At 29.3% G+C, this 61905-nt stretch overlaps 1 protein-coding gene across 1 annotated transcript; it reads left to right on the plus strand.

The window, feature by feature from the left end:
• Positions 1 to 17643: 17643 nt before the first annotated feature.
• On the plus strand, positions 17644 to 54437 carry LOC139425525 (uncharacterized). The gene is made up of 2 exons (XM_071180537.1): positions 17644 to 17736; positions 54090 to 54437. The coding sequence occupies exons 1-2, from the start codon at positions 17644 to 17646 to the stop codon at positions 54435 to 54437; spliced, it is 441 nt and encodes a 146-aa protein (XP_071036638.1).
• Positions 54438 to 61905: the final 7468 nt, after the last annotated feature.

Genomic DNA, 61905 nt, shown 5'->3' on the forward strand with positions numbered 1-61905 from the left:
TTTTTACTGGTGAAAAATGCAATGCAGAATGGAGTAGAAAATAAAAATAAATAAAATAAAAATGAAGAAAAATATTTTTTATAATTTTTATTTATTCTTACTTAATGTAATCAGACTTTAATTAGTATTCCTCTGTAACATACTGCGTCTTAATTTTCATGTCTCTGGTATTTTGAGTCTAATAAAAAAAACGAAGTTTAAGAAAAATACCCTTACATTTTCATTAACTGCTTACATATCAATGTTCTAAAAATAGAACACGGACTTTGAATTGGAACTTAATTAACAATTAAGTCAGAATAATGTTATTTTTCATACCTCTTTAATGTACATTATAAAGATTTTTTTGTCATTTATGTCGGTTCCTTTTCCATAATATTTAATTTTTTATAAATATTGAAAATTTTACGAAATTTGTAAAGTTTTATCCTGCTTGTGATATAATTTTTTTTAAAAAATCGTATTTTTTTAATACGATTATAATATTTACAAGATTTAAAAGGGATAATATAACCTTCTGTTAGGAATCAGATTGTAAATTGTATTTTAAAATTTTAAAGTCAAATTATTATCTTAAGACCTAATGTTCCCTTTTTAGAACATTGGTTAATGTTCCATTTTTAGAGCATTGGTGTCTTAAGAGTTCTATTTTGAGAATTGAATAATACATTGGGGTATGTTTTGTACATTTCATTCAATTGGTGTCAAGACACTTATTCAAGATAAATAATTATGATTGAATGGAAAAAGTGCCTGATGGTGCAACATCTTTTGACCTGAATTTGCAGGTGGATGATAAGAGAATGACACAGACAGAATACTTAGAAGTTACCAAGATATGTACTCTTTCATACTCAGTGTTTTATCTTTTGTTGAAATTCTAATAATTGATAAAAAGTTCCTTTTAATAAGATGGCTTTCTGGGGACTGTAGTACTTTTTTGTGTTATTTGAAAATGAGAAAGTTAAAATTGAATGATTTTTCAGTGTGTTGCTAAATATGGTATGTTATAGATTCTTGGTATTCTTAGTTTTTCCTTTCTGATTCTTGTGAGAAATATTATGTTGTTGAGGAATGAGCTAACGAAAAGTGTGTCGTTTGTTATATTTGTTTCATTTACAAATTTCGTTTTCTTTTAGCCCCATGTCTAAGCGATGCTTAATGATACAACAAACAAATGTCTTATTAAATAGATTATCTAACTCAGATTTAAAAGATTTAGATATTTGTCCGCAAGAGCCTTTTAATTTATACGGCAAACATAGATGAAAACAACTTGTTATGCCCCTCTATGCCAGTAGAACAATGTGTTTAAAAGTAATATTGAAAAAGATAAAGATGCCTTTGACTTTAGGATTTGTCTGGGAAATCAGTTCCAAAAGTCAAGCAATAATAAAAAACTACAAAGTTTAAGCCCTGTTTTAAAATCGAATTAGAAAGTTAAATTTGTGTTAACAGAATTGAAAATTCCTGGAGAATATCTAGAATATTTTACCAATACATAATGAAAAAAGTTTGAACTGTAAACATATTTCTCAAAAAGATATTTTACATTTTCATGGTCGTCTAAAGAAATACCTTTTTGTTCCGACCGAAGATATGTATAAGAAAGCAGCCAAAGTAATCGTAACCACCGTCAGTAAAAAAAACATCTCCAGCTAAACACCACTGTTCCAAAGATCATCAGTGTTCATCGTTAAAAATTCACTCCAAAAATTTTCAAGTCACTTCTATTTTATTGTCTTTTGAAGGTCTTTAGTAGTGAATTTATCAAATTTCTATCCATATTTGGTTTACCCTTTCTTAATTTGGCGTTGAAAAGGTAAAAATATTAATCAGTAATGAAACGTAATATTTGAAATATTTTCATAGGTTACAATACATTTCAAAGTGATCCTGTAATTTTTCGAATTCTCAGAACTGGCGAAACTCCTTAGTATACGAACTTATTTGTAATTATGATTAGTTATGAGGAATTGATTACACGAACTGAGAACAAACTCATATTAATGGCGAAGGGTAACTGAATAATTTTGCATACTTTACCAGCAGCTACTGCCATTTTGCAATACTACAGGTTTTATTGTGGTCTTCAATACACGTAAATTTTTTTTTATAACTATCGTTGAATAGCCGGCCCAATTTTTGGGTTTACGACTACTAAAGTTCAACTCCATAACTTTGTAATTTTGAACCCAATCCAGAAGACAAGGAAACTCCTGGATCAAGTATTGGGAGAAGTTTGATTTGACTTTTCGATGGAACTAACCCGCATTTGCGTCACAAGGAGAGGGAGACCACGAGAACCTCCCACGGTTAGCCTGAGAGCAAAGAAATTCTAATCCATGATCCGTCTTCCCCTGAGGATATTTCACGTCAGCATTGTGATCTGTGCAAACCGGATGCGGATTTGTATCGATCAGGTTTCGGTGGGATTCGAGCCCGGTTCACCTCATTGGAAGGCGAACGCTCTATCCCCTGAGCCATCGCGGCTCAATACACGTTAATTATCACATTCAGTCGAACCAGCCTTCATAGACTTGTTTCTATCAGCCCACATGCTTTTATGCTATTTAGAAATTATACCATTCATTGCCTAAAGAAATTTATTTATTTTATTCAGTTCTAACTTTAGCCTAGATTATGAAGGCATATTGTAAACAGCCTTATTCAAACGAAGAATAATATTCCCTTATTGACTAAAAGCCAATAGGTGGATTGTAATAAGTCGGAAAATATAAAGAAGGTAAGAAAATACTGATGTATTTTCCAATTAGCCTGGCACATCGACAAAATATCGGTGAAATTTGCAAACAGCTAGAGTTTTTAAATAGCATGTGGCAGCGATATTAAAAGAAACAAAAAGAACAAATTTTATTCCGAATAAACAATTCGATACGCGAAGTAGTGGATCGAAAAGAAGTTTTAAACTTCGGCTCAAAGTTTATTAAAATGAATTTTAATCAATTTATTCTCAATAGATTGTTTCATATCTTGAAGATTTTATGCAATAAAATGGATGGAATATTTGATATCTCTATTGAGTCAAGCTTTTCATTTCAAAAAGTCTTTTGACTTCAAGACAAAAAAAAAATATCTGACTCTGAATAATTCATTTCTCTTTTATTTGGCTAGAGCTCTCTTTTTACACCTGCAGTTCTAGAGATTTTAGGTTGAAAAACCGTAGTTTTTCTCTACGATTCGCGATTTTCATTCTTTCATATTTCTTTCACAGAAGAGAAGAAACTGTGTTAAAATTGTGATTTATGGAGGCTAAAGATTTCTAAAGTTTTATCAACATTTCCTAGTGGGGTTGGACTACAAATTTTCAAAAAGTCTCGGAGTTATATTATTTTGAGCTAAATCTAAGATAAATATTAATTTTGGGTATTATATTGTCAGAGTTAGATTGTTTTTTATTAAAAAAATGAAGAAATTTTTTTCTTATATATTTTCTTTAAGAATTTGTTAATAATTAAAGAAGAAGAAACGAAAAAACTAGTTCTAACAGTGAAGTAATTAACTTAACTGTTCCTATCAGTAACAAAGGAGTTACTCGATACATTAATACATTCAGAGCAAAACAATTTAAATTTCATAAATTTGTAATTTTTTTTTAAAAAATTTAAACATTTTTTCCCCCAAACTTCATTCTATGCTTAAATGTAGTTTCTATAAAATTCAATTCAGCATAAATGTTACTTTTGAAAGATTTTTTTTTACTGTATTACACGCATCTACCATTTTTCTCGTATTACACGTTATTTTATACAAGAGAGTGGAGTGAGGCATGAGTGATTCAAAATAAATTCTATTTTCTAGGTGGCAAACTCATTACAGTTATCAAGAAATACGATCTACCATATTGGTGTGTTGTTGCGTATAGATAATTTTTGTTTCACTATGCCAACTGTCAGATATTCTTTTGGTATACATTTTGGTATCGGTATACATTTGCCCAGTATGTCCAACACCAATGTTTTTCAAGGTTCAGTGCCATGGCCCGGTATACATTTGCCCGGTATGCCCTACATCCCTGTTTTTTTTTAAGATCAAGTGCCACTGCCCAGTATGCATTTAATCGGCCCACCTAAGACTGATATTTTCTCCTCAACATTCCTCAGCAGATATTAAAATATCGCATAAATAAATTCATCAAAGCGACGATATGATTGGTGACATTCACCGGTGAAAATCGACATTTTCTTGATTTCACGGTAACAGTTATATTTCATAAATTATTTTAAGTCCAACTTATTATGCGTTTAACAAAGAGAATTTATTCCAATAACAGCACTGTTCTGCTACGTTTCGATAACGTCTAGGAGTATGACCCGTTACTATCCGGTTTCGTTCAACCCCCTTGATGTGGGTCCATGTTAGGCTCATCAAAGCTGCTGTGCAGCGGTGGAAGAAAATAACTACATTTAAGGCTAAACAAAGGATGTATGGTTGCCAGAGAAAAGAAAAAATATTGCGGCCCCTTTTTCAAATCAAAAAAGTCATCTTTTTATATTTTGCAGACCGTTTATACGAAATTGCAATTTTTATAAAGATGTAAAGAAATTACTCAAAATTTTGCGTTTAAAAAATAAATTAATAAATTCGTTAAATTTCGCGGGAAAAAGTATTAAGGAATATTCAGGAGTAACACTAAACTCATTAACATGAGTTAAACTCATTAATATGAACTTAAACTCATGTTAATGAGTTTAAGTTCAGAGTTATTCAAAAAATATTTTCGTGAGTTATTTCCCTACTTTATTATTTTTAAAGGAAATTTTAAAATAGAGGAGTGAATTTGAAATCAGAGATAATGTTTGTAAATTATCTCGATTTTATTTCAGATTCTACAATCTATAAATTTACACGGTAAACGCTAGAATTATTGTTTGAATATTTAACCGAAAAATTTTTTTACGATTAATTATTTTTAATTTTTTTTCGCTCTCTACTGGGGGTTAATTGAAGGAGAAAAAAACTAAATTTATTAATAAAAATATGGAATTTAACATTTTTATTACCTTTTTCAGTATGTTCGAAATGTTAAGTTGCTATCAATACCTTCATTGGTGCATTGACAAAAAGTCCTTTTCGTTCATTAAAATGCACATGACCCAGAAAGCACGTTCTTCAGATATTGTAACATTTTGTGTTGCAAAATCTCTTTGATGACTAGCTTATTAGCCTCCTTAGAGAAAAAAATTCTTGAATTTGGGATACTTAAAAGAGGTATCATTGTCACTCACTTATTGATTTGAGAAGTCATTATCTCTCTTTAACAGCAGAAAAAAAAAACTGTAACAAATATATCAACTTTCTGTAAAATGTAGAGTAGTGAAACGCTTATCAAATGATTGAAATACGTATAAAGACGTGTATTAACAAACTCTGACTAATATAAATGGGGAACTAAACATAAATGGACCGCCATTTATGTTAACAAAAAAACGTTGGCGTATTCCTACAATCATTTATAATTAAATTCATAATTAGCAATATTTATTTACTATTATTTAATTACAATTATTTATTTAATAATATTTATTTTATAATATTACTATTATTTTATATATAGTTATTTCACACGTATTGATTAATTATTATTTTATAATTGTTATTATTTATTTTATAATTATTATAATATTTTGTGATGGTCCATGATTGAACCCCATTTATGTTAACAAAAAAACCGTTGCTTTTAATCGACAATTATTTGTATTTAAATTCATTAAATAACAATATGTAATTACTATTATTTAAATACAATTGCTTATTTATTATCATTATTTACTTTATTATAAATGGTCAATCGCCCACCATTTATGCTAACGAAAACACGTTGCTGTATTTCTATAATCATTTATAATTAAATCCATTAATTTACGATATTTAATTACTATTATTTATTGATTATTATTTATTAGATTAAATTACTTGACAAATCTTTTGAAAACTCACATATTACTATCCATTCAATTCGACATAAAAAATAATGCTGACAACAAATAATAGAATTTAAGACTCCAAAATATTTATATGCCCTTTTGATATGTTTTGAAATTAACCTCCCCCTGCACTTCTGCACATGGGTGTAAAAGTTCAAGAGACAATCTTTTTAATCCTCTTTAACAAAGCTCTCACACTTCTGCTGTTCTTAAAGTATCCGAAATCCTTAAGCTTTTAGCAAAGTTTTCAAATTCTGAAAACAAAGAGCTTTGAAGAAATTTGTCCGAAAAGTTGAGTGGTTAATTCATATCATTAACTTCCTAATCCAAAATGCATATTTGCTGAAGGTTTAGGAATGTTGAAGTCATTACAAAAATCCCAATGTCAGAATAAAGCAATAGTCTAAGAGAACACTTCAAAAGCTGTAAGATCATTAACAGTAGGATTTTTGTTTTGGACATAGTGGAAACTTTCTCATAATTTCAGATCAATATATGAAATAGTTTTATGAAGATTTTCATATTCATCCCAATTTGTCTAATGGTCAATCTTTCGAATTTAATCATCTCCTCTTTGCTATCTCTGTCATTTATCCTACTAATGAAGGTATACCTATACTGTGAAAGCAGTGTTATAACAACTTTATGAATTCGGTATCTGAATTCTTTATTCGGTAACTCGGTATTCGGTTGTGCACGAATATTTTATTTAAGGTTAATACCGAATCGATCATTCCTACGCCCTTTAAAACGCCACCACGGTAAAGTTAAATATAAAACACCAATTATTGAAAAACACCAAGCTCAGATGCATTTACTCTTTTTATTTATTATTTTCACCAATTTTGGCATACGTTTGGAAAGCGTCAGGCGGCAACTGTATACTGTCTACAAACCGAATTTTGTCTGGTACGATGTTGAACAGTTCGCAAAAATAAGCATTTTGTTCCAAAATAAAGATAATTATGTTATAAAAAGAAGAATTATATAAATTTCGTCAAGTGCATTAAATAATTTTATAATATTTAATACCTATCATTTCCTCTGATTTGTTAAATCTAGTCCAAATTCATAATAATATTCTCTCTGTCACGTTTACAATAACTTTATTTTAAAAAATAACACACACGCGCACACACACAGAGAGAGAGAGAACAATGAAAACAGGAAAAAAAAATTCCGGAAAATAAAAGATCTAATCTTTTCATTAGCTCATACGATTATATCTTCAAAAAGGAGTGCTTTCTAATATTGTATCAATTTAGTCAAAAAAAATATATCAATACAATGGTGTGAGGAGCACTCAAAAAAATTTTACATGAAATTTGCAAAAACTTTTTTTTTTTTAATTATAATTTTCTTTTTCCATTTTTTAATTGTTCTGTAATTTTTCCATGTTTTCTCTACAATTTGAACTTATTTTATGAGTTTTTTTACTTGCAGCTTACTCGCAGTAAATAAAACTTGTTGTTTTTCTTAAATTTTCTTCGGGGTTTTTTTCTTTTTGCCCTATATATATATATATATATATATATATAAATATAGGATAAATATGAAGTTGTTATATGCTCGGATAAGTTTTAATCATTAGCTTGAAACTGATATTGTTTGCGATTTAATTTCAAAAATAAATAGTATCAATATTAATGTGAATAATAGTTTTAGTAAAGTTAAAAAAGCTGCTAATTAAACTTGATAATTTAATAATTGTTTTATTCACTGTTTTAACGTAAAAAAGGGAATAAATGTCTGTGTTTTCTGTAATTAACAATGTAGCAGCCGTGGCGGATAAAATGCTCAGGGGATACAGCGNGTTTCAATTTTATCGCTACTTTCATTACTTTATACTTTATAACTCGTTTTTGGCATTTAGTTAAAAACGTTTAAATTGTACACCTTAGATCCCTGTAAAAACAGTAATGTGATATCGCTCCAAATTCAATGTTAAAAAATCTAAAAAAGTAAGTAAAGGGACACTTTATTTTAAACTTAAACAGAATCAAGTCTTTATATGTAATTTTAAGAGTGGTGTTAAATCTAAACACCAATATTATAAGATTCTTATACCGGGGTTACGAGAATTCACATCATTCCTGAATTATTTTAGCTTTCATAAGTGACAATTTTGACTAACTTCAGATATCGTAAGCAGATTATTTACAATAGAGTACTAAATAACATCCATATGCTTTTAGTTATGTAATAAGTATAAATGGATTTTAATTTTAAATATTTGTCAAGTGTTTCAAAATATTTTAAGATAATAAAATTCAACCTACTTTTGTTCTGTTAAGAGAGTTCGAACTTGTTTTAATATTTTCTTTGCTATCTTCGACTTGCAAATTTTATTTTGTGAAATAGTGTCCATACGCATTAGAAGCGAATTTTTCTAGCATTTAATTGTACGGCAAAAATAACTTTATAAGCTTTTATGTGTATTATATCCCATTGTTATTAGTTTTTAGTGTCAGTGGCTGTGGCTTTCTACATATTTGGTTTAAATCAGTTACCACCGAAATTCAGAAATTTTGAAAAACCGAAACTAACTCATGTGTTGCCACCGGAAGTTTAAAAATCTGGAAACCAAAACTAATTCCCTGTTGCCAATTCATAAAATATTTTCAAGAGTTATCAGATGAAGCCTGAAAAAAATAGTCAGTAATAACACATTTTATACAAATATTATGCAATATTTTTGAAAAAAAAATCAAGATTATATCTTATATTTCTATTAAAAACTGAAATAATCCAAGCAAACATATTTTTTAAAAAAAAATATATGTACTACTATTGTTTGACGTAGAGAATGAGAATGAAAAATATATATTTATGCTTTTCTATCATCAAATCTTTCCTCAAATATTTGACCTTCTTTCAATATACATATTTTTTTTTCAATTTATTCAGAATCACACTTCAGAAACAAATTCAAACTTTTCTCCCAAAGGTTTTGTTGATGAAAACTTCTTGAAACCCAATGGAAATATTGGAAACCCGACTGTTTTGAGAATAGAATGCCATTTCAAATTTTCATTTTCACGTTTTGAAATTTTATTCAGCAAAAAGTCTAAAGCAAATACTAATGCATTTTGTCACAATCACAGTTTGTGAGAAATTATTCTCAAATTTTCCATTTATATTTTTTTGATATTATAAGAGTCCCGCCATCTGCTTTCGTTATTTTAAATTTCTATCGAAGGAATTTAATTACATTTGAAATAAAAAAATAATAGTATGGAAAAATAATAGTATGGAAAAATAATAGTATAAAAAAATAATAGTGTGGATAGTATGGAACTACAGTCCGGTGATGAGCCAATTTCAATTGAAAAAAAAGTATGAAAAAATATATTTCACGTGTATTAATGAGTTTTTGGTGAAGCTCATGCGTTTTAGTAATTTAAGAAAATAGTGCGTAAATATATCAAATTCGTGTGTTTTCAAATAAACTAAAAACTAGAAAATATATTTAAAAAATATGGGGTGAATTGTAAATAATGTGGCTGGTATTAACTTGTTTTTTTAGGAAAAAAAAAACACTTGAAAAAGTAGTTTTTAAGCTAATTACATTAAAATTTAGTTTAAATTAAATGCATTATTTTTTTGTTTCTTATGCTATCCGCCAATTTATAAAAACCATTATTAAGTTTTTGATAAAATTTTAATGCAAAATTGGTGTACTAAACGGTTTTTGATTGAAGTGAACAAATATTTAATTTTTTAATTAAACTTTCACTTGGAAAAAAGTCTTTGAACAAAAACCATTAAATTTTATAACAATTTTCGCTTATTTTCCGCGACTTTTCTCTGCTTTATCATTAAAAATACTGTTTACTTTTAGATGACTATAAAAATTTAATATTAATGGAAAAGTGATGCACATTAAATTTTTCATTTAAAGTAGCTTTTTAAGCTAGTTTTTTTCATAGAAAGCTTACTAGAGGTATTTTTTAAGATATAAAAATTAAATTTTACGACAATTTTCGTCTATCACTCTATTACACCACTTAATTTTAAAAAAAAATACTTTTAAATTTTAAATAGTGTGGAAAATCTAATTCAAAAGTGATGCACCTTACGTTATTAGATTTAAGATGCGACAGGCTTTAAAATTATTTTTTTCTTAGAAAGTTCACTTTGAAACAAAAGTTTCTAAACTAAAAACGTTAAATTTCTAGGCAATTTTCGTTTTCATCGTCACCACCACAATATCCGAAATGCTGATCAAAAGTTTCTTTTTGTCGAAAAATTTATTTATCTGTAATATACTTACTCTTGCTAATTTGTTTGATTTCTTAAAAATTACCGAGGAGAAATTTTGAAACTTTTTTGTCATGTAAGAAGTTTTCGATAGAAATACATTAAAAGAAATTTCACTTGTGAGGCTGCATACTTGTTTAATTTCGCAGAATTCCAGGTATTAGCAAAAGTTCTGAAAATAAATTGCAGCGATATTTATGTTTAATTTTCTTTGTTTTGCGTGAACGAGATATATATAACAGTAAAAAAAATATATATATTTATTTTCGACAATAACAATGATTCTTCCCAAAATTGAAGTTATGGACCTTAACCATACAACTTATACAAATTTTGTCCCTCAATGACAGTTCTAAAATACACAAGTTTAAAAATTCCTTATCAAAAAGGATTTAAATACATCAACTTTCTGTAAGGAATTATCTGGGCCTTAGAACGAAAAAATAACTTTAATATTTTGAAAATTATTAAAAATCGCCAATTTAGCGATATTTTTTGTCATCCAGATAAAAATAACAAAACTCAATGAATAATTCTCATGTTTTGAAACTATTTTTGAGCCGAGATAATGTAGCGTTGGAGTAACTTTTTTGAATATTAAAGCATTAGATAAAAAAACGATTTTATTTTCTCAAAATTCAGGGGTCTTTCTTCATCTATTGCTTTTTTCAGAATTAGCATAAATGCCCCTGTCTAAAGATAAACTAAATTTGATCAAAAAGTCATGAATAATGGTAGAGAACTGAGAGCAGCTAGAAAAATAGCATATTATTTGCAAAAAAATGGATACTTCATGGAATGACAGAACCTTCAAGGAACGGTCTTAGAGAGGAAAAACAAAAATACTACTGAAATCCCTAAATTTAAAACCTCTTTGATTTGAGTTGTTGGAAAGTTTTGATGAAGAATCAAAAAACGGGCCTGTTTTCACTGTGATACGCTAGATTTCTACATCATGTTTGCTTCTTCGCTTAAATATTAATTTGAGATTCCTAATTAACGTGTGTCTTTTTGACGAAAAGTCCAAAAATGTATTTTATGGCAGCACTTTTGCTAGATCTTGCTCTAATTTATACACATATTAAATAAGAATTTCTAACAAATCAAAATCACAAAATGTTTAAAATAGCTGTGAAGCTATGGTGTCCCAGGGAATAGAGTGTTCGTCTTTTAACAAAGTAACCCAAGTTCGAATGACAGCGATGGTCAATATGAATTCTGCTCCCGGTTAGCACCAAACACAGTGATGACATAAAATATACCCAGAAGTGGATGGATCATTGCTTAGATTCCCTCGAATGTTGGTTTTGATGGTCTTCAATGATACCTAGTTTGTTCAAATTTTATTCTATGAGTTTCTTTGTATTTTGGGGTTGGGTTCAAAATTACAAGACCCGCGGAGTTGAACATTGATAGTCATATACCTAAAAATGGATCGATTGTAGAGCACTGGTTATGAAATAAAATAAAACATCTACAAATCTTTTCGGTCATAGCTCTTATATCCAATATCAACAAACTATTTCGAGAAGACTGTTCTCAGCTGTTCTGCCATCGCTTCTCCATAACATATCTTAGATTGTATTGGTGCCTCTGTGTGGCAGCTGTTGAATGAGGGGGGGTGTAGTTTTTGATTTAATTGTGTGACAGTCTCTCCAGGTTTAGTTTGTCTAAGCCAAGAGGGATAAGCAACAACACAACCAACTTATTTTTACCATTATAGTCGTATGCCTGCTCTTAGTCATGAAACCATCACAGTAAACACAGTAAGAGTTAAGTTTATTTAAAATGATAACCTTTCAAAATATCTATTATTCAAAATAATTTGTTTTAAATTCTGCTTAAGTGTAATATCTTTCTTTCTTTATTCAAAAAGAATTATTTTTCCCCTATTCCAGCGTATGTTCATGACACAAATATTTACCCTAACTAGTCGAGTGGCTATTTATGCAATTCATACGACCACAAATGCTTAAAATAAATCAACTTTCGATCATTAAATTTGTTAAAAGTAAAGAAAAACGTATTTTAATAAAGAAAAAAAAAATCTTGACTATATGGTAATTTAAAAAAAAAGAGCAAATAAATGTTGTGTAATAAAAAATTTATACAATTCATACGACCACAAATGCTTAAAATAAATCAACTTTCTATCATTAAATTTGTTAAAAGAAAAAAAACGTATTTTAATAAAGAAAAAAAGTTGAAATCTTGACTATATAGCAATTTCAAGAAAAGAAAAAAAAAAGAGCAAATAAATAATTGAATAAAACACTCTTTCAGAGTAAAAAGAATGAAAGTAATTCTTCTTAGAGAACTTCTTCTTCGCAAGTGCATAAAAATAGAGAAAATGCCTTCAGCTGCTGATGGAGTGCAAGAAACTTTCTCGAGAGTTATTGGGAGCTGCTTGTTAACGACTGCTAATTTCATTGCTTACGGAAGTCTGATGTTGACATTTTCAGCGAGAACTTTTATGTTTTTATTACACGCTATTAATGCTAAATTCGATTACCAAGATACAAATGTAGAGGAATTTATTACTCTTCGTTTCTTTTTTTTTCCTTGGAGGTTGGGTATTCCATTAGTATGCTAACTTTTCAAATTACAAACCATTCTTTCTAAACCTTCGAAGACTGGAATAACGCCTTTTACTGGAATAATGTGCTATTTTTGCAACTGTTGTGAATTTGTCACAGTTATTGTCATGACTGTTTGGTTAAGTTTTATCCATCTCAGGCTAGCATTCCTTATGCTAATTTCATAAATTATTAAGAAGTAAATAATTCATGATTTATTAAGTATTGCTTTTATAGACTTAAGGCTAGTCTTTTAAAGCTCTCTAGTCATCTGATATAAAGCTTTTTAGCAAAAATAAAGCCTTTTTTTGCTAATCTTTTGCACATTGTTTTTTTATTATTGTTTTTTTATTGTTATTTTGTTTTTTATTTTTGTTTTTTATTATTGTTACCAATAATAACGGTTATTTATGGCTGCGAGGTTATATCATTTTAACAAGTGCTTTGCATAATAATTTTGAAAAAAGCACGAAATGCCTGTTGCTAATTCAATGACAGTTTTGTAAAGCAAAAAATTTTTAAAAAAATTTGGGTAATTTTTGAAATTACCAACCATATTTTAAAGAATTTTTCTTTTACTTTCAATTTTTTTCAATGCTTTTCTTTGATTAATCTCTTGTCACTTAATTTAAAACTCTTTTAAGTAAACATATTGTTTAGTAAACATTTTTTTAGTTACACATAAAGACAACATGATTACTTTTTCAGCAATCATATTATCTTTAACTTCTTTCATGGTAATATGTCACATATCCTACAGCTATATACAACAAAGCGTGTAACGGTTAATACAAAATTACAAGCGCATGCAATTATTTCGTCGAAAGGAAGTCATAAACGTAAAACAAAGATCCTTGTTTGGCCTTTTATGATTTTTTAGCCAATACATAAGCGATAACGCAGCGTAAAAACATTCATTTCGAAAAAATAACTGCCTTCTTTTCTTTTGGACTTTTTTTAAGTCCTAAAATATGCTGAATGGAACAACTACTCCTCAAATGGGAACTTGTACCCACTTTGCAAAGTACATGTAAAATACTCAGCATAAAAGAAACACGACATGTACTTTGAACTTCTTAGAACAAAATGGCTTAAAAACGTGTTGAAATCGCTAAGAAAATGGGTCCCCAAGCACTTCGAAGGAAAGAGAATGTTTGAATGCCCCTTCAAGGAATGTCTTCAAAACGATTATTCAAAGTTTATTTTTTATGTAACCCTCAAGCGTTCCGGAAAAAAATATTTCTCTTTCAAAAATTTGATTCTTTTGTTTTGATACCTTTACAAAGACCGAGAAGCTATTGATTTAAATGCCTAAAAGCAATTGATAAGTGGATAAGATTCGGGCATTTTTTAAAAAAACGTTATTTTTTTTAAGGTTTAAATAGGTTTTTTTAATACTTTAAAAGGCAGAATGTAGTTATCTATATCAATAAAAGGAGTGAGTTCAGAACATTAGTTTAAAAAAAGTGAAATTAAGGAAAAAACTATTCGTTTAAGAGAAAAAAAACTTAATGAAAGATGGCTGTTTAACTGAAAGTTTATCTTTTATTCTATAAATAATAAATTCGTATCTTATAACCTAAAATTTGAAAGGAATTTTTTACGAGCCGAATTTTTTTTAAATTATTGCTATATGTTTTTATCTATTTAAAGTAAAGGGAATAGATATTTATCTGTTTCTTAATCAATAATTATTTTGTTTTCAATAATTATATACATATATTATAATAATAATAATTCAATTGTCATTTTTTTAAGAAAGTTAATATTTGCAGTTTTTTTTAAGAAAATAATAATTGCTGCTTATTTTATAATTCGAAATTGATATTTAAAATTTTATTGTGAAAGATTCTTGCATAGTATACTTTTGAATAGCTTTCTTTAAGTCATAAACTTGTTATTGATGCATTTATTTAGGAGTTTCAAAAAAATATTATATTTTTAAGTAGCATTTTCTGTTAAAAATTGCTTTGGAACGTATTTGAAAAAATATTTCTAACGTAATTTAAGGGCAATGGGGGATAGCATTAACGAAATACATAATTGATTGCTTCATTTTATTTTCTCATTATCCAGTTGGTCGAGTCATGAAAATTTTCTGGAATATAACTTAAACAAAATTACGCATGGGAATCACCACTGCACAAAGAATGTTCTTTTACACTACTTGGTGTAAAGAAGCTGTCATTATTTTTTTTTTGTATTTAATAGCCTAAGAACTAATATTTATAATAAGAAATGCATAAGAGGCACAGTAAAGTTTTTTTTTAAGATACAATATAAAGTAAGAAGCATCAATTTTTAGGATTCATATATACGCACGAATTCTTAAAATAAAATGAGTTTGTGAATCAAACATACGCTACAGAGAGAATAAAACGACGAAGACAAATTGGAACCAATAGAACGAAAGCTTACAGTATAGGTGCTCAGATAATAAATTCAATTCCTGTTTAATTCTAGGAGAAAATTTAAACTATGTATTAAAACATCGTCCTTCCTCTCCCCGTATCTTACAGATCAGTGATTTGTCAGATTTCAGGAGCAATTTTTTTCATAAACTTAAATATTAATTTGCAATTAATTGTAAAAATATATATCAAGAGCTGTCTTTACAGAACATCTTGCGTGCATTTAATGTTACCATTTAAACTAAGTTTACAATTTCCGGAGAATTTCTTTCTTCATACTTTCAAAGCAGCACGTATTATACATAATAAAAACTGGATGTAACAAGTGAGGCATATTGCCGGAAATACACTATTACATCGAGTTTCAAATCTTCGAATACAAAAATTGTGTATTTATAATGAATTAAAATTTGCAAAACTGCCGCTGTTTCAAATTGTTTTTCAAAAGAAATAAGTTTTTAAGTAAGCAATATTTGAACAAAATATCTATATGCCATTTCTTTATATTTTGTATCAATACAGAAAAGTTAAAAAGCAACATTTCCCTTTATTTCCTTCTAACATCTTCTTCCCATTATACTTCTTACTTCCCTTTTATGTTTATCAAGCAAACATGTGTGGGTGATCACCGGCTAAGTTATCTTCCTCCTTACAAACGAAAGAAATATTCTGCTGTTTAAAAAGAAAATCCTGCTTCAAACTTCAAAAAACGTGCCTATTGTTGACTATATATCTATCCAGCACCTTTATTTCCTTCCCTGGCAATTTACTCTTAATTAAATCAACTCTTAGTGATACCAGTGACGCCAAACGCTATTGCATTCGAGAATTCTTTATTGATTTATTAGCATCAAATATGTGTAACGACTGAATCACAAAAAAAAGACAATCCCACCCACTATTGCGAATTGTCATTATAACGAGCTTTTACTGTATTTTATAATCCAAACACATAAGCACATCATGTGAAAGTAAGTTTTTTTTTTTAAATTAATCTAAAAACATGCCATCCAAAGTTATAGTTTTCTTTAATCAATTATAAGAATATAAAATTGTATAAATAAATTTAATTTTAAAACGTTTAAACGTGACTGCCGTATCTCAGGCTGTTTGGTATGAAAAAGACGAGAGGCTTATTTATTAAAAGGAATGATTCTATATTAGATTGTATCACCACACGTAATTTGAATTCTACTCTTGTGCGAAGTTAACTCTTAGTTTAAGTACATTTTCCCTTCGAGAAAATGGAAAAATATAGCACAGTATATCTAATTTATGTGCACCACTTCACCCCTTTTTTTTTCTTCTCCATGGCATCAAGTAATTCTCAGTTCTTGATTTCTTCCAACTACTCTTTGTAACTCCGTCTTTGTGAACTGTACATTGAAAAGGGGAGTTCTGGAGCGGGGGGATCCCCAAAGTTGGTGAAACGCACCATCAGTGTACAGCATTCTCCCATTTTCATTTCATCGGATGATAATAAAATATTGAAAGGGGAGCAGCTGAACATTGCATCAGTCAGGCAAGCGGAGCATGTTCTTTTTTTTAACGTTCGTAAAACGAGGGAAAATTAGAGTGCAGAAAGGAGTTCTTGAAATAGTGATAGTTTTTGAAGTTTATTTCGAGTGTGCTTGATTTATTCCGGTCAAATGGGGGTTGCTTATTTTATTATTTGTGAGGAGGAAAAGTTTTGTTTAATATTAATTCTTGCCAAACACCAGGCATCTGATGGGGTTTACTTGGAAAATTTGAAACGAAAACTAGGTTATGTAAAGCATTACATCTTACTTTAGCTTAGTATTTGCTATTTTAGTTGTTTTAAACATTTAAATGCAGTTTAATCCCTGCGCGTCATTTCATTTAATCATTCATTAATCATTTCATTTATCTTTTTACTCCAAACAATAGTGTTTTATAACTGACTGAACTATATTTGTCTCGTTATATTAAAACACGGGGTGCTGCGTAAAGTTAAAAATAGAAAGAAAGCAAGGAAAAAAGTGTAAATTTTTGAAAAGAAGAAAAATTATCAAAAAATAATGTGTTTTTAAACATATTTAAGAACTAAAGGTAGTCTCTGCGCACATGTTTCTAAGACTTTTTTTTCTTCTTCCCTCCAAGCCCTGAGCATGTACCTAGGTTATGAAAACCCTTAACCATATAGCCCAGGACTTGGCCGTTGGTCCAGCTCCACTCCAGCCTAAATAACATATGATTTAAAAAAAAATTTAAAAAAAAGAACAGATTTTACTGAAAGTGTGGAATTTAAGAAGAAATAAGACAACAAAAAAAATATTATACATGTGAAATGGGAAGTTATTAAAATTTTAATAGACAGTCATTATCCGCTAAGAAGTTCATTACTGTTATTAATCTTTTGTTTAAAGTATTGTTTGTAATAAAAGTTTTCTGCCAAATTTCTAAATTTGTTGGGCTAGGTTGACGACTATGCCAGGAGACAGTGTAGGAACAACTAGTGAGATAATGTTCAGGCGAACCTTGTTGGCCGCAGGTGCAAAGATCAGTATCTGTTATATGCAGGTAATTAAAGAAGGTTGGAAATGGTCCATGACCCGTCAAGAACCAGATGACTTGTTTTGGAGGAATTGTTTTGAAAAAAGTAACATTGTTAATAATTTTGAATAGACGTCTGCCTATGTCTGAATTATTCCATTGAAATTGCCATTTTGTTAGAAGAGAATCTTTAATACGTCGTTTAAGATATGAAACTGGAAGTGGGTATACATAATTTTTCGGTTGTCTCGTAGATTGTTTAGCTAAATCATCTACTTTTTCATTACCTACTCTATTGCTGTGTGCTTTAATCCAGGAAATTTGAATTGATGTGTGTTGTAGTTCTTGTTGAATATCAAAAGAAATTCTATTATTTGTGCCAAAATCAAGTATTGATGATTTTGAGTCTGACCAGATTACATAAATATCGCTATTATTGAAGTTTTCAGTGCTCTTAATGTATTTAATGCATTCAAAGATTGCCAACTGTTCGGCTTGAAAGACTGAATTTTCCTTGTCTAATGTGTAGCTTTGTGAATGTGTATTATTGAGGAAAGCGAAAGCTGTGCCTGTATTTGTCTTCGAGCCATCTGTAAAATATTTCTAAGACTGCACAAGCCTCTTTTACACAGCAAGTAAAGCTTCTTCCATGGTCCGCTCTTTACACAAATAAGTCGCCCATTGAGTATTTACACAAATAAGTCGCCCATTGAGAACCATTGAGTATTCATTCAACTACTCGCACGTACAGCTGGTGGGACACGCAATAAGACAACTATCGCATCAAAGAGTCTCGATTGGCTCAGGGGATAGGGCGTTCGCCTTCCAATGAGGCGAACTGGGTTCGAATCCCAGTCGATACGAATTCTGCATCCGGCTTGCACCGACGACAGTGCTGACGTGAAATATCTTCAGTGGTAGACGCATCATGGGTTAGAGTCCCTTTGCCGTCAGGCTAACCGTAGGAGGTTCTCGTGATCTTCATCTCCATATATATGAAGGTTAGTTCTCCCGAAAAAACCTCCACGAAGGTGAATTTCTCCCAATACTTGATTCAGGAGTTCCCTTGTCTTCTGGAGTAGATTCAAAATGACAAGGCTACGGAGTTGAACGTTAGTAGTTGTAAACCTATAAAACTGGGTCAGCTGTTCAACGATGGTTATTAAAAAAAACTATGGCATCAAGTGGAAGCCATGTGAAATCCTCTTCCCCAAGGTTAAATTCAGAGCCTGTTTGATTCACTGCCACGACATGTACAGGCTGATACTTTCAGGCACACAAGATACTGATTTTTGATGTCATTTTTTTTTCTTTCTGTTTTGTTTAATTTGATCCTTTACTTGTACTACTAACAGTAATATGTGGAATGAATTTGTTTTATTTCTGACAGTTCCTTCATCGTGTTATATTTTTCATTAACATTAGTCTATAACAGGGGTCGCCAAACTTTTTTGATCATCGACCCCCTATATAATTTTTCGAAATCTTCATCGACCCCCATAAAAGTAATTTTCTGTTAATTAAAATAAAAGTCCATTAGATACCGTGTTTGTACATTTGTTTTGCGATGTTAAACATATATTAAAGTAATAGTACATTGTGTAACAATAGTTTTATGAAAAATATATTAATGTTGAAATTTAAATACCTTAATATTTATTAAATAATATGTAATTATGAATAAGTAGAAATAATAAGTAAAGTAACTACAGATTTCTTGCTTCTTAATCAATGAGATGGGTGTGCCTGGTTTTTTTTAGCAAGGTTCGCTATATTGGGTACAAAATTGATCAATTTTAATTTTCGTCAAAATTGGTCAATTTTGCAATTTTTGTAAAAAAATACAAAGTGTGCTATAGTTTTGCTGCGGGCTGTACTAATCCATATTATTAATGGTTACCTTCTTTTTTTTACATGCATTGATAATTAAAATTGATATCTATACTAAAGGAATGGTTTTATCAAAACAATAACTGATTATCCAAAACTATGAAAGTTTTATAAATGGCACTGCAAATATTCAACGCTGTTCACAATTTGCAAAGATAGCTGAAACTGAGTATGATATTTGCGTTTGTAACGTCAAAGCTCGTCACACGTGACATTTGGACAAGCGTACATATGCGTTTGAGTTATATACTATGCTTAGTTCGTGCCACTGCGCGCTGGTACGTAAATACTTGTTTCACCCGAATAAATATACGTTTATTAATTTATGTTTTATAAAGAAACTGATATTAAGTCAATTATAAAAAAAATTCACAAATTTTACATACTCAATCAGGTATGTGTGATTTGCATATTAAGAACTGTTTCTTCTTCGGCCCTTCCAATTCGGATCGACCCCCATTCGACCCCCTGGCTCAGATCGACCCCCGCTTTTGTTAAATAGACCCCTGGGGGTCTATATAGACGACTTTGGCGACCTCTGGTCTATAATATGAACTTTGAAATTTTTTTAAAGAAGTTATTAAAATATTTATTGTTTAGTTAACACCTGGAAACTTCTGGAAGGGTTTAGAGCAGGGATGGGCAAACTACGGCCCGCGGGCCAACTGTGGCCCGCCGAAAGGTTTTATCCGGCCCGCAGATCGAATTTTAACTTGCCGATCCGTGTCAAATATAAACAATACACATCCATTTTCTTGTCGACTTTGTTTAAAGCTATTTCTGTTCTTTCTTTTTTAAGAAAGTACTGATGACCTTTTTACTTTCTCTATTTTTGTTCTAAAAAACATAAATTGATAGAAATAGTTAGCACAAACAGCTTCAATTGGTAAATAGTTGAAAGCAGAAGTTCTTTATAGCATAGCCATAGATTGGCTCCAACTAGCGTGAATTGTACTTCACATGTGGCAGACTGCACATTTTAAGCTCCAAGAAGCGGACAATCTAACAATCATCTGAAGCAGTGGTTTCTAAATATGCCAAAGTTTGAGTTTTATAAATCATTAGCAAACGTTAGTTTCCAAAATCTAATATTTCGTGCCCAGAAAATCAGTGTTATGTTTGCTTAATCTTATGTATGTGAACAAGTGTTTTCAACTATGAACCTTAGAAAAAATAATTTCAGAAGTTGACTAACAGACAAGCATTTAGCCTCGTTCCTTAACATATGCACATCTCACTTCGAACCTCAATTTAAGGAACTTTTAAAAATGAAATCGCAATTTCATTCATCTCACTAAATATTTAAATTAAAACTTGTATATCTACTTTTTTTACTATATAGTACTACTACTATATAGTTTTTACTTGGCCCACCAAACATTTTCTCTCTCGATTTTTTGCCCTCGATCAAAAAAGTTTGCCCATCCCTGGTTTAGAGCCTTACGATCGGAAAATATCCAAATGAGACAAATAATTATGGCTTGCATAAAGTGACAAATAATGAATTAATTTAACGGTTCGAATTAATTAGCGAAAGTAAAAGTGCTATAAAGAGCAGTAGGTTATTAATAAAGCAATTAGAGAGAGTAAATATGTGATGAACAATATGACAGAAACAAAGAAATATGTTTTAAAGTTTTTTTTAAATCATTCACGGATAAATCGCTCTTAAAAACATCAAACTGCCGAAGGAAACTGAGAGAAGTTTATAGAAAACCTTCAGGTTTCACAGTAGTCAAAGTAGTAACTAAACTGGCTTTGAATTTTTTTAACCTCTCATTCTACAATGCCTATTTAATTTTGCTATTTTTTTCATGATTTTAAAATTATCTTCAGAGATTTTATGGGCTTAGTTTATTTCATATTTTACAAAAATACTTAAAAATCTATATTGATGGCAACGATTTATAAATTCCAGAAGTATATGCATAAAGTACACTCTGTATGTCGGGGTTTAAAAATTCAAGTTTTGATCAAATTATATGGCCTTGTAAAACTGCAATATTTTACTTTCGTTTTTTATAGTATTTAGCTTATTGGTAAAAATTCAACATTTTATATGCATAAAATATGTAATTTCAAAAAATTTCTGTTTAACCAAATATATTCATATTTTTTCAATATGTATTACATATTTCAATTTACTGTTATTTTCTTAAAAATTGAAAATATTTCATAGAAATTTCATATTTTTTATGCGAAATATAATCATATCTTTAAGTCAAAGTTAAAATCACGCACTCACAGGGTTGGCATTTTTTAAATCACTTCACTTAAATCATGATTAAAATCCGATTTAAATCACTTGATATTTTTAAACCACTAGTTTTAACCAATTAATTATTTTTAAGCAACTCGAAAATACTTTTTAAATATATTCTTTGGAGTATGATTCTTTATAAAGTTAAATTTCTAATCTGATCTGAAGTCTGATATTGAATGTTTTATCCGAAGAAATGATTAAAGGATAAATTATTACAGTTTAAAATAGACTAATAAGTAAATTAAATTAAAGACAAGAAAAGAAGAGAATAGCTTTAAACTGTGTAATTAATTATAATTTTGCATTTGCTGTATTTCAAATAGTTTGCTTTTAGTAAACATATTCAATCATCTCAAATTAGTGAATGCTTTCTTTGTTTTAAAACATGGAGTTTGTGTTTACCAATACTGAAGAGAGAAAAACTTCAGTAAACAAAGTTCTGCTCAGAGAAACTTAACAATATATTGTTTTCTTTATTGCATTCTGATTTAAACTAATTTACTCTTCGTTGGATATCTGACAAATTGCCTTCTTGCCTTTACAATGTTGGAATGTTCAGTTTGATCAAAGATAACCCCGTGAATTTATCTGCTCAATTATCAATTTATCCGCTGAAACTCTGCTCACAAGCACTTAATTTGTTCTAAATAGTTAGAGTAAATAATTTTATGTTGAGTGCTACAAAGTTTTACTTTTTCTGAATGATTTATAATATTTACAAGACTCCGTAGTTTGCATGCTCTGGAAAAGATCGAGCTCTCTATAAACAGAAATAAGTTCTAGTTCTATAAATACAAACAGTATGTGCCATCTGTAAATACAAATATTAATTAATTCAATTATAAGTGCTTCAATTAATAATACAACTTTACAATTTTTTTTAAAACATAATCAAAGAAAATGCGTCTATAAATGCTTTTAATGTTAAAATTCTTTTAACTTTAGATTTTAATGTATTATGGCACTAAGGAAAGGTTTCATGAAACATTTAATAAAAAATTCTGTTAGAGATTACAAATTAATGCATTTTTTCAAGCATAAAATTAAAGTTAGAGTGAAAACATTAATATGAATCTCTTCAAATTCTTATTAAAAAGGCAATAAGATGCTTAAAAAAATATGGTTTCGAATTTAATAACGAAAGCATACCATGAAAAAAATGTTATTAAAACACTCAGTAAATCTTATTGTTTTTTTTTCATAATTGTTTTCTCTTTAATAAAAACAGCTTGGAAAAAAGTTAATATGCAATTGAAACACTGTTTTCGAAATCTTAGTAGGTACGCAAACGTATCGCTTTCATTTATATCATTACTGACCGAAAAGAATTTATAACTTTCTATAGTGCAATAAAGTCAAATAAAAATCACTTTTTTTAAAACAAAATTACACAATGCGTAAATTTTTAAAGTTAAAGAATTTTTAAAGTTAAGAGAAATTTTGTAAAATTTAAAAAAAAAAGCTTTATAATGAATGCTTTATCAGCCACAATGTATTGTTAAGGTTGAAAAAATTAAACTAATTTTTTTCATATTTTAAGAGTTTGCACTTTATTGTGTACATATTATAGTCTAATTAATTGGAATTTTCGATATTTTGCAAACAAGCAATATCATTTGTTAGGCTTATTGCAATAAGCCGTGTAGGGAGGAACATTACAAAGGATATCAGTAATTTTCAAAAAATGAATTTACCCCGAAAAACAGATATTTCAATTAATTTGTAAAAGAATATTATTAGACTTTGAAGAAGAATCAAGTAAAAAAGTATCATCATTATTAGTTCTTTTAATTGTATACTTAAAACGTTCTTAGTTCTCGATTATTTATTGATTTTTTTTTTAGTATCTTTTAGCATTAAGTTTAATTTTAGCAAATGCAAGACACTAGGCTTATAACTAATTTTAATTTTTTTTTTTGCAATCAATTTCAATACATTTGTCAGATTGTAACAACTGGATATAATTTTATCGGAAAAGTAAAGTAATTTTAGCTGTTTACGGTTAATGAAAATATTTATTTTAATCTGTAAATTATTACGTTTTTATGTTTTTAATTTTGTGAATAAATAATTACCAGCTAAAATCGGGATTTTTGATTTTTTTTTTTCAAGATTAAATGTTCTATCTTAATATGAATGATGTATAATTATTATTATGCTACGTTATCAAAACTCAATTCAGTGCTAAAATACTCGCCTATCTCTATTTTTACGATTGGCACTTAAAATGAAGCGTTGTTATGAATAAAAATAATTCCATATCTGCAACTAACGTGTAAGTAAGAAAAAAACGTGTGCCATTAAAAAAGACATAAAAAAATATATTATAATTGCCCCCAGAATTGAAACGAATTCGATAGGTAATGACAAAACCGCGTGTTAACTTAACCGTTCGCAATGTAATATTCATATACATTAAAACTGAAAGAACGTTCTCTCAGACGTAAAATAACTTTATGCACGAAATAGTTCGTTCGCGTGTAGAGAATGTGTAATTCAATAACCCAACTACAAAACTAGTATTCATAGAAAAGAAAATTTTCATTGTCTTAATTACACTCGAAAAGCTTGAGATATTGCTATGACAATTAATTATTATTATTCGCGAATGTTTACTTTATACGTCTTGTAAACTATTAATCTTGCTATAAACTGTGACAAAGACGTAACTTTTCTTCAAATAGTATAAAAGAAATAATTATTGTTCAAATGTGTACCTGGTTAACGTTACTTCACCTGTGAAAGACAGAAATTGGTAATTGTTGACTTTCACTGATGATTGTTAACAATCACATAATTGATCTGATAAATGTCTAAAATACATGCTAAACTAGATTTGATATTCATCGATATTTAAATATTTATTCGATATTTGTCCTTAAGATAAACTTTTCTATAACCGTCGTTGAACAGCCGACCCAATTTTTGAGTTTACGACTACTAATGTTCAACTCCGTAGCCTTGTAATTTTGAACCCAATCCAGATGACAAGGGAACTCCTGGATCGACTATTGGGGGAAATTTTGCCTTCGTGGAGGACTTTTTGATGGAACTAACCCGCATTTGCGTTACATGGGGAGTAGAGACCACGAGAACCTACCACGGTTAGCCTGACGGCAAGGGGACTCTAACCCATGATCCGTCTACCACTGAGGATATTTCACGTTAGCACTGTGGTCGGTGCAAGCCGGATGCGGAATTCGTATCAACCAGCCATCGCTGTTACTCGAACCCGGTTCACCTCATTGGAAGGCGAAAGCTCTATCCCCTGAGCCATCGCAGCTTAACTTGTAACTCTTAGGATAAACCTCATGTTTTTAGGATAAAAAATCATTGGCCACCATACACTTGCCCAGTATCCCCAACACTTAGGTGAGTTTTTTCCCAATACACTCTTATCGGTTATTAAAATCAGTATGAAAATATCAATGAATAAGTTAATATTAAATCTGAAGTATTAAATATTTAGACACTCACCATAGAGACTATGTAATTGTTGACATTTATTGGTGAAAGTCCACGATCACCAATTGTGATCAGTCACAGTAACCGTAACATTAAACAATTAACTTCTGAACAATAATTATTTTTATTATACTACACATTTTTCGGATTTCAGTGTTTCTCGATATACTACAGCATTTTTAAAAGTTTTTAATAATACACTGAATGAAATTTGATTTATTGATTCATTTAAACATTTTTTTAAAAAAAATTTACGAGGTCTCCCAAAATTTTTGGGTCTTCCATGATATTGAAAAATCTAGCCCATTGTGCAGCTCTAGTGCGACGTAAATTAACAACAAGAACAACAACATTGAAAAACCAACTAAATAAAGCAGGAAAATGATACAAGCGTACTATATTCTGCTTGAGAAACTGTTTATTTTTCTCGATTTTTTAAAAAAATGTTTACAACAGATGGAGCTGCTGGCAGGTATAACTTTAAAGTAATAATTACTCCTAGTTGCATGTCAAAGCATTCCAGCTGAAATATTTGATTGCTAGTTTGCTAGTTTTGTTATAAAACTGCATCTGGTAATTGCTACAAATTGTAGGTATTTTGAAAACATTGTTTATAATTATTTTTTAAATCGTGGCATAATCTGTTGACGAATTCTGTAACTGATTTTGAGACAAGGAGATAATAAAATTTAGTTTCCTAAACAAAAAGCAAGCCATGCAGTTTTATCTACTTCCGTTTTTCTTTAATTCATGTTTCAATTCGCTAATAATGTTTGGTAATCGTATACCTTAAACTAGAAGAAAATTCTCTAAAGTGAAGTTATGAGCTCTAGAAAATAGTGCCTTAGTTAACTAGAACGTGACTACAATGGTGAGACTTGGTCAGAAAGTATGAAGAAGAAACCTACTTAGGATTAAATTTGTTTAAAATGAGGTATAACAATTGAGGTGACTACTGCTGGGCGACATTTTCTACCATTCATTTAAGGATAAAAATTGATCCAACTTCTATATTGGACTTTTCAGTAAGCTAATTTATATAGAATCGAATCGAATTTTTGAAAATAAATTTGAACGACCTGCGCATAGTTAGATCATCTTTTAATGATTTCGGCCGAAGCGAACTTTCTCCTTCAAAATATGCAGCTGGAATTGTTAGTTTAAAACTGCTATCGAACTCGATATTTCGTTCTAGATATTTTTACTTAAAGTCGATAGAACGTCGGGAAACTATCTTAAAATATGACATTTAATCAAATATAAAATCGTCGAAAATTATCATAATCGTTATACCACTATTTAATTTTTTATACGATAGTGTGATCACTAGGTTTACGAAATTTAATGAATATTACAAAATAGTTTATAAAATGATAGTAATATGATGTGTGAAATATTGAAAATAAATAAAAAAGTGTAAAAAACTTAGCTAGTAGTGTTTTAAATAGTAGCTTTAAAAATGGCTTTAAAAAGGGCAGATGCGGAAATAGTACGAGTGAATAGAGAGCTTTTGCGTTACGTTTACGTTACTTAAACGTTAACTCTAACTTTAATTTCAGCACCTTAGCGATACTGCGCATGCTCAGAAATAACGTATTGCATCTCACAAATAGTGTAGGTGCATTAATTTTAATGTAAGTATTTTAAAAATGGAGACCGAAAAATTTTAAAATAGATTTAGAACCGACAAAATATTTCTTCTCAGAGAAACTTTAGTTTCGGATACTTTTGAAGATCCGGAGCGCTTAAAAGATGTACATGAAAATTAAGTCAATGCTAATAAAAAGAAAAAAAAAATCATTGCGACACATAAAAGTTTGCAGTCTATCAACTGACTTCCTGCCTGAGTCAGCAATTCTTTCTTTACTAACTATTAGTCTGTTTAACACTATTTGTCATAACCTTGGTGATAATCAGTTAAAATTTATGCAAGGTGTCAACTGGCTTTATTTTTTCTCTATTAGTCCTCGCTAAACCGAGTGCAGAAACAGTCATTTTTAATATGAAATTCATATATTAACATTGTTGCCCTCTTCCTTTAAAATTATTTCACTGTGCGATGGATCAAATGGATTGCAAGAGTAGAACAAAGATTAACATATATAATTAGAATTAATTTATTTTGTTATTTATATACAAATTTTCAATGAAATTAAATTCTAACAAATTGAACACTTTTTCAGATTGATTCTGTCCTCTCTTCTAAAATACTGTGGATGTAGATTAACAATAAGATGGCGATTTTTTGAGTTTGCGTTGCAATATGAAAATTACCAAATGTCTCAAAATAATATTCTGTACCTATATTAGTTCCTTTGATACCTATTACATACCCTCCAGTACTTGAATTTTATGCGAAATATATTGGTCAACTGTAGCAATTTAAAGCCGAAAATTTAAAAACAAATAGAATTCTTATCAGACTTTAATAAGAACTTAGAAACATTTCCCTATCTGAACTTTAAAATATTGTTTAAATTATTTGTGAATAGTGGTGGAAAGAAAGTATTTTAATTCTAATTCATTAAAACATTCTATCTTCACTATTATCGGGATTTCTTTACTTCTGAAACTAGGGTAAACTAACCAGTGAAGGAACACTTAAGCTTCTCTTGCCTTTTAAAAAATCATATTAATTTAAAAATTCGTAGTTTTAGTTAAACGACAGTGTCAACATATTTGTTACTAATTGCAAATTATGTAAAAAAATTGTAGAGAACTTACATAATTTTGTTTTAAAGTTTTGGAGGTTCAAATAACAAGTAGTAAGTAGATCCAGTGAAGGAACAGTTCTTACCAGTGAATGAACACCCAGTAAAGGAACACTTAATTTTGTTTATTTTTTAATTCTCTTTATGAATTTATAAGCCATACAAGTATTTAAAAACAAGCCTATTCTTGAAATTATAACATATAAATACTTGGAAAATGTTAACTTGTGTTTGTAATCATGAATTGAAATTTAAAGTGTCAACATATGAACACATACTGTTCATTCACTGGGAAATCTATGCCCAGTAAAGGAACATGCCTGTTCCATCACTGGTTAGAAGTTGTTTTTCGTATTTTTAACATACTTTGATGCGGAACATCACTAAAGGTACAAGGAAGTTAAAGATATCTTTTATTTTCATTAACTTAGGAAAAAAAAACAGTAAAGGAACACTTGTTCCTTCACTGGTTTTTCATCGTTTGGTGATCCAGTGAATAAACACCCCCTTATCTCAGTACTTTATTACGCTATGATGCTTAAAAAAATAAACACCCCCTTATCTCAGTAATTTATTATGCTATGATGCTTAAAAAAATAAAACGTAACTTCAATAACTATATTTTGAATTCTCTTTTTCACAGTGAGAAAAATAAAACTATTCCATGCAATTCCAACATATAAATACAAACACTCACCTTATAATTTTTTCAAAGAAACAAGGTGTTGCAGAGATAATAAAAAAATAAAAAAATTTTCCAGAGAAGTCTATTTGACCAGGTAATCCAAAACATTGCTAGATGACTTCCTATTGTTTGGCAGTAAGCTATTGTTACCAATCTGAAGAAAAACTTTCAAATTCTTATTTTTAATCAATATATATGAAATGTTCCTTCACTGGGTAGTGTTCCTTCACTGGTTGGTTTACCAAACGAAAAAAAGGTATTAGAATTTCCTTATTAAGACTTCAAAAATTACCATAATACTAATAGAACAATTTTGCAAAATTAATTAAGCAACATCAACGCCAATATTAATATCGTGATTTTTGACGGTTTCCCAAAGTAATTTTATTTTCAACTTTTCCTTTTAGTACATATCTTATTTTTTCTTTTTAAATTAATTAACGAAATTAATTAAGCATCGGCGTAAGTAATAATATGGCGATTTTTGACGCTTCTCAGAACGAAAAATTGTCTGTTCTCCATTAACTTTGCTTTTTAGTATATAACTTTTAATAACTTTATACATGAACTTTATGTAACTTTTTTTTATTTAAACATGTACCTATTGCCTAAATTAACTAAGCATTAATTAATTTAGCTAAGTTTATTAGTGAAGATTAGTGAAAGATTATGTTAATGAAGATTATTGTATACATATGGCGATTTTTTACGGTTTCTTTAAAAGAACAGGTGGTTTTTCTCCTTAAATTTTACTTTTCAGTACATAGATTATTTTTAATTTCGGTATGCACCTATTATCTAAGTTAATTAAGCATTAATAGTGTCAATAATAGCAAGACGATTTCTTACGTTTCTCTTGTAAAAATTAGTACAATTTTTTATTAATTTTGCCTCGATATAGCTATTTCTTTCATTTCAATTACTGACGATTTAAAATTGTGTAGTTTGGTAAAAACACTTTTTAAAAGCGCGGTTATAAATAAAATATACACGTGGTTTCAGAACTTTAGAACTACTAATTCGGTGATGCAATCTTCACTTGCTATTCTCGTTGATTATTGAGCTTACCGACTTAATGATTAAAAAACAAAAGCTTTTCCTTGATCAAATAGAGCTTCATACTAGCAAGGACCACTGTTTGCTCACACGGCTGTCCGCAGCAATCCAAATAAAAATTCCGAACGAAATTTAGGGTCGAAGGCTGAAATTGCTCCTTGCAGCCGCCGTCTCAATTTCAGAATGATAGAACAAAAAGTTCTCAAGCTCTAGAGACATTCAGTGTGAAGAGAGTGTATACACTTTTCATTTTATCATTACAGATGACTGTTCGCTGTAAGATATCCGGCTAATATCCCCAAATATAAATAAATAATCTAGAAAGTTAAAATTGAATCAAGAGTAATTTTAAATATAATTAAAATAGCTGAAAAATAGAAATAATGCTTAGTCACACACATATTTTTTTCAGAACACTTATTTTTGAGTTTTTCTTTATTTTTCATTTTAAAAAAACTGAGTTAATTTTGTAGAAGAAAACAAATAGTTTACATTTATAAGAAATCTTGTCAATGCTTGAAAAAAATCTCAAGCGTTAACAAGATTTCTTATGTCAATAGTACATATTTTCATGATCTATGAATAAATCATGAATATTAACCCTGTTTTTAAAAATTTTAATAACGTAAAAATATAATTTATATATTTAAAATAGAGTCTATAAAAAAATCTTTATTCGATTTTTCGTATGCGCAGCATGATGGTATTTAATTCCAATATTCAGTCATTATATTCTTTAAATTTTTAAGCTTTGGATTCAGCGTTCCTGAATAAGGAGTGCCTCCATCTACAGGCATATTCATAAAACAAAAATAACTGTGTTAAAAACGAATATTTTCTTAAAATATATTAAGAGCTTTTTTTTTTAATGAAATTATTTTATTTAAAAGTTATCAAATGAGTTTTTTAATAGTTTTATCTATCTAGCACAGTTAGTTAGATCAAAATTTGTAGAAATAATTTATGCTAATAGATTTTCAAACACCGATTCTCAAAAAATATGATTCTGATAATTTTCGATTCTAAAATTGTTTCTCTTGTAAATATTATAATCTAATAAATATAATTCTCTTACGTGGCTCCCAAATTTTGGCTGTATTTCTTTTCCGCCGGTGGCAACGTTTGCTTTGTTTTGAAAACACCAAAGCATTCTGCCTTTTAATGATGTGTTTCTGATCTAATATATATAATTCTCTTACGTGGCTCCCAAATTTTGGCTGAAGTACTTTGTACAACTAAATAAGATTCTTTTCACAACAGTTAAATATTTACTTTATTTTCTTCATTCATAGAGAAAACAGTCGGCAAAGAATTCTGTTAGGTTAAAAAACATTTCGCTAAAAAAATAACGAATTCTAAAAGAAATAAAAATAAACAACTTAAAAAATAAAAATGCTGTTGCCAGCCATAGAATTTTTTGAAAGTTAACTTAGCAACATAAATCAAAATGACATAGAAGCGCAACTAGATCAAAATTATGATACCTGAGCGCTTGACGTAACAAATCCTTCAATTCTAAAAGTGTTGTATCGCCAAATGCCCAAATTAACAATTGTGTTCTTAAAGAAATTCTATAAAAAGTTTTAAATAAACAACCTACTTCTACAACTGCTTCTTGAAGAACTTGGCTCATTGATTAAAAATATTGTTTTAATTTTACAGTACTAACTTTACTTCTACTTTCATTATTGCTATGACCCTCTTTCATTACATTTTACAACTTCATGCTAAATTTGAGGACTTTAAGTTGTTTTGTGGTTGAATACTGACATTTAGAAATGTGTACATAAAAAAAATAATATTTAGAGGTTAAGAGTTGCCTCAGAAAAATTTGAATTGTTGACATTGAACTTAACAATGGAAACAATCGTTTTTGTGAAAAATTGAATTGTATTGTTGACATCAAAACTAAAAATATTGTGTTTCAACTTAACAATACTACCTTAATTTATACTTTAGAATTGCCTCGGAGAAATTTGAATTGTTAGCAATGACTTAAACAAAAAGTTTTATTTTAACTGACAAATACTATATTATAATTTTAACTTTTTCTATGACTATACTCATTTTCTTACTCTTTTCTTTGTTTTTTATACATTTTATATTTTTGTGATAAAATAAAAAACTTATAGTTGTTCTGCTTCTGAACACTGATGAAAACACAAAATGATGGGCTTCATCAACAATCAAAAATATATACATTTATTTTACAAATTCCATATTATTAGGGTGGCGCCCTTCAGAGAATTAAAAATACAAAATTATCTTCATCAAAGCCGATGCTTTACATCCGGCGTTCAGTGGCAGACTACTATTTCATATTGTTTTACAACACATGGCTTTAGCCCTCTGGTGGGAAAGACTTTAAAACAAAACTTACAACAGTTACTTTTCTCAACAACTGAAATTTAGAATAGTGTGATTAAGAAAAATATGTGAACTGTTTGCAATTTCAAATTAATATTGAAATGTACAGGTTTAGAATTTTCTACAGTGAAAAGTTTTCGGAACTTCAGTATTCAAAAAAATATACAAAAGCTAGACGTTAAGAACGTATCCAATGAGCGAGCATTGAATTGCGAAGCAATCCGAAATGAACTGCGAAAGCATTTCGGGGGGTTAGCGAGCGTCAGCGAGCAGGGGGCGAAGCCTCCTAGTACTATAAAATATTCAAACATTAATCAATATATTACATAAAATATTAATAAATAAATGATATTTTCTGAGGAATGTTGATATGTAAAAATATTTATGAAATTTTATTTGTTTTCTTTGAGTTTTTTCTCATTTAATCGAATTAAACTAGCTATATTTCTAAACACGTATTAAAAGGACTAATATTTCATAAGTTGAAATGATTTTTTTGTGTGTGTGCATGAAATGTACAACTTTTGAATTACACTTTTTATGAAGGAAACCCTTATAACTTCTGAACTACTTATCCTATAGGTTCGAACTTTATTTAATTCGATTCACCAGAAAGATTTGTAACGGAAAATGCACACACCTTGTTCAGATAGCATCTACATAGCACTGTATAAAGTGCACAAAAATTGCACTTTTTATACATGAAACTGCTTGCAACTTTAGAAATATTAGTTTTATTTATTCGTTCATTGTCTCATTTTATTCAGAGTAGAAATTGATAGGAAAAAATTCCATCTTGCAAATTTTTACTTTCTGTATATTGAAAAATAAGCCTCACTTAAGAAATTCAACTCTCTCTTTCAAACCTCCCCATTTCCCTAAAGAAAACAGAAAGCATACAGAGGAAGTTTTCAAGTATCATTTATGGTAGCATGACAAAGCTTTTTGCTAAAAAATAAGTATTAATTTTTCAGGAGAAACACCCTTTTTTTCTAAAATTTACTTTACATTTAAGGCAATAGATAGTGGCGTAAAGGGGGGTGTACGGGGGGCGCACAAAGTTTGAGGGCGCTCTCGTCAGAAAAAATAACTTTTAAAGTTAAAAAAGAAATATTTTTTTATTTATAAAAGATTTTTTAATTCGTTTCATAACGAATAATAACCCATAACCAAACTTTGAGTATAATTGCTATGAGATAGTGCGTTATTTTCTCATATTATTAAAAAAAAAAAGTTAATTTCAATTTGGCAAGTGTGTGGTGTTTGAATTTAGCCGAATCGACGTTGCGATGAATTGTGCTCGCGACTAATTGATGCAGAACCGATTATAAGGCAATATAAAGATTTTCGTGTTACATATTTTACGAAGATGAGTAGCTTTTTATCATGGTGAACTATGTGTTATACTCGCCTGACGAAGAGTCTTATTGTACATAACCATAATGAAGAAACTTGTAAGATATAATTACTTATTGTATAGAGGTGAAATATTTACAAGATGTTGGTTACCTCATTTACCCACGAAGTCTTGAAGCAATTAATCAATATTAACACCTTTCTATTTATGCATTGCCTGAAATTCAGTTCAAGGCAAAACAATTACATACATGGACTCTAAAAATATACATAAATAGCGGTGATTACGGGACACCCGGTATATTCACATTGTTTCAATTACTCAATAAAAGTTTGAACCAGGATTGCAATGGTTTTTAGAAAGAAAAAAAATGCTTTTGTGCCAGATATTTGTTAACAATCTTTCAACATTCAAAATAGTTTAAACTCAAGTTTGGAGTTATGAAAAGTTCACACTTTTAGTTAGTGCTGACATCTTTATACCGAGGTGAGAAATTTTTCTACAGTTCTTGTATATGTATAATATATCTTAGATCAGTCGGTTATGAGATACTTCCCCGGTCACTTAGGTACAAAAAAGTTCTTAAATAAATTATTTTCTGTGAAATAATTGGGAAATAATACGACCAGTTTGTAAAACGGGTAAGTTCACAATTTGTGATGTTCGTAAGAACAAAGATCTTTCTTTAGATGGGTGCCGCCATCTATGCTCAAATAACTCTAAAAGAGTTGTTTTAACGGTTAAAAATGTTTTGTGAACGATTTACTTATTTGAATGTTGAGTTACAGAAATGTTTATTTTGGGAGTTCAGCAAACAGGTATTAAGAGAAAATTAATTTGCACATAATGTAGCAACATTCATTGCCATTGCAGCAGTAGAAAAAATAATTACAAATACCAAAGAATCATGTCACTTAAAAAAAATGTCCTTTTTGAATCTAGGAGTACAAAAATAATTTTATTTTCTCGATTTAAAACAATATATTACAAATGATCCTATTAACATAATAATGGTATTCATTATTTACGAAATTTTTATAAGAGGTGAAAGTAAGAAAATGTCTGCAATAAGGTTCAATATCTAAGTAAGGAAAATGAAAAGTTATTAAATCATTATTGAAGTCGACCTCAACAAAGGGTTAATTACAATCTTCGAAAACCAGTTTGCTTGTGAGAAAAATTGGAGGATTTCAAATAGATAAGCGATCGAAATGCAATATCAAAACCAACAACTTTATTAGATTTAAGTATTTTAATCTTTTCTTTACTTAGTTGGATTCCAAGAATAATAATTTGCAAGATTATATTTTTTTCTCCTTTTGCTTGAAAATAATAATCTTTCCCATTTATTTTTGCACATAAACCTCAGAATTATTTAATAACTCACATTGAACAACAAATCATTTCAGACAACCAATTTTAGACTTCTATAATTTAAAATCCAACACAGAATAAAAGAAGAATTCAAGATCAAGCATTAAGACAAACTAAACATTCTGGAAAACTTTTTGATGGAATTAACACTTGTATGCGTTAAATGGAGCTGAAAACCGCGAAATTCTCCGATGGTTAGCCCCAGAGCAAAGTGTTTCTAACCTATGATCTGTCTACCACTGAAGATATTTCACATCACTGTGCTCGGTGCAACACTGGACCAAAATTCATATCGGCCAGTCATCACTGATATTCACGATTAGGTCACCTCATCGAAGCCCAAACTTAATTCTGTGAGTTTAAGTTACAGATAAATAAGGGGAGGACAAAAGAAAATAGTAACATTTCTATAATAATAACTTTTTTTCATATTTCTTAAATTCTTTATGAATCATTTTATAACTTCAAAAGTGCTTAGATCATGCGATTTTTCATGCTTATCAATGACGCTTAAAGTCTTTAGAGGTTTGATGGACCAACAATAAATTACTAATGGAAAATAGTGTTTTTGAACACCCTATACCAAAATATGTAGCAAGAAATTTGGAACTTGTCGCAAATATTTAAGTTATTGTATGCAATAATTGCACTAAATTTCGTAAGCTTATTTTAAGTATTGTCCATATTTGCATTAAAATGTCCATATTTATGCAAATATGGACATTTTTATAAACAAAAAAAACTAACTTTTTTGACTTACGTTTTTTTTTGTTTTTTTGTTTTTTGCCGTGACTATAAAAATATTTATTTAAATTAAACGAAATTTTTAAGACAATTTAAAATTAATTGCAAAATAAGAAAAATTTGGGTAAAATTCTGAAAGGTATAAGAAATTAAAGTAGTTCTTTTACGCTGTGCATGAACTGGAAAATTATGATTTTTTTCTTAATTTTGTTGTGAATCGTATTTGTTAACTATTAAAAGAATTCCGATNATTGAAGTTCTGATACAACGGAGAACAAATGTGTTGAAATATGGTTAAAAACTAGAAATGTTGGGTTATTTACAATTTTATTAGCTGTTTAACGCTGCAGAATATATATATATATATATATATATATATTCTGCAGCGTTAAACAGCTAATAAAATTGTAAATAACCCAACATTTCTAGTTTTTAACCATATTTCAACACATTTGTTCTCCGTTGTATCAGAACTTCAATTATGACGGCGAAAGTGTAAAATTCTGTTATGTATAATATTTTATTTACATTGCCGTTATTATTTTTTTTTTTAATGAATAACTTTTAACTCATACCTAGAAGTTTCTGAACTTAAAGATGCGAAATCAATGTCTCCATCTAGTGATAGAGGTTTGAAACTTTTATTTTTAAACTACTTTAAGCGAATATTTCTTGAAGTTATTTTTAAATGCGAAATAATCAAATTGATAAATCAACATTATATGGCACAGATATGATGGAAAAGTATTTCACTATGTTATTAGTCTTCCTTCTCCCCTTCCCTCTGTTATAATAAAGTTAATAACATAATGCAGACATGTTATCGAATAATCAAATTAGTAAATCAATATTTCATGGCAGGATGGAAAAATATTTCGTTATTTAATTAGTATACTCCCCCCCCACCCTCTACTTCTGCCCCAATAGAGTTATTAAAGTAATGCATAAATCTTAATACCACATATGATTAAAGTTATTAATAAATAATTGTAGTTAGGAATACAAAACTATAATATTCTCAATTTACACTACTACAATTTACACTATCACAATCTACATTGTAAAAATATTATTTTTCATAAAGAAAAAATAATTCACTTTTTGAAAAATCAAACATTTCGCCGATTTTTTATTCTCATGTCGCTTTTTAATAAAAATAATTGAAAACTGAGGCAAGAAGTGATTACCCACTTTTTTGTTGCTTAGAGAGAAAAAAAAATATTTTCATGTCAAGGATATTACATGTTTGGCGTAGCTACCACTATAAATATTGAATACCAATTCACTGGTATATATGACATGTTCACTTGATTCTATCGTAAGGTACCTTTTGATAGATGAAGGGTGGCATAGTCTAAGATTAAATCCCCTCACTGGTGACCTGCGGACGTTATATGAACTAGCATCATTGATAGATAGTCCACATTAAACAGTTGATTTGCTTAAAAATGTAGAACTCAAAGAAAAAAATCCGGTGAACTAAATAAAGTTTCCCGGTCAATATACAAAAGATTGAAGAAAAAATAATTGAAGAAAAAGTAATAATAAAAAAAAAATAATGAGCGGATTGCTAAAAATGAAATAAAAAAATTATGAGCAAAATGTTATAAAAGAGAAAAAATTTAATATAGAAAATATAATGAGCAAAAATTGATGTAAATAAATAAACAGTATGAATCAATTAGTGGTAACCGTTCATCGAATTCTATCACTGATATATCGCATCGTCTTCCTCGCGCTGTTGCTTCCCAGTCTCATTTACATATAACGGGATCCAGCACACACTCAATTGCTTAACGAGAGACCGCACACACAACCGTGAACTAAATACAGCTCTCACGACAAACTCTCAAAACTCGGTGAACTTAATATAGCTCTCCCGGTGTTTCGTAAATACGGCAAAAAGTAGTATTCGATCATCGAATTCTATCCCAGATAAAATTCTGGAAATGGAGTAATGTGGCGTAACTGCTACTGTAAATATCGAATACCAATTCACTAGTATATAAGACATGTTAACTTGAATCCATCACGAGGTACCTTTAAATAGATGATGGTTAATATAGTCGATTTATAATTCCTCTTACATGCACCAAACTATGTCTGTGAAATATATTTTTAAGTCCATGTTGGGTTGGCTGAAAAAGTTGATAAACCGAACTTCTTTCGAAAAGTGACATTTTCACACGGACCCTTCCTTAGTATTGTTTCAGGATATGTTTGGAACTTCTACATTCTAACAATAATCTTATTGCTTACTTGGAAATTGTAGCTTCTAACTTTCCCCCTTAATGAAACTGTTCTCCTTAACAATATGAAAATATTCCTTATTATTATTTTGTCCTTGATATTCCCTCATACTGTTGTGTCTATATTGGGTCACCCGGATGTTAATCGTTCAAGTGACTGTGGTCATAAATATTTATAAGTTACTAAGATTTCCTTTAAATAAAAATGAATTCTGCAACTCCCAAGTATTCTAACAACCATTACAAGGCTTTGTTTACTTTAATATTTTTTGTTTTTTTGTTATCTCATTAAGATTGTGTAAAGAATAATTGGTTACACTGTTTATATAACACTGTCACAGAAAAATGCTTAAGTTTTAGTTTTGAGATATGTCTGAATGTTCTGTCCTGAAAATAATGCAAGATGTAATAAAACTAAACAATGTTAATCTTTTACTTATTATGATAAGTTGTTTAGGTGGAGTTTCGAAAAGTTTTTGTATGTTCCAGCTTAGCGGTTCCCAATTTTTTTCCCGTTATGGAACCCTAAATGATCGATCTTGATAATAGATCCTTGACAAATAGATCCACCGCATCAACTAATGAAAAAACTACCAGAAAATATTTAATATGAAGAATGAATTTTTTTATCGTTCTATCCTAACAATCTGAAATTTAAGTTAATTTCACACCACTGGATCTAATTTAGTTCTAAGCTTCTTTTTGGGTCTAACCTTGTTTTTTGGTGTTGTGTTTTCGTTGTTCGTTAAAACGGTTCTCAGTGTTTTTGATCTTCGTTGAAACGAAACTTACAAATATTTGCTACAAACGTCGAAAGTTTTTACCATTGGAGCATATTTCTTTATTAACGAATTTAGTTGGTTTATTTTGATTTGAAAAGCGATATGGAAAATACTAATGTAATTTTTCCTAAATGCATGTCTTTTTCATAATTTATTCAGGATATTGTTATTAGAAAAAGTGTCTTTTTATTTAAAAAAATGCTATTTTGTTTTTAAAAAATACATTTTATAAAAAAAACTCAATTTTTTTCCATTTAAATTTTACGATTAAGTATTTTTTATCAAGGCAGCCGAAATATTAATTAAATAATGGATTCTTTACTGGATCTAAACATTAAGTGTAGTTTTCAGAAATCCCAACTGGTTAAAAAAAGTCCTTACATTCGGAACCTTTAAAACTCCCTAGCGGAACCAGGGTGCGTAGCGTTTATAAAAAGTACTTAAAGGTGCTTTTTGGGGGATTTCGTTTTTAAAAGCTTTTAAAGGTGCTTTTTTCAGCTGGCGTTTTTAAAAAGTGCTTTTTTTCACGTATAATTTTTTTTTCTTTCAGTGATATCTGACGGATCCCCTGAATTTCACGAAAAATCGGGTGTTTGCTACGTAATCATTCACACGGACTTGTACCCACGTTATGACTTGCGTTCCCACGTTAGACTTGCGCATGCGCGCACACTCGAAACTGAATCCCGAGTGCTCAAATTCGGATAGAGTCATATCCTTATTAAATGTTTTTCTTTTTAATTTATTTTAATTTTATTCTTGTTTATTTTATTGTACTTCTAACACTCTTTTGATGTAGGAGGTAAGGGTACTTTTGTTCTGAGTTCAGAGTCAAGTTGAATTCACTCGGTNTTTTTTTTTTATTTAACAGAGAATTGACCCCACTCTCCCCTACTGATTGTTTCGATTTACGTCCCTTTCTTTTTGTTTTTTTTTAATGCTAAAACTGTTCATAAAAAGTTTTTGTTTTTCAATAATATCATTGATTTAATGTGGATTTTTTGAATGCTTGAAATTTTTTGTAAAGTGCTTGAAAAGTTTTTAAAAAGTGCCTATTTTTGATTCAAAGATTTGGCTACGCACCCTGCGGAACTCAAAATAGGGGTAACCTTAAAGATCCCCTAAGTTTGGGTAACGATTCCCAGATGTGTGCCCGCCCATTTGAAAACCTACACTATTTATGTAAATGACAAAATTTTTAAAAATTTCCTTTTCTTTTTAACATTTCAAAAAATGTGAAATTTTTTTAAAATTCTTAAATTGACTGTAATTATATTCTTAACAACTGGTATATATATAATGTATGGGATTTTGTACAATACTTAATAAGTTTGACTGGAAACTCAAGGGTTCATTGACGTTTAAATGCTTTTTTTGAATATCAGGATTATTTGATAGCTCAATTTGATAAACAGAATAAATTTATTTTCCAATCTTGTGTGATATAAAATGATGTCCCATGTTTGGTTGCAGAAATAAGCTAGATATGTGCTAGTTTCAAAAGAAAATACCCTTATTATCAAATTCCATTTTTTAAACGAAATTTGGAATCGGGCCAAAATTCAAATAAGGCCTTCAATGTATTCTTTGATTATTTTTAAATAAAAGACAATGTATGAAGCAAATTATTAATAGCACTTCTAAAAGATAAAAACGTATCTTGTATCTTTATCAATGTTACATATTATTTCCAAGGCTATGTAAGAGGGAACGTGCTGACCCGAAACGTGCAGTGCCGAAAGACACCAGGGACCACACAATTTAAACTGTTGAACTAATTGCTATAAAAGTCTTAAAAATATATAAAGATGCATTCTATATAGTGAATATAAATTTTGTAAAATAGAAAAATAAATACATTTTGTGTGATTTATCCTTAACTTAAGGGGAAAAAACATATCATTGTAAAGAATACTGAACAATTGTAAATCGAGCAACAGGAAAAGTGTGCACAAGGCAATAATCCTTTAATCGAAAAAAGGGGGGAAAACACCAGATACAGAATACCAGGCAAGTTTATACAGAAAATGATCTTTCATATTAAAAAGAACAGTGATATAGATACAGAAAATACTGGCCAATGATCATTTACAATAAAAACACCAGTATAAAGAAAACCAAGCTAGTTTATATTGATAATTGATCCTTCACAAAGTATAGAGAACGCCGGACAATGGCCATTTCTTTTAAATCTGAAATGAATAGTTATCCTGGTTAGGTAAACCGAGCAAAAGTCCTAGCATTTTTTAAGGGTTATACCCGGTATAACCTTATACCTGGTTATTATAATTAACGATGAAAAGTGCATAATGCCCGCTGTATGCTTGTCCGGTATTTTTTCCACTTAAATATTTAGCTGACGTTTAAGTTTTCCAAATTTTCTGTTTCATCCTCATATAAACAGCTTCGCTTAAGAAGACACTTTTGATAAATTATCAGAATACTTTAGCTTTCGTTTTATGAACAAAAAACCTTCGCCAGTGTCTAAACAAAAATTCAATTTTGTGTTTAGGCGCTGAGAAAGACTCTCGTTTATAGAATCAAAACAATATTATATCCATTCCTATACTTGTGATTTTATTTGTATTAGTGAATTGTATTGTATTTTCCGTTTAAAAACTATGTTTTTTTTTCTTTACTCATGCCTAGCACAAATTATATCCTATACTCATTTAAAAATATTTGAGTCGAAGAAAAATTCAAAACTTTACTAACCGAGCATATATTTTAGATTTTTATTACTTTTAAATTAAAGTTTCATTTTTATTTTTAGCAAATATATTTACCTAAATAACCAAAGAATATTCAAAAATTAAAAAGTAGCAATGCTACCGCTAAAGCTTCGAATGTCGTAATTACACACATTATCTACCTAATTAACTAGAATAATCCGTTAAAATGCAGAATCGAGCGTTTTCCGAACTTACCTAGGTAGTGAGCTGATTAACGGTTCCCCTATCTTTAAAGTTCAAAAGTTTTTTTTCTCTCTCATTCTATCAACAAATTTGCTGATTGGTTGATTATTTTGACTAGATTCTTTAGAGACCGAAAAATTAATCAATGAAGTTATGTTTATTTTCTTCATTACAATAATATGTGTATGTGCATCATAATTTTTAAAATGATCAATTAATGCTTTTATTGTATGATTAGCGTATATAACTAAAAATAAATAACATTATGTTAAATTAAAGCTCACAGAAACGCTGCCTTTGTCAGAAAGATCTTGTTTCAACGTTAACGAGTGCCTGGTTAGTAATAAACAGATTATCTAGGAAATTGTCAGATTACATGAATAATTTGAGAAATGAAACAATTTCGGCACTCTAACAATTCTCCTCGTTAATGTACACATTACCTAGATAATCTGTAGAATAACTTATTTCAACACTTAAGGAGTTTGGGTGGTTTTCTAGATCTTAAGTGTATGCGTTTTCATCTAAGTGCTTGAGGAGGCATCAGTTAAGAAATTTTTTGCCGGCTTTCCATAGCTTATTTGAAATTTAACTTAAGATTCTAAATTTTTTGCAGGAATTTAGCACATAGCTCAGACATTATTTAAATGCAAATAGTTTCTTTTTAAGTGAACAAATAAAATAAGTTATAATTTACTTTTCTTTAAGACTTTTTTTTGTAATACTTTTTTTTGTAATGTTTTTTTCTTTGTATAATGGTAAGATGATGTTAGCTCTTGCTTACACAGTAAAATTCATAAATATCATGTTAATAATATTAATATAATATTTAATATATTTAATATAGAAAGTCAACCTAGCCTGGTAGGTAGGGCGCTGGGCCCATGTCCGAGAGTTCGTGGGTTCGAACCCAGCCGGCCTATGACTCCCCGTGTAGTAAAGTGACTGATGCACGTTAAATCTGTCGAGTCCTCAAAAGTCCTCCATGCTCCCATAACAAATCAATACCTCTGGGGGTACTGGATTGGATCGTTCTCTGATTCAGGTNTTTAGGTGTGACGTATGGTGTGGCAGAAGTTGAATTCTTGTCCATAGATGGCACCACTGGAAAACAAGAATAATCGCCCCCCCCCTCTGCCTAAACAGACATACGTCAACAACAACAGAAAGTCAACTATGCTCTTTTAACTCAGAAAAATTACGACACAATCCATTTCAACTCAAAAAACTAATTAAAAGACAAACTAACATTATCCATTTTAACTCAAAAAAATTACAAAAACAATAAAAAAATTTTAAATTTTCGAATTTTGATAAAAAGTTTGTTTTGAGTAAAAAAATTAATAAACTATTTACAAATATACAAGTGCTAGTATGGATTTAAGCAACGTGCTACATTCAAACCAATCACCAAATTTTAACCTAATTGGTTTATTCGAAGTCTAAAATTCTTGCAGGATATAAGATATTTGAGAAAAAGATATTTAAATCAGAAAAAGATATTGGTTTAAAGATTAAACTTTGAATTTGTCTGAACTTAGTTTAAAACATTTTTATCTTTAATTGCAACTTTAAACAATATAAGTGAGTTTATAGACAATTCCAGTTTAGGAAATAGTGTTGTTTTCTGTTTCCAATTAGTGGGTTTAAAAATTTTTAAAGTTAATTTCGAAGTTGTTTTAGTATTATCTTAATCTCAGTATCAATTTTCCCAGAATGAAACAGATCTCAACACATTGAATAAATAATACCAAGAAATTGAAGCTGCAAGATATTACCTGATTGATATTTCAATCGTTTCAAAAATAAGCAAATATAAAATAACAGTTGAAATGTTTCTAGAGCTTTAAAAACAGGCACCCATTTTTAAGACTTTTTTGACGTGAAAGTAAAGAAACAAAAAATCATAAACTTAATTAAACTTAATAAAATTAAGGAACACGATAGATATGCCCGTTATCCAGAATTCGAGAAATCTTTAATTGCTTCACACTGATTGAATCTTGGGCATAAACTCAATATTGATAATGCTAAAATTATTTCCACTCTAGTTACACCAGCTCATCTTGATTCCCTGTAATTTTGTTATATTCAATTGAATGCTGATTCCCTTGTTAACGACACTACATCCTTCTCTCCATAACGCATGGAAATGCACTTTACACTTATCTGCCTCTCTGCCAATGTAATTCTTCTTGTTCTGTTTTTCATATTTTTCCTCTCTCGACTTCGGTCTGTGGTTTTTGCAGTTTTGTTTTTCACACGTATCTTTCCTTGCTTCGTTGGCAACTTTACGTTTTAATTTCACATCAGTTTTGTTTCCTTTACTTTCACGTCTGGCAAGTCTTGGAAATGGCTGCCAATTCTTGGAGCTCTTGAAACATTTCGACTGTTTCATATCTGTTTACTTCGGAAGCACATGAAGTTTCCAATCAAGTAAGATGGTGACTCTCAATTTTTCTCCTAAAAAAACGTAACGAAAAACTCTTTTGACTGCTTTGACGGTAACAGTAAGATGGTAAAACCCTAAGAAAAATAAATAAATAAAAATTTGAAACAAAAGCTTTCTTAAAAACGTAGATACATTCAATACAAATAAAAAAAAAGACAAATACAATACCCGGATGACTCAAAACCAATTGCAAGTGACAGTTTCAAAAGAGAGATGGATATGGACGTTTTCCTTTGATTTATGTTTATTTGCAGAACTATGTATGTATATATGCGAATACATTGTTGACGGAGAGGCCACCCAATCGATCAACATTGCAACCCGCTAAGAAGCCACCAGCGTCTTCTGCTACAGGTTTTAAGACATGTGGCCTTGACATCTAAAGCATCCTCAGATATTTGTCATGCTTAAATAAGATTGGTTTTATGTTACTTTGAACTTTTATTTACCTTTTTTTTTGATCTTTTGTATGTATTTAGGTCTTCGGTATAGAGTTTCGTGAAACTTTTATAAGGATTAAGGCTAATGTATTCAAATTTAACCCTGGGACCGTTTTTCCTAGTAATGTTGGGTTAAAATATTTATGAGGTTGAGATTAAATTAGAAAAATGTTCACTTAGTTCATTAAGCAAAAATCTAGTTTTTAAGACTATTATTTATTATTTTGACCATTGTCTTTAATTAACATTTTTGATCATTTATTCAGGATTGTATATAAAATTTTAAGGTAATTATTAACTTTGTACTACTACTAATAAGAAAAAAATATAAAGAGAATACCCGTTTTTTTTTAGGAAAAAAAATTTAAGTTACGATCTTACCTAATCGGAAACTTCATTTGCTTCCGAAATAAACAGATATGAAACAGTCGAAATGTTTCAAGATCTCCAAAAATAGGCACCCATTTCCAAGACTTGCCGGACGTGAAAGTAAAGGAAACAAAACTGATTTGAATAATAAGTTCTAAATTTTAATTTTTAGCAAAATAATGCAAAATAAAATTTACAGTAAAAAATTTAGAGATCGAAAAAAATTGGAATTGTAGTTAAAGAAAATAATGTATTTTGAAGTTCGCTGAATCAGATTGAGTTCGTGAAAAGAAGTATAGTAAACCCGTGAAACACAGCTTTGGTTAGGAAAGTTGGATTACCCGTTCTGAGAACGATAGTGAAGAAGTTTGAATAATATCGACAATAAAAGAATTAATATCGAGCATAAAAGAATGTAATAAACGCTCATACCCGTTTACGCTAGAACTTAGGTAATTGAAAAGGACTTGTCCTTGTACATGCAAATTCGATTATTAGTTTAAAAGTTAGCTCTTTTTTATGTTGTTTACTGTATATTAGTAATTTCGGCAAGTTTGAAAAATTTAGAAAATTAGTTTGCAATTTTATTAAGAAAAAGAGTCATCATTCTTTTGTACCTGTTATTAAAATTGAAGATGCAGTTCTTGTAAAAAGGATATTTATTTAAATTATCAAATAGCTTTCAACTATGTCTAACTAAATGTAGATTCTAACATTTTCATCAGTTAAAGACAATTTTCCGTACAATGGCATCAGAACAAATACTGGAAATTTTTTATTGTCGATATTACTCAAACTTCTTCACTATTGTGGAAAATCAATGTCCCTTAATGCGTAATCCAACTTTCTTAACTAAATCTTTGTTTTATATTTTTCATTAAAAGGTTCACTATACTTCTTTTTACGAACTCAACCTGATTCAACGAACTTCAAAACAAGCTCTGAAAACGTCGTCTGCTTTTTCATGGATCCAATTCGTACTGCGTTTTATTATTGCTTATGTGTTAGCCTCTTATTGTATTTTAATATTAGAAAACAGTTCTTTAAGTTAAGAATAGAAAGAAGCAACTAAACTCAATGTTGGCTATCACTAACTAGTGAGGTAAATTCCTTTCGCTGAATCAGTAACAAAGATATATCAGCATCACAACGTTATCAACAATAAAATCAGAGCTCTATTACATTGCAAATGTATTCAAGAGGGCATTAATTTTGTAGAGACTAAGTTCTTTGAGTGGTAGAATAAAAATAAATGAAAGCCTATTAGCTGAGAAAGATAAGAAAGAGGAAATAGATCTTCCTTAGAAAGAAGTAAAACTTCTAACAAATTTAGGAAACTTTGTCCTTCTGGCAGAAGATAATGTCACGCTTATAAGCCTACTCCAATTTTATGGAATAGAATTTAAGTTTATTTTCAAATCTTATTTTAAACCTTAAAATTATCTACTAATGTTGGAATAATCCTTTTATTTGTGAAATCTAATGGATATTACTGTTGTCTACTAATATTGAAAGAATTTTGAAATTTTTGAATTTTTTGACTATAGAAATATTACTAACAATTTCAAAAAACTTTTTGAGCGAAGATAATGTCACAGATATGAGTGTACTCCAATTTTTTGGAATATAATTTACTCAAAGTTTATTTCGAAAGCTAACATTAAACCTTCGAATTAGCTACTGATATTGAAAAAAATTATTTATTAGCGATTAGAAATTTCACTTTTAATTATTTTTGAAATTAGAAGATAAATAATATATAAATATATTTTTGAGTTATAATTACACCCAAAAAAAGAGAAAGTAACAGAAAAAGATATTTGTTTTCGCCAAAAAATGTATTCTTATATAAGTTAGGTAGGATTGATTAATACATGAAGTTAAAATTCTGGTAAGTGCTTCCTTCCGGAACACCAATCGGAGCAATTTTAAATTTAAAGTTTCTATTTTATTTTATTACAAACGTTGAAAGGCAGACCCATTTTAGAATTCATGACTACCAATGTTCAAATTCCTAGTAACTCCCCAGCTTTGTAATTTTGAATCAAATCCAGAAGACAAGGGAATTCCTCTGGATAAAGTATTGGGAGAAATTTGCCTTTGTGGTGGACTTTTTGGTTGAACTAATCCGCATTTGTGTTACATAAAAAGGAAAACCACAATAACTTCCCTCGGTTAGTCTAAGGGCAAGGACGCTCTAATTCATAACCCGTCTTCCACTGAGGATAATGTACGTCAGCACTGTAGTCGGTGCGAGCTTGGTGCGGAATTCGTATCGACTAGCCATCGCTGATATTCGAGCCCAATCCGGTTTACCTCATTGGAAGGCGAGACGGGAAAAAATTAATTGTTAAGATTTTTACGAAACATATTTACATCAACGAATTATGTTATCAATTTTTATCTCTCACTATATTGAAACCATATTGTTTCATGTGTTCAACTTAACGTTACATTTTGTTTTACTGCAAAAAAAACTGTTAGTTTTCGGAACTTTAAATTGCATAATGTTAAATTGCATGTGTCAAAAAATGTACCAAGAGCACGATGAAATGAAAAAAAAAATCTAAATAATTTGATTGAGGATTGTTAAACTTGTTCAGAAAAATACTACACGTTTCTTTGCGCCACTGTAATTGAAACTTGAGCTGCATTCAGAGTTGAAGTGCTGAAAGGGCAATTTTTGTTTATGAACTCAACGCAAGTTTTCTTAGTAATTCCAATTTACTCAAAAGTTGTTGTAATTTTAAGTCTTTTTCTTTTCTTCAAATTTTTCACACTTTTTAGCCTTACGTTACAATTTAGTTTTCATCTTATTCTAAAATTCGAAAAAAAAAATATCACCCAAAATTTTAATATAACACTAAAACGACTCATTTTAATGGCTAATAAATATAGTTGTATAAGATATTTAGAAAATGAAACTGTTTTTCAAAACCATAAATTTCATTTAATTTTTAAAGATAAAATGCTCCAAAATGTTCAATTCGAAATTTTATTAAAATGTGGGGTACACTGTGCTCACTATTCACTACTACATAAACGTACTAAATTGTATAAATTCTAAAATAATAAACAGCATCAATGGAAAAATTAGCAATCAAATTAACTTGTAGAGAAAAATTAATTTTAAGCTGTTGAAAATATCCCATACATTCCTATTTTGATTTGATTCAGAGACGCAATTTCTCGTTTTTCTCATTCTTTGGCATTTTTTACATCTATAAAGTCAAGATTTGTATCCAAAAAGTTGTTTATAATTGGTTTATAAAAATATTAAAATCGATACATTTAAAGATTTTGTACTTTTGTTTATACTTATATTTTAAAAAATATTTTTTAAAGCATTTTAACTTTAAGAAAACTGTTAAAATAAGATGTTTTCTTAACCAGTTAAAAAAAAAGTTTCCAGCCTTAACATAATGCCTAAAAGATTTTGGAGCCGGGATAGCCTGATTGTTAGGGAGGTGGGTGCATGTCCGAGAGTTCATGGGTTCGAACCCCGCAGGCCGAAGACTCCCCGTGTAGTAAAATGGTGATTGATGCACGTTAAATCTGTCGAATCGCTAAGTCCTCCATATTCCCATAACAAATCAATGCCTCTGGGGATACTGAATCGACATTGATTGATCGTTCTCTGATTCATGTCAAAATTAGGATCAGTATATGAATGAATGGCTGTATGAATGGATCCACCCTATAAATGGGTGTGATGTATGAGTGTGGCAGAAGTTAAATTTTTGGCCATAGATGGCGCCACTGGAAAACAAGAACTATCACACCCCTCTGCCTTAAAAAGCATACCTCAACAACTTTATGTTGAGTTTTTGAATTTCCGTTTTGAGTTTTTGATTTTAAGTGTTTCAGTTTACTGGGGCCTTAAGTAAAAAACATTTTCCAGAATAAATTAATTCCTGTAATTGATTTCTGTCAATGTAGTTAAGACATTGAAATAAGCTTGTGCGTTTTCTTTATCATTAAGACAATCAGCAAAGTGAGTCACGTTTCTGTCAAGAATAATCTATCAGCTTCAGTAGATGTATTATTAGAATCAGTGATTGAAATATGATTGTCTTAGATAATAACCACCCCGAACTCCTTTACTTGCTTATTAACATGACAATTTACTTTCTTTTGATGTATTAGACAAATATGCGGTTGAGCTACATTAACAAACTAAGATAGAAGCTTTTTAGGACAGAGAAATTATTACGTACTTCCGATAATTGCAACTTAAATTTTGAATAATTTAGGATTTCGTATGTTTGAAAAGTTTGGCTATTTTTTAAAAAAAAAAAAAATCAGAAAAGTTCTTAAAAGTTTAAGTTTTATTATTGAATATCTATGAAGAATAAACCTTGAACATAGAAAATCAAGGAAAGGTAGGGTAAAAATAGATTTGGTAACAAAAAACTTTTAAATGTTTTGTGATTGTAATTTTTAAATATTTTCAAAGTAAATGTAATCATGTTTCAGAAATTTCTTATAGAAATTTCCAATTAAACAAGTTCGTACTTCCATCATCATGTTCTATTTTTTTCCAATTATTTCGTATATATATATATATATATATATATATATATAAAAGCTTCTGCGCACCACAATTGAAACAAGTTGCATTTTTTTTTTCATTTTACAATATGAACAGTGCGCAAAAAATAAAAGGGCCAGCTTAAATAGCTTTTGTTCTAATGATCGAATCGTCATGTTTTAGGACCTTAGTTGTTCGAGAGTGTATTCTCATATATGCTACTTAATTAATGGAGGAGATATTTTAAGCTATGAAATTAAACACTAGAACGTCAGGAGAGTAGTCCAAAGTTTTGACCCCTTAATGGTAATTTTACTTTTCATCATATCTCAAATATTCACCATATCTCGAGAACTTTTTAAGAGCATTGAAACATTTTTGCACACGATTATAATATTCGTTCATCAAAATGTAATTACATGCAAAATATAATTTTTAGTAAAAAAATTATATTTTATTATTTTCTTCATTAAGTCTAAAAAATTTTGAATTTCAAAGTATTTAGTTTTTTACACCAATTTAAATAATGCAATTTTAAATGGCAATATCGAAAATTGAGCGAAATCGGTCGAGCAGTTCCTGAGGAATCGAATTTTGAAAAAGTCGGAATTTTTAAAATTTGATTTTTCAGGAACTATTTGACTGATTATAATATGTATGATATAGATTATAATAGGTGAATATCATAGAATTGAACAATTTAAAAGATATATTATACAGCTACTTTTCGACCAATATCGGACCTCAATAGAATTGTCCGATTCACCTGATATTTTCTAATCCTGTTTCAGCCAATATCGACCTTATATATATTTGCCCTGTTCATCCAATATTTTATAGCCATTATTTAAAACAGTGTTATAGGTCCTACATAAAGTAGTTTCTATTTTTAAGAATTTGAGATTTAAAAATGTCAAGTTTTTGGAGAATCATCTGTTAATTTTCTGTACAAAGTAAAAGACAGGAACTCTTAGCATCAGGCTGCTAACTAATACGAGTTTTTGGGAAAATATTTTATACAGTAGTGGACAACTAAAACTTAAGTTTTTAAAATTTGTGGTAATTTTGCCGTAACTTTAAAAGCCTCATTATGAGAGTGCTAGAACTAAGTGGCGTTTTATATGAAGTTTTGAATCATATACTGATTCATATAAATGGCTTAAAATCAAAGTTATGGAGCAAAGAAAAGTAAATTTAAAACTTAAACTCAACTGCCTCTATACTCCGTTACAAGTTAAGAAAAGAACATCGCGGTATAGGATTTAAATAATCATCAAACTAAATAAAAATGCTTTCAAGGCAGCTGGAATCCCCGATTTAGTGTACATATTTTGATAAATTCATTCTTTTTTAAAAAGAAACAACTATATGACGTTGCAAGAGCATTAGATCTGATTGGACCACTCACAATGGCTCGCATTATGCTGCCATGTTCTTAGCAAATCAAATGTGAGGAGTGTTTCAAGAGTTGACGATGTTGATGTAAATTCGCGCTGGGAGCTTTGGTATCCATTTGGCGTACACTTACATGCAAACATCTCTGTCCATAAGGATAATATTTTTTTCTTAAATAGCAACAGAGTATAGAAGACATATTCTCTAAAAAAATTAGAAAGTTGTTCAACCTTTCAACTGACAGATGTATTAATTTAAAAAGAATATATTTGCGCATTAAAAGCAGTTTAGTCGTCAAATAATGAAAAACAACTGACATCTAAATAAAGAAGAAACTTTCACTTGACTTAAATCTAAAATATTTTTAGAAAATTAGTACGATTTCTTTAAACTATATAAAAAAAGCGAAAAATAAAAAAATAAAATCAATTTTTAAAGCGATCTTGAATAGTTGAAGTTCGTAAAGTTCTATCTCTTTGGAGAGAAGCAAGGGGCCTATTAGGGAAAATTGTAGAAATTGATCGGTTCGTTTGATAAATGAGGGCCCTGTTTCCGATAGTTGAGTAATAATTCATCATGATCCTTTTTTGCTTAGTTTTGCCCTTTTTTGTGCTAATTTTTCTAAATGATTATAGGTGTCTTTTTGTTCGAAAGAATAGAATGTTTTGTTCACCGTTTCAGTGTAAAAAAATGACTGTTATTAAAACATAGATTTTGCAATCTTTAAAGCATATTAGTGTCTTTTGCTTACGTGTTAAAAACAAATCAATCAAAATGCCTTTTATTTAATCGATTTATACGAATAAAACTGCATTTCATTCTAGTAAGGACTTTCATGGGAAGAAGTTATTTAAATTGATTGAATTATATATCTTTTGTCAGTTAATAGACGTATATATTATAATATTATTTTATTTTAAAATCGCTGTGTGAATAATTTATTTATATATACTTTTTATACGGTTATATATACGGTTTGTTTATACATACTTTTTTAGCAAAATTTCATTCTGCTGAATTTTTTTCATATTATTTTGAGATTTAACTTTAAAATTAAATTAAATTAATAACATGAAAATTTACCATTGATTCATTATTGTACAAGAGGAGATACTTAAATAATCTATAATAATTTTAAAATAATCATTTATATTTCAATTCATTTTTACATTACTGAAACAAATCCTAGTTTAAAAATTTATGCTTCATTGGGAAATGCTGAAACAGCGAAACAATGCAAAATAATAAAAAGTAACTCCCAACTTAAATCTATATAAGATAAATTATAAAATTTTTCTTACTATTGCAGTTTATGCACTATCATGGTAAAAAATTATGTTAATTTTCTGTGTTAATTTTAGAATTGTTTAAGAATTTTTAAATTAAATATTTAAAGCTAATTTTTGTGCACTATATTTATATGAGGGATAAAAACTAACATTAAATAATAAATGAACTCTACATTTGTCTGATGGAAAAAGCGAAACAATACTGACTTGAGCTAAAAATAAAAAAAAAGCTAATTTTTTCTTAATCAATGAATACAATTTGGCTCAATAAAATTAAACTATTGTCTTGCGACAGTAAAGTAGTAAGCCCCAATTTTACCCAAAGGTGGTATTTTTACATTAGTCTGATACTTGGTTATCATATCGTGGAGTTATCTTAATAGATTTAAACTACAAATATAGTTACTATTTTTCCATAATTAATATAATTATTATTTTTAATAAAGGTTTTTTGATGTAGACGAAAAATCAATTTGTTTTGCCGCGTTGTGGATCTTCTAACTTTCGCAAGGCTTCAGGAGTTCAGGAATTCTCACTCTAAGAAAAAAAAAATTAAGGTCAAAACTGCAATGTCACTTACCGTGTTTCTGACACTATAGGAACAGCAAAAAATCTGTTAATTTTATCTACGTGCTTTGGCAATAAGTTGGGTAAATTTAGTAATAAAGTAGGATTTTATATTATGTGATAAAATTATAGGTAAATTTGGTAATTTTAACGTGATAACTTAGAGAATGACTTAGTAGCATTCTTAAAGCCATCCCTGGAAAGGTCTGTCTAATAGATTAAATGAGAATCGAATTTCTTGTTGGTGCTACTACTTTGTCATTTTTGATGGAAATCAACTTAGTTGATTTAAACCAGAAATGAATTTTACAATTTTTAAACACTCATTTACATTTTAATCTTTGCTATAATTTTTCTCTTAATTAATTACTATTTCAGCTTGTTCAGAGTCACTCATAGATTCTCAAATTTTCACTATACTCGTCAAAACTTACTTAAGTGCAGTGAACTTTAAATCACAAGAGTAATGAAGGACCGCTGTTTCATATAACAACTTTTAAGATTTAAAACAAACTCGGAGATCTCTAATACTTGGTAGCTTCGAAGACAAGATGCATTAACATTCCAACTACACTCTGCAGATCGATTGGACTTAAAAGAGTCCACGAATACTTTCAGCATCTCTTAGTTTGAAAGTTTGTGGGAATAAAAGGATTACATGAACACTTCCATCTTTGTTTCGTCTGATACGAATAATCCTATGTTTTCAGCGTTCGTAAAGTCAGCAATATAGCTTAACTCAACTTGAAATAGAAAGGAGTAGAACTAAAAGTAATTTTAATTTATTTCGTAGAAACAAACGAAGCGCGTTCGTGAAATGTGGGTTGACTTAGTCGAATTTCGAAAGAGTGAGTTTTGATTGAATTGTTGAATTATGAATGAAATTTCTTAAAAGTTTTCTATGTATTCTAAAGTAGTTCCTTCATAAATAATAATCATTATTGAATTTTAAAATATCATTCGATGGCAGAACTTTCTCACTTAGAAATTACTCATTCTCTTAAAACAGGATTAATTTTCTCAATGTTTTAAAATACTTAAATATGCATTCGAGTAGAAATTTAAAATGCCTCATAATTCAGTGAAATATTTAATTCTTACTTAACATTTGTGTCAATAGAAAAGTTGCCGATTAAAATCATCATTATTTATTGAAGATTTTGTCAAAGTTGTTTATTTAATTACGGGTTTAAAATAACACTAGATGTAAGTATTGAATAAATTGTTTAATGCGAATTGATGCCAAAATAGTCATATTAAAATGTAAAATTCGTTTCCTACGGCGCAAAAAAAAAAAAGCTAGGAAAGTTTGTTCACCTTAATAACATTGTTTTGTACCAAATTTGCTTCAATCAAAAATATTTTGCAATTTAAAAATATCATGGTAATAATGCGTTTTTGTTTTATAATAAAGAAAACGTAGAAATTTTTTGAACTATTTCGATACAATGCTTATTATTATTGTAATTATTATTATAGAATCTTTTTATTGATTTCAAAGAAGCCTTTGACAGTATTAATAGAAATCGCTTGTATGAAGCCCTGGTTGAGTTTCAATTACCACCAAAACTAATTAGACTTGTGGAAGCAAGCGTGTCAAACACCGTATGCAGAGTCAAACTTTTGGGATCTTTATCTGAAGATATTAAAGTAAATAATGGAGTCAGACAGGGAGACTCCTTATCCTGTCATCTTTTTAATGTTGCTGTAGAGAAAGTGATAAGAGATGCTGAAATCAATATCAGAGGCAACATATTTTCAAACTCTATTCAAATATCGGCGTATGCGGATGATTTAGACATTATTGCAAGAACTGTTCCTGCATAATAAGAAGATTTCCTTTCTTTGGAACTTGGTGATAGGGATATGGGACTAATCATTAATACCGATAAGACCAAATACATGCTTGTAATTGCTAAATTAAATTCTAGTGAATCCGATCTGGAGATTGGTTCCCACAGGTTTCAGACTGTTCAGAATTTTACTTAGCTTGGTTCAATAGTTACTGCCGACAATAACATAGACAATGAGATTCGGAGTCGTCTAATTTGTTCAAATAAAGCTTTTTATGGTTTAAAACGTTTTTTCAAATCCTCTCTTTTATCAAAAAATACAAAACTTTTACTCTATAAAACATTAATTAGGCCAATACTTACCTATGGCTCTGAGACCTGGAACCTAACTCAAGCTGGTGAAAATAAAATTGCCATTTTTGAGAGAAAAGTTTTGAGGGCCATCCTTGGTGGGATAAAAATAAATAATTCCTGGAGAAGACGATATAATACTGAACTGTATAAAATCTACAGAGAGCCAGATATTGTGAAATTCATAAAAATAAATCGAATGAACTGGGCAGCTCACATTTTTAGAAGGAATGATGACTCAAATTTAAAGAAAATCCTATTACACAAACCCCTAACGAACAGGAAAAGAGGTAGACCCAGGCTGAGATGGCTGGATTTAGTTGAGACTGATTTCCTTACTCTAAAGGAGAAAAACTTGCCAACAAGTGTGAAAAGTAAAAAGAAATGGATTCGAATTCAAAGGAAGGCACTGGCCCACCCTGCGCTGTCTAGCCAGATATGATGATGATGATTATTATAGTAGGCTTTCCAATAGCACTGCAAATTTCAAACTTGAACGAATAAAGCAAATTAAAGAATTTTTAAGGTTTGTTTCTTTTAAGTATTTGAAACAGTAGAACATGCTAATAATTAAGATGCATTATTTGCAATTTTCAGGATGGCTTAGAAGCTTGCTGCAATAGTTGAATTCTCGTGATATATCCTTCTCGTTATATCGAGCTATTGCAGTTTTAATAACTCCTTTATTAGTTCTTAGATGAGGAAAAATGCTTAGCGAATAAAATCGGGTGTCATAAAAAAGGAAGAAAGTGGAGCCGATTCATTCCATGGACACTTCCTCATAGAACAATCAACAAAAATAATCCCAAGTGTTCTATTTCACTTTGGAGGATGATAACAAAGAAAGACACCATGTCCACGAGATCGAATGATCAAGATTGGCGGGGAGGAGCGGACCAAGAATCCGCCAAAAAGCCCCCCTAATGAGAGACGCCATGGAACGACAAACTAATTCGATTTCTGTGTAGTAAGTGAAAAGTGATCGAGAAAAAAAGAGAAAAGCCTTTTAAGGAAAGCCAGAAACTAACCAGCTATGATGTTCTGATGGCCCGCAAGAACTTACCGGAAAGAGGGTTTTGCTGAAAAATCAGTTTAAGGGTTTTTGAAAACCTTTTCTTTTTCTTCTTTTTTTCATCTTGTTCTAATGTTCTTCTCAATTCGAACGTTTTAGTACATCTTAGGATCTAGACCCATTAACTAGCATTTGGAAAGCTAGAAAATTTCATTAGATGATTAATTAATTGAATAGGAGTTTGAAATAGATTAATATAAATACATTTTGTGATATAATAATTGTCGTAGTATATTATACCGAATTATATAAAATTATAAAATTATACCGAAAATTGACGGACATAACGAATATATCTTCAAATTTTCCATTGTAGGCATGTCTATAATCAGATATTTCATTAACATACAATATAAGTTCACATTTTCGAACTCGTTTGTACGTATCAAATTCTTTTTACAAGAGCAAAATATACTTTAATCTTTAAACTATATTCTAAATTGAATCATGTTACCCTTCAAGTTGTAGCTTGAGTTACCCTTCAAGTTGTATACTGTAATTAAATTTAATAAGATTAAATTTAACTAGGTTCCTTTCAAGTTGATTGCAATCAATAGTAGAATTAGTTGATCGTGCAATTAAATTTAATAAGGTGTTAAAATGAACCAGGTTCCGTTTAAGTTGAATTATAGTAACCTGCAATTAAATTTAATAAGTACGATAATATGGTTCAATGAAGTAATACACCGAAGAGCCATTACATTATGTCCACCCTCCATCTGCAACAATGGGCTCGCCCAGGAACAATGTTTTCATGGGGCGCATTAGGACCCATAATCCTCATAAAACAATCCCTTTCCTCTGTAAGCTACTTGAACATAGTTGCAGACCAGGTTCACTCACCAGAAAAAAAATTGACTTATAGTTTCCAACTAAAATCACTTCATGCAAATAGCTTTGGCAGTATAGATTAAGTTTTTAAAATAAGAACTGTTTTCATTATCATAATGCACGAACTTTTTTTGTAAATTTTTGATGCTTGTAATAGTTTTATGATCAGTTGAAGCTTAATAAAGTATTGAAAAAACTATTTCATTTCGTTAAATATACTTGAATTTGCAAAAATGTTTGGATATGAAAATCCGTATAATGTTGGAAGTATTTGGAGAAAAGGTTTTCTTCTAACGTATTAACAAATAATACAATCTAAAACGGAATTAAAATCCCGGCAATTATATTTATTTTAGAAAAATTTAGAGAGCAAATTTTACTAAGAATTTATTGGAAAGCAAACAACTCAATAAAAGTTATTGTAGTTTTCTTTTAAAACCAGAATTAACAAAAATATAAAGTTTAATATAAAGTTTATTGTAAATATCTGAAGTTAACTTTGGATTTAAACATTGCGCTAGAATATTTGTTTAAAAAATAGGCCCTTCTTATAAGATTCTTTTAAGCTTTCTTCTAAAACAAAAGTCAAATTTTTTATTTAATTTCCTCGACACATAAATTCTGCTTATTTTAATTTAACTTCATTAACTATAATAATTATGATCAATAATTAATAAAATAATTCTGAATAAATAAATAATTAATAATCAAATAAATAATAATTAATGCTGACAAAAATAAAGTTTTAGTGATACACTTCAGATTATTCCGCATGCTTATGTAGAAGGCTTCTCATTTGTACTTGACATAAGAATTAGAGTTTTAAAAAGAACTCCTACAAAAACTGACTAGATAATTCTATCGTAACAATTATAAAAGCGCAAATTTTCTAAAAGGCGTTTAAAGGTTTTAGAACGTATTAATTTAATTTATATATTGTCATTTCCCAATTATTCTGTTTTAAAATAATTCTTCTTTTACAACCTTTTTCGTTACTGTTTTTTATTTCAAATCTATTTTTTAAAAACTTGTTATTGAACAATGAATACCGAAACAGAGAATAACATTATATTATAATATTTTCTTTTGCACAGAGAGTAAATCATACTTATTCTCTGTTTTTTCATGTAACGATAACAATTAAGGGATTGGCTTCAGATAGAATAATATTGCATTTACATTTCCGCTTGTTATCTTTTCTTTTCCTATGGCATATAAGGAGTAGTATAAATGAAATCAAAAGTCCAATATTATAAAAAAATCCTCGAGATTTTACTTACCAGTAGCATGATCATCGTCAATGTCTATATTAGTAATTATCTATTTAGTAATCTATTTAGTATCTATTTAGTAATCTCATAAATGTTTTACAAAAATCAGAGAAATTGCTTTTTATAATGAAATGTTATTTTATTAAAATATTATAAAATATTTTTTTAAGTATTTTAATAAAATAATATTTCATCATAAAAAATACAACATGAGAAATCGTGTTTAAGGTAGTGTAAAATGTGAAAAAAATCTGATTTTGAGATAAACGCATCTAAAGACTTAAAATCCTTAGTCTATCCACTGTTATCATTTTGCACAAAAAGGTTAACTACTATTACGTTAATTGCTAAAGGTTAAAGGCTAAAGTTATTACTAAAGATTAATTGCTAATAATTGGGTAAAAACAAAAGTAAAGTATTTTTGGAAAGCTTAGAGTACAAGGATTTTAAATATTTAATAAACTAAATTTGGAAAATTTAGCTCGAAGTCATGTTTTTGTACTATACTTACCTTAAGTTCTTATTTAAAACGTGTATAATATTTAATACTAGAAATAATTTTGACCTTATTGTTATTATCATCATTATTATTTTTTGTAACAAATGAATGAATAAAAAATATCATTATTTGATGTTTTAATGTAATAATGATAATTTCCTCGTATATTATTTAAAAAACATGAAACATATTTGATTAGCATAAATATGTATACTTACCGCTAGTTAATTTCTTTATTTCAATTAATGTATACTTGGATATATTAAATGATAATGAAGTAAATTATAAATTAAATTATAATGAGGTATAGTAAATTATAATGAAGCATGTAATAATTACTATTAACAATAATTTTAGTGAACTATATGACATTTTTTTAATTTTTAAAGCATAAATAAACTTAATAAAATACATATGTTTATTGTATTTGTATTATAAATTTTTTCTTTCAAAAATGCCACGATTGTGATTAATGCAAAAACTAAAACATTTATTAATTTTATTTCAATAAAATTTTATTAATATCCACCATAAGAAATTAAAACAAATTTTTTATAACACAATATACTTAAAAATATTTTTAAATCTAAATATCCGCTTACTTAAATTCGAATTGAAATAAAAATAATTTCAAAAAAATTAATAAATTGTTTTTTCACAGTAGATTTGCATTAATTAATGCAAAAGTTGCCCAGTTCTTAATTAATATTTTTACACAGATCTTTATTGAGATAAGAAAAATAGAGATATTTATTAGCGATAAGATTAAGAAAAAAAACTGTTTGCAGAACTAAAGGAAACGTTTGTCTTTCGCTCAAAATTTGAAGACAAAAGATGATACAAAGGGAAACTAATTAAGTTAGTTCCCAGATTTCCTTTTTTTTTTTTTTTAAATTTAATGAGCATAAGTATGAAGTAAAAATATATTGAGAAAAACTTATCACTTTCTAAGAAGTGCTCAACCCAGTTTAATAAATATTCTAGGAGTAGGACTTGCAATTATTTTCAGACAACGTAATTCGGACAAAGTAAGTGATAATCTAATTTTTTAAAAATTTTATTTATAAAATTATATGTTACTGTTCATAAAGATCTATTTTTAAGTATAAAAAATGTAACGCTATCGTTTCCATTATTATTCTAGTGTAGTGATGAAAAGCTTCATATCTTATGTTCATCTTAGTAAAGTTAATCGCGTATTTTATGAAATTAAAAATATTCTTAATGTTAGTCTCATTTCTATAGATTTTAATTTATTTTACAACGGTTGTTAAACAACCTACCCAACTTAGTTTACTGCTACCATTGTTCAACTCCGTAGTCTTGTAACTTTGAACCCAATACAGAAGACAAGGGAACTCCTGGATGAAGTATTGGGAGAAATTTGCTATCGTGGAGGACTTTTTTGATGGAACTACTCCGAATTTGCGTTACACGGAGAGAAAAACCACGAAATCTTTCCACGTCCCCTGCACGTCTTGAACTTGACGGGAATAGTCGAATAGATTTTAATGGTCAATAAAAGTCGAAGGAACATGCAGAACAAGTCAAACTCAGACTTGGAAAAAAAATTTATGTAAAAATCGAGTAAAAATCAATATACAAACAAGTTTATGAAACAAGAAAGTGTGTTGAGATATTCTTTGAGCTGAAGAAAATATGCATAGCATGCACTTAATACACAAAAATAACAGCTGATAAAGTGGTGTCAAAAAGGCATATGTTCCAAGTACCGATGATAATGAAAGCAATTTGAGGGCTTGCCGAACATCCACTCTTGATAAAATCCCTGGGTCTCACCGTTAGTAAGAAATTCATTTATTTAAAAATTTAAATGTCTACTTTTGGGATAAGATTATGTGTGTAGAGGTCTTTAAAGGGTTCTCCTATCTTCTTTGCCAGATCTGGAGGTTGATTTTCATAGAATCTTAATTGATCGTTTGGATGAGATGACTCCGAGTTCTATTATTTGTTTCTGGCATGCTAGTTTAACCTGTCTACAAGCCGAGAACCGTCCGTATAAATCTCTCTACCTATATCTGTAGGGTGGTATATGATATCTATATGTCATTGATTTCAGTTCTGCAGGGTGGTTTAATGGTAGTTCAGAAATAGATGTAAAAGATTCTTCATTAGTCTTGTGGAAATATAAGTACTTGCGATGATTTTTTCTTCTGTGTTGTCTTCTGTGTCAGTGAGTCCAGTGGTACGGTTCCTGCTAGCATTTGTAAAGCATGTGTTTATGTCATCCTGTAGGCTTTCGTGATGTTGGTTTTTGTAATGTCTTGTAGGCTTTTTGTGATAATAGTGGTATTTGTTCAGTTTTTCTGATGCAGTTGATTGTTCTGACACGATGACTATTCCAAATTTCTGCTCTATAGGTGATAAGTTTTAAGGTACTACTGTATGATATAAATTTTCTTATATGTGGACTCCTACTCCTGTCTATTCCGGAAAGCCTATTGAGCTTGGCTTGTTGAAATTTTTGCGTATAATTTATCAAGATAGGGCAATCAAGAAGTCTATTTGGAACCTAAGGAATGCAATTGTAGGCTTTGTGGGTATCATCTGTCAGAACCAGCCCAGCAGTTGGGTTTCTTGTGATATTTTTGCTTTAAAAAATACAATTGCTTGTGTTTTATACACGCTGAAAGTTAAGTTTTGCTTCTCTACCCATGTATCGAATATTTCTAATACGATAGCTGCTATTGGTCCAAGCCGATCAATGATGGTACTGGAGGTGAGAATAAAAAATCATCTACAAAAGCGATAATTATTTCGTGCTCTGTTCTGTCTTCTTTTAAAATGGTGTTACCTGTGAGTAGTCACAGGGTCAGACCTAGACTCAACTCCTGTGACACTCCATTCGATGTTGGTGTTTTCTGTGGTATATCCAACTCTTCTATTATTTAGGAAATGTGTGATTATATTTGTCAGTGTAAATCTGCATTTCAGTTGGTTAAGTTCCGTAAATACGCCTTTCCAAAGTACACAATCGAAAATTCCCCTGGTGTCTTAAGAGACACCAAGGGAGTACACGCCATTCTGCTTTGCTTGTTGTATTCTGTTAATAAGTTCTTTAATTGTTGAAGTAGTGGATCTATGCTTCCTGAATCCATACTGATCTTGGTGTTAAAAATTATTGTTCCTCAGGAAGAATGTGTGCCTCTTAGTGATTATTTTAGCTTGTTTTCATGTTGTTGGGAAATGTTGTAGTTCGTAACATTTATTTAGAGTTTTCTTAAACCAGATAAGTTCCAATTTATAGATAGCTTTAATTACTTCTAGTGGTATTCCGTCGTATCCGGGTTATTCTTTAAGTTATTTACCGTATGTTCAATTTCTGTTTTTTGTGAATGATTGGTCTAAATTATCGCTTATAGCTTCCGGCAATGGGGGGGGGTGTCTTTTTTGATACAAAATGGTGCTTAACAATAGTTGTAACTGTTTCAATTTTGTTTTTATCATATTGATATAT

This window comes from Parasteatoda tepidariorum, chromosome 4 (genome assembly GCF_043381705.1).
Source record: "Parasteatoda tepidariorum isolate YZ-2023 chromosome 4, CAS_Ptep_4.0, whole genome shotgun sequence".
NCBI lineage: Eukaryota > Metazoa > Arthropoda > Arachnida > Araneae > Theridiidae > Parasteatoda > Parasteatoda tepidariorum.

Coding starts and splice junctions, on each gene's coding strand:
- LOC139425525 (XM_071180537.1), top strand. CDS start 17,644: ATGCCAGGAGACAGTGTAGGAACAACTAGTGAGATAATGTTCAGGCGA. Junction 17,737..54,089: donor TCAGTATCTGTTATATGCAG/GTAATTAAAGAA, acceptor TTATTATTATAG/AATCTTTTTATTGATTTCAA.